Source organism: Squalius cephalus, assembly GCF_949319135.1.
Source record: "Squalius cephalus genome assembly, chromosome: 5".
Lineage (NCBI taxonomy): Eukaryota > Metazoa > Chordata > Actinopteri > Cypriniformes > Leuciscidae > Squalius > Squalius cephalus.
Genome location: NC_137126.1, coordinates 45640334 through 45712422, shown reverse-complemented (window position 1 = coordinate 45712422; position 72089 = coordinate 45640334). Strand labels below are relative to the sequence as shown.

Genomic DNA, 72089 nt, shown 5'->3' with positions numbered 1-72089 from the left:
ATAAATATATATAGAGAGAGAGAGAGAAAATAAAATATATATATATTTACTTATGTTTAATATTAAATACAATAATTATTTAATATTAAATACATTAATTGTGTGATGACGTGTAAACGTTCAGGGATTTTGATTTGATTTACATTACTCACTGATGCTTTTACTGAAAGTAATTTGAAAATGATGAACATCACAAGCTATTTATCATAAGAGCCAATGGCATTTGCCGCACACAATGACACATTTCAAGTATAAGATATAAGAAGAAACTATTGGGACATTAGGCATTTTATAGGTTTTCATTGAAGAACATGTAGCTCTCGTTGTTAATGGATGTCATCATCTCTCTGTAGGTACACCGCTGGAGGACATTACCTCGCGACCTCTGCATCTCGTAGCCGCATCTTTGATGATGTATGAGAACAAGGAGAACAATAAAGGGAAACTGTTTGCACTTTTTAATCTTCACACTCTTCCTGAAGTGTCCAGTGAGGGACTGCAGCTTTAACGCTTCTGTGTCTCTTTGTACTGAATGTGTTTTCTGTGTGTTTGTGTGTGTGTGTGTTGCTCTTACCTCCCATCGTCCCTTTACTTCCAGATGAAGCCAAAATAGCAAACCCCACATACTGTACACATGTGTAGTGCACTGAAGATACAGCATCTTCACAGCAGTGACGGTTGGTGTTCACGCAGAGGAACATTATTATTATGTGGCTGAAAAAGGGAAGAAAAAGTGTCACGTTAGTTCTCTATAGAATCCTAATTTGAAGTTTATTTAAGGTTCATTACACTTCATACTCTGAACTTTCACCCTCAGGATGAGAACTTGTTTGACCAGTAAATCTCCAACAGGAAACACTTCTGTCTTTTGTTTGAGGATTTTGATTAACCGTTCATTATTTAACAGATCACACTTTAAAGTTACAGAAGAAAATATGAAGAATATGTCTCATTTTGGTTATTCAGCTCGTGTTTTGTACTGTAAACTTCAAATCTCTTTGATCAAAAAGTGAATGCATATAACATGAATGCTGTTTTACTTTTTCAATTATGTTCTATTTATTATAAATGTCTCTGAATTAATATTAAATTACTGCTACTCAGAGCTACTGAAATTTTGAAGGACAATTTGTGCTTTTTTTTTTTTTTTTCTTTTTCTTTTTTTGGGATGACACAAGTCTGTATAGCACCTGTTTTATTTTCTTTCTTTTATTTGTTCTTGTTTTTTTGAATTTCCTCAATACCTCAAATAAATATTCCTGAGATTTTAATTACCTTTCTGTACAATTTTCTATAACTGAATGAGAAAAGTCGTCTTGATATTTTAATGCTGCTCAATGGCAGATTTGAGTGCTTTTAAAGAACATTTAAAATGCCAATCTATAGTCTCATCATGCAGCTCGCACCCATAATTCAGAGTTAGAGCCAAAAAGGAATGAGTTTTTTCATGCCATTTCTGTTTTTGTGCTGTCTCTGACATTCTGACATCTCTGACAAAATCTCAAGTGCTTTAAGTAGGCATTCACAACACTGTAGCAAAGTCCCTTTACCACCTTTAGCATATATTTGAAGCAATATATGGGTATTTAACTAATTTATTATTTAGCCAACTGTATGTTTCTCTACAAGATGTTCTATTATGAGCTGAACAAAACATAACAATTCATGAAATTAAAGTGGACTGTATTTATTTATTGCCATGCCAGTGATTAACAGAAACATATTTCTACATAAGTTTATATGTGAAGTATTTTGAGTTAAAAATAAATTAGCTCCAATTCTGCTGGATACCAGATATATAAGGGTACAAGGAAATTAAATAGACAAATTAGCTAAATATAGCATTGGGAAATAATTATAAAATAGAGACAAAAATGAAGGTAAAATACTAATTAAAAGCAACTTCGACAAACACTGGCAAATTAATCAGGGTATAGGTAGAGAATAAACAATATATTTAAAAATCTATTCAAATTAAAACCTTTATAAGTAGAAACAGAAGATTATTTCTACGTGAATCAATGAAGCCATGATTTTACCAAAGACTGTACTTTTATTTGATCATTTACTCACTCCAATATAATAGGTGGCGGTATGCAGCTTTTGCAATGGTCTATAACCCGCCAGAAGACAAAGAAGAGTTTTTAATATTTTGCGCGCGCTGCATCATGAGATCAGATTACACTTCCACATAAAGGAAAACAGACGACACGCACTTTCTCCTGCTTCTTTTAAGCTATTTTAACTCACATAAGGTAACTTTTTCATACAAAATATCATATTCAACTACATATAATTACTACAACTTTTAAAAAATACATTCTAGCATGAATTATTTCGGTTATAGCCTACTTTTAATGGTTTCACTTGTAATAAAACAAACAAATGCTGTAAAGGATCAAATGCGTTTGTTGTGACTTACGTATGATTTTTTGGGGGGAAATTTGCATTTTAGTGTGTAGCCTATCTATGAACATTAAAGACTCTAAAACGATTATACCAAAGGTGTTTGGATTAGTGGCTTTTCGTTCATGAACAAAATAAAACCGTGTCGAATCACTGTAGTGTCACTTGAGGCGCTTTGGCGGCTTCAATTCCCGCTTTCACAGATTGAGGCGCTTTGGCTTTTCCCGCTTTCACAGATTGAGGGCTGCGAATGGCTTTAGTGAATGATTTACTGGACGACGAACGTGTTCTTAATCAAATGCCTTTTAAATACTGCTTACAATATAGGCTTTGATTTGCCTAATGTTTTCAAAACTAGTGCAAACAGTAGGAACCAATACAAATGTATTTTTTGTCACAATCTCCTCGCGTTTTATAATTCAGCAAATAATTGGAAAAATACTGGAAGACATTTTTCACACAACTGGATTGTAAGCAAATTTTTATTTACCAATTATGTTGACTGCACTATACATACTTTAGTAATGTAGAAGCCTATAATTTTTTTTACAAAATGTAAAAAAAAAATTTTTAAGAGGCAGTGTGGAGAAAAAAATCTCTGATAGCCGAGGCACTCCTTAATTAAAATGTCTTTATTGCAAAAATGACAAGCAGATAGAAAACTGATCTTATAATGACAAAGACACACAAGTAGAAGCAAACACACAGGTGCTGACAATCAATGTTGAAGATCTGCAGGTAATTGCTAGGACACGCCTCTCACATGGTTCTCAGCACTAAAGCTATAAGTCACAATAATAAACAGAAACACAGGCAACAGATAGCATGCATATATATTCATGCATACATTGCTAGGGCACGCCTACAGCACCTGTGTGTTTGCTTCTACTTGTGTGTCTTTGTCATTATAAGATCAGTTTTCTATCTGCTTCACTATGCCCTGAAGAAGGCCCCATGCCGCTACACGTGGGCATTTTAAAGTTGTCCAGTTAGGACATGTCATTTTTGCAATAAAGACATTTTAATTAAGGAGTGCCTCGGCTATCAGAGAATTTTTTCTCCACACTGCCTCTTAGATGTTCTACCTTGGACCGAAGAGCACCCAAATCAAACTCAAAAGGAATTGAGCACGCCATACATCTTGAATCAAAATTTTTTTTTATCCGATTTCTTTGAGATATTAATCTTAAACTCATAATTTGTCCTCTTTACAGAAACACTGAATTGCCAACATCACTCTCGATCAACACCAGCGAAGAAAATGGAGAACAGCATTTTGAATTATTTTTCGGTGACATATATCTGATTAATAAACATTGACTTTCAAATTTCTAAGCTTCCCATTCTTTATGGGGGTCATATTGAAATGTTTAGCCTTAATCTAAATAATTATGGTAAAGATTGTGGAATGTCTATTTCAGAAAAAGCCAGCTGACAGCAACAGTGAAGCCAAAGGGGCGTCACAAACTGGTGAAAAGGTGCAGGTAAACCCATGATATTTCAATAATAATGATTCAGATCTAAGAAACCAAGTTTTAGGTAATTGCTCATGTCTCAGCTAATGAAGATATCAAGGTCAAGTAAATAAGCAAGTGCAAAAGAACTATACATTTTTCGTTTATTTCAAAATAAATAAAAAACTTTTTAAAAACCCATGTCTTTAATCATTAGTTCAGAGTCACTGAATTGTCAAGCTCATAAAATAGCACTATAAAAGTAGTCTTTATTGTGCACTATATTCCCAGACTTCTGGATGGCATATGTAAGGAAAACAAACAGATCAAAAAATGCCATTATTCAGCTAAGTTTTTCTAAAGATAAAGTTTTTCCCTCCACATTTGTTTCTGCATATTTTCAAATTTTGGTCAGTTCCTCGCACAAAGCAACTCTATGGCTTTAGAAGACTTGCAATATATAGAAAGTTTAATGTACTACTTTTTTTTCCCACTCTGAGATTTCATATTTTAAAGTGTTGCATGTTAAAGAAACTAACAATCTTACATACTTTGAGTGCACTTTTTATTAATTCTGTGTGGCAATATAAAATTCAATGTAATTTTCGTAATGTCTTGAATTGTATTAGATTCAAATGTGTTCAATTAATAATAATAATAATAATAATAATAATATATGCTATTTTAATGTTGCTTATGCCATTGTTCTAGAAAAGAATAAATATTACGAGCAAGAAAAATGGAATAGGAAAAGGAAAAGTCAACAATGGCCGTGATCCTCTAAAGGTTTGTTGCATACTGACATATCTGTATCATTGGATGAGGAATATTTAAGGGTCTTGTGAAAAAGTGTGCGGAATTTCTCTAGCTAAAGTATTTTGGAAAGACAAAGCTTCTTGAACGCTGCTTTAAAAAGCCATATCTTTAGAGTGACAATTTTTTGCATTGCTTATTATTTATAATATGATGGTAAACCTTCACTAGTGCACTCCTATTAACTATACTGTTGTGTTGACATTCACTCAGGAAAGGAAGAATGATGTTTTCAAGGATAAAGTTAAAGAGGGTCCATCAAAAAGCCATATGCAGCAGGTTTGTGAATTTGAATGGTACTTGGTGCTTATCAATTCAAATGCCTTTACCTGTATTGTGCCTCTGCAGATCGCCGTGTAATCAGTGGCTGATCTTCTACTACATGAATAATACACCTAAATTAAAGAATAAAAAAATAAAAGTGTGCATTATGAACATTGTGATCAGTGACTTGTGGATCCAAAATAAATCAAATTAAAATTGTATGGATACTCGTCCTTGCTGTCTATTATTCGCATATATCATAATGTTGCACAATATGGTAATCATTTTATGGAAATCATTTATTTATAAATGTTTAAATGCTTTTTGTATTCTTGTTCTTCTGAATTTATCAGTGCGACGAGGGGCAAAGCCACAGTTTCAATTTCCGCTACAAATTCAAGAAACATGCAGTGGGATGTGATACATCCAAGACTGTGCTTGATGCTCTTAATACAAACAAGATTTTCAAGAAGATTAACAAAGAAAACATGGAGAAAGAAATAGTCATCAAGAGATCCAGTGGAGAAGTTCCTAGAGCTGCTGTGAAGACCGATTTCCCCTGCTGTCTTATTGAAAAAGATGAGCTCTTAGACATAACCTTCATCAAAAATACTGGAAATGATACAAAAAAAACAAAACCTGAAAGGCTTTCATTATCCAATGAATCAGAAAACTTTGTGATCTTTTACATTAAAACAAAAGGAGGGGTGAAAGTGAAACGCTTAATGAAAAACAATGAGCTGAGGAAGGAAGTTGAGGATGTCTGTGTGTACGCACTCAAAGAAGACAGACTGAAGGATGCTCTTCGGCGTGACGGACGCTTCATCAATGTCATATTCGATAAAGAGTGCGCACTCCGTGAGTTTGGGAGTGAGACAATCACTGGAATGTCAAACACTGTAGAGCATCTTGATGGAAAGCATTTTGAGATCATTGTTATCAGTGATAAAAACGAGCCAGACAGCCAAGAAGATTTCTTGAGTGATGTCAGCCCTGAAATGAATGAAGCTTCAGCCGCTGATTTGAAAGAAAACGTTGATCCTAACCAGCATCCCGTCAACACTGAACAAGAAGAAACTCAAAAAAGAAATGCAATGAAATCCACAAAAACTTCAGCTAAATTCTCTAAAATAATTGACTCAGAAGAGATTCTGGGAATTCTGCGTTCTCAGTTTAAAGATTTACTGGAGACGTTAAAGCAGCGAGAGAACCTTAAGAACAAGACTCAGATCCAGAAGTTCTTCAGAGCAGAATATGATAAAAGTGTTGAGATTTTCTCTGAGGTGTATAAAATAAAGGAGCTCATGAGACTCTCTGACTCGGTGTGTCAGATTCGAGTGGAGAGATCCGCCAGAGGAACCGGCTTCCTACTCTTTAGGCAATTTATTCTCACTAACGCACATGTTGTTAGGGAATTTCTTGAGTCTCCAGACAAGCTTTCTTCTACAAAGTCTTTAGAAGCTGCATTTGATTTTGAACGTCTGGACTCAAAGGTGAAGCTGGTGCGGGTCAAGAAACAGATTGCTGCTTACTGTAACATAACAGACGCCAATAATAGGCGTCTTGACTTTGCTCTTCTTGAACTGGATGCTGGTGATGAAATCACAGGTCGTCCTGAGTTGCTCGATAGTTTTAGTCCTGGCCCCCTTCCTAGTGGTGGGATCTGTATTGTGGGACATCCAGGAGAAGGGGTCAAGAAAATGGACCCCTGCTTCATCATTGAGAAAAATGATCTACAAGAGGCTGCAGATAAACACGTATCCGAGAATTTCGATTTCATTAATGTGATTACACAGAGGAGTTTTGAAGATAAATGGGACATTTATGAAAACCAGATGAATTATCATTCTTGTTTCTTTCACGGATCTTCTGGCTCTCCAGTTTTTGATGAACACTGCAAACTAATTGGTGTGCACACAGGTGGATATGTGTACAAAGGAGAAAAAGGTAAAACTAGGAGCATTGTGGAATATGCCTATTCCATGCAGTCCATCCTGGAAATGATCAAAGCACAGGCAAGAATAAGAGGTTCGCATGATATTGTTAATATCTTAGAAGCCTACAGCGATAAAAGCTATGAGTATGGAACTGCAGATCAAGAGATTCAGACCGACTGTGAGATGGAAGTTTCTGATTGAAGCCGTCCACACATTTGTGCCGCCATTTCTTTGGGAAAACATGACATCAAGCTTTCAACTCTGAGAGATTCTTCACTGTCATTATATTGTTTCACATTTCATATAATTCTTAGCGACGATTGTGTGTTCAAAAGCAAAGTTACACTTGGTTTATCTTATTTTTGACAAGTGTAAAGTCATGTATCTCACCTGCAGGTGATTGTGGGTCTGACTCGTGCCAAGCGAGCAGAACAGTGAACATTGTTAATTTGGCAGAGACTAAAATTAGAGCTATTTGTATCTTTACATTGTTATTCATACATACTTGTGTATATATATATATACACATACATACTCATTTCACTTATGCAACAATTCATTCACTCATATATCTTTATATGCATTTTTCTTATATTTTTACTTTTTATGTCTGTTGATATAGTGATTTTACATTGATTTATCTGAATGTTTTGTCTTTGTTGTAAGAGATCATGTTCAAGCTTTAACAGTAATCCTCTTTGAATCACACAAATTCACCAAATTAATTGATTTGACAATCACTGTAATAAGAGACAACAATACTCAATCAATAAAAAGCCCAGATCACGGTTCTTCATACCTGGTTGATGGATGTAGATGTCAGCTACAACAAATAAAACCATTTAATATAACAAATACAGCTTTAATGTTTATTCCACTTACATTCATTGTTCCATTAGTGTGTGATTCATGTGTTGGTTAAGGTTTTATTGCTGCTCATGTTAGCAAGCTTTTGGGATCTTCAGTTTGTTGGGTCTGAAAATTGTTTTGAATTTCCTGTAATTAAGAAATAGGAAAACATTGAATCTTTATACATAATCTTGCTATTCAAACTCTGAATGAATTGTAAAACTAAACATTAATTTGTATTACACATACAATACATTAAATAAAACATGAAAAGGCTTGATGTTTTCTGTCTTATGTTGATCCATTTCCCAGTAAAACAAGTTTCAGACATATTGAAAGTTAATTAAAAAAGTTAATTCGTTCAACTTTGAGGAGTACACTTGCATTTAGATGACCTCCAGGTCTAGCAATTTCATTGGTTTTCCAGCATCTGGAGGTTTTTCCTGAAGACTATATTGAGCAGTTTAACTGCTCAGGACAAAAAGGGACTTGCTATCACTAAACATAAATACGTTTTTTGATCATCCAGGGAACAACACAGTATTAAGAACCTCAGATACTTTGATCTCCTGAGATACGGACAATACAAACACATACTGTAACTTTCCCCATGGTAGTATTCAAGGAAAAGTGGGAAAGAACAGGAATACATACATAAGTAAGCGAGAAGAAGATGTGATGTCCAGACATACAGGATTAAATAGAACTTTATTTATAATGAAAAAGCATGTTGATGGAATATGTGAATATTGCAATAGCAAAAGAGACAATAGAGCATATCATTAATTATGTATTATCCTAAATACCATCAAGCTAGACAAAGATTGATTTTACAACTTGGTGAGAACCAGATGACATTAAATTTACGTGATATACTGAAAAGAGGATCTGGTGAAATTTGTTTTCACTTTTTGTTTTTGTTTTTTAAGATAGCTGGGTTATTAAAAAGAATTTAAGGTAGTGTAGGTTGACATATTATATTGATCCACACTCCAGTTCAGATGGTGGCGCTAATGCACCAAAAAGCTGGTTGCCAACCGCCATTGAAAAAGAAGAAGAAGAAGAAGGTGACTTAAAACATCTATGGAAAGGAGCGCTCTTAAAGTTGCTGCACCTTTATAACAGAGTGTGGGAGGAGGGAAGATTACCGAATGCATGGAAAGAGGCAGTAGTCATTCCAATAAGAAAACCCGGCAAGGATCCTTCTAAACCCACTAGTTATGGGCCAATAGCATTAACATCAAATGTATGCAAAATTATGGAAAGGATGATAACAGAAAGGTTATCGTATATAGGGCCTACTAGAAAAAAGTGGAAAGCTAGCAAACTATCAAAGTGGTTTTAGGAAAGGAAGGAGTACCATGGATTCGGTGATAAGACTAGAAAATGAAATAAGAAAGGCTCAGGTTAATAAAGAATCAGTCATTACAGTGTTTTTTGATATAGAAAAAGCTTATGAAATGATGTGGAAGGAAGGATTGTTAATAAAGTTGCACTTGATGGATGTAGGTGGAAGAGTTTTTAACTGGATAAAGAATGTTTTGTTTGAAAGAAAAATTGAAGTACGAATCGGGTCAGACATATCAAGTCAGTACGCTGTGGACAATGGAACGCCTCAAGGAAGTGTGATAAGCCCGCTACTTTTTATCATCATGATTGATGATGTCTTCACAAAGGTGCCAATGGATATAGGGAGGTCACTGTTTGCGGATGATGGAGCTTTGTGGAAAAGGGGAAGGAATATGGAGCATGCAATCAGGAAAGTACAAGGAGCAATTGATGAGGTGGTGGAGTGGGGATATGATTGGGGGTTTAAGTTCTCAATAGAAAAAACACAAACAGTCTTTTTCACCAGGAAACAAATTAAGGAAGGGATGAAGTTAAATATGTATGGGAAAGAATTAGAAAGGGCTGGAACATTCAAATTTTTGGGAGTTATTTTCGATTCAAGGTTAACATGGGCAGATCATATAAAGAAAATAGAAGGAAAATGCAAAAAAGTAATTAATGTGATGAGATGTTTGACAGGTAGGGAATGGGGAGCTAGTTGCTCTGCATTAAAAACAATATATGTGGCATTGATTAGATCTGTGTTGGATTATGGCAGTGTAGCTTATGGGTCAGCAGCCAAATCTCTATTAAAGAAACTAGATATGATTCAGGCACAGGCATTAAGAGTGTGTAGTGGTGCTTTTAAAACTTCACCAGTACCTGAACTACAGGTAGAAATGGGAGAAATGCCGTTAGCATTAAGAAGGAGGCAGTTGATGACAAACTATTGGGCTAATTTGCAGGGACATAATGATTTCCACCCCACAAAAGTAGTGTTGCAGGAGACATGGGAGAATGCAAGATATAAAGGAGATAATTTTAGTCGAGTAGGCAATGAGGTAGAATTTGGAGTTTCTGATATGAAGATGAGCCCTGCAGTTGTATATCCAATGATGGCTCCATGGGTACTTGTTTGGCCTGATATTGACTGGTATTTGTTAGAGTTAAAAAGGAAAGGAAAAGATCAAATAGATTTGGTAAGTGCGTTCAAGCACCACATAAATAAAGATTATAAAGAATTAATATACACAGATGGTTCTAAGAAACCTGAGACAGGAGTGACAGGATATGGGGTGGCAATTCCCGCTAAAGGTATAGGAATTAATAGAAGAACATCAGATTTTTTAGGAGTATACACAGTGGAAATGGTAGCAGTGTTAGTTGCGTTAAGGTGGGTGGAAAAAACAAGACAAGAAAAGGTGCTGATATGCTGATATGATGATATTCATCATCAGTCCTAGTGAGTTTAAGGTCTTTTCACTCAAAAAGCCGTCAGGATGTGTTATTTGAAGTCCTTCAATCAGTAACAAGGATAGCAAATCAAGGAGGACAGGTGCAATTTATGTGGGTTCCAGCACATATAGGGGTGAAAGCAGGTGGATGAATTGGCAAAGAGGGCTTTAAAGAAGGGAAATATAGAAATGCAAATTAAAATAAGTAAAGTGAAGGTCAAAAGTATTATTTGGGAAAAAACTAACCAAATGTGGCAAGAAAGGTGGGACAGAGAGGAGAAAGGAAGGCATTTATATCAAATTCAAAAGAGTGTAAAAATAACTAGGTTAGGTGGTGGGCACAGGAGGGAGGAAACTGTAATGACAAGGTTAAGGCTGGGGCACGGTGCTTTAAACAAATCACTGAAAATGATAGGAAAACACGAGACAGGCTTGTGTGATTGGTGTCAAGAAGAGGAGTCAGTGGAGCACATAATTATAAGATGTAGGAGGTATGAGGTACAGAGAGTGATAATGAGGAATAGTTTGAGGGAATTAGGGGTGCAGGAATTAACATTAAAAAGATTGTTGAGCATAGGTGACAGAGCACAGGTTAGAATATTGTTAACTTTCTTAAGGGAAACTGGTTTGTATAATAGGTTGTGAGGATAAACAGGGATATGGGAAAGTGTGTTGGGAAATGAATGAATGTGTCTGTGGGTATAAGATTATTATTATTTATTTTTATTTTTTTATATATTTTTTTGTTTATTTTTATGTGGAAACTACATTGTAAACGTATTGTCTGATTCACACTCCGGAGCAGAAGGTGGCGGTAATGCACCAAAAGCTGGTTGCCAACCGGCGGTAAAAACAAAAAAGAAGAAGAAGAAGAAGAAGAAGGTGACTTGAGCCCTTGAGTCAGCCAGGTATCCCAGAACGCGTCTCGCACAACCCGAGATATAATTCATTCTTGTGTATATCTAACAGGTGATCTTTGGTCTCTTTAATCTATAATTTGTTCCCTTGCAAATCTTTTGGCTGAAGGCAAAGTGAAGTTTCATAACTTTATATATTTAGGCTATTTAACTTTAACGTTGTAGCCTACTAGAGAGGTGACTTGTGTTTTACTGAATCGTTTGCTTTATTTCTTATTGTAGCCTATAGCTTCTTATACCTTTTAGGCAACTTGTACTTTTATAATGGCTATTATTGATCATTCATCAAAACTGACATTTAACAAAAAAGGTCATTTTATTTTATATTTAAAATATTTATGTACATTCTCTTCACTCTATGTAGGCTACATAATAAAATAAAATTACACAGCCCTGTCTCTTTTTGTTAAATGTCAGTTTTAATGATCAATATTATATATTATGTATAATGTATAAAACAAAAAAAGGAAGGGTTGTGTTTTATAGTTAGTGTGAAGATAATAATTGTAGCTAGGCTACTCGTTCAGCATTTTAATGAAACAACTAGATAGCCTAAGCTTTCTTTCTTTTATTTGTGTTCTTGTTTGTTTGAATTTTCACAGTAGCCTAACTAAAACAAATATTCCTGAGATTTGAATTACCTTTCTGTAGCCTACAATTGTGTATTAGCCTACTGAATGAGAAAAAAAGTCTTGATAATTTAATACTGCTCAATGGCAGATTTGATTACTTTTTAAAGAACATTTAAAATGGCAATCTATGGTCTCATCATGCAGCTCGCACCCACTATAATTCAGAGTTAGAGCTAAAAAGGGATAGAGTTTTTTTATGCCATTTCTGTTTTTGTGCTGTCTCTGACATTCAAAGAAATCTCAAGTGCTTTTAGTAGACATTCACACAACACTGTAGCAAAGTCCCTTTACCAACACGTGGCTCTAAAATAATCAGATATGAAGCAATATATGGGTATTTATCTAATTTATTATTTAGTCAACTGGAGTTTCTCTGATCTTCTATTATGAGCTGAACAAAACATAACAATTCATAAAATTAAAGTGGACTGTATTTGTTTATTGCCATGCCAGTGATTAACAAACATATATATTTTTTGTAAATCACAGCGTAATGAGCGTATATATGAAGCATTTTGAGTCAAATAAAAATAAAATAGCTCCAATTCTGCTGGATACCAGATTTATAGGGGTACAAGAAAATTAAATTGACAAATTAGCTAAATATAGCTTTGGGAAATAATTATAAAATAGAGATTCCTTTTGGAAAAATGAAGGTAAGTCGCTAATTAAAAGCAACTTCGACAAACACTGGCAAAATAATCCAGGTATAGGTAGAGAATAAACAATATATTTAAATATCTATTCAAACTAAAACCTTTATAAGTAGAAACAGAAGATTATTTCTACGTGAATCTGGTCTAGAGATCAATAATTTTACCAAAAACTGTACTTTGATTTTATCATTTACTCACCTAATATGGTAGGTGGCGGTATGCAGATTTTACAATGGTCTATAACCCGCCAAAACACTAGAAGAAGAATTTGAAATCTTTTTTGCGCGCTTAATGAGATCAGATTACACTTCCACAAAGGAAAACAGACGGCACGCACTTCACTTTCTCCTGCTTTATTTAAACTGTTAACTCACATAAGGTAACTTTTTAAAACGAAATATCATATTCAACAAAATATAATATTACCCTAGATATCTACAACAACTTTTAATATATTTCTAGAATGAATGTTTTATCGAATGATTTATGTTACCTCAATAATAATACCAACACAAATCACTACAAACACCTATTGTATGTTTTCACTGGTTACAAACAAATGGTGTAAAGGATAAAATGCGCTTGTTGTGACTTATTTGTGAAAGAATTTACAATCCAAAAAGCTTACATTGTATCTATGAACATCAGAGGCTCTAAAACGCAATGCTATCAAAGGTGTTTTGATTAGTGGTGTTTCGTTCGTGAAAGAATCGTGCCAAATCATTGTTATGATCTAAGATGACACAAAAGAAGATATTTTGAAGAATGTTGGTAATCAAACAGTTGATGGTAGCCGTTTACTTCCATTGTAGCCTATATTTTTCCTACTATGGAAGTCAATGGGCTACATAACTGTCTGGTTATCAACATTCTTCAAAATATCTTTCTTTGTGTTGAACAGAAGAAAGAAACTCATACAGGTTTGAAACAACTTGAGGGTGAGTAAATGACAATTTTCATTTTACAAAACAAGGACAAAATCTAACCAACCAGCCAATTAAACTGCATACAAATGGGCTAGAAAAAAGATTAAGTAAAGATAAATACTTAAGCACTCACAGATGACTCACTGAATGCCAACTATACTTATCTGACTGTGAAAATATTTATTAATGTTAGCAGAAGAATAACACAATAACACATTGCAAGGTAATACTAATTTAAAAGCACACTATGCAGTTTCTGTTTTTCTCAAACAACGTTACTGTCGCAAATATCACTCACGCAGAGCCGTCTCTGCACTCTTCCGACCGCGCTTTCTTGGTTTTCTTCGTCGACTCTGCCATGATTCACGTCTGAAATGCGTGCTAGTGTCTTCCATAGAGGCTCCTTCATATGGGTAGTTGACGTGACGTGGCTTTTTCACCGTCACAGAAGATAAAAAATAATTTATTTCACATTTTCATCATTTAGAATACCATAAATGGTTAAACATTTTCTTGTTTTACATGAATTTGTTGTTTAAATACCTGAGTTATTTTTTATTTTTTTACAACTTTGAGCCAAATCTCAAAATCGTCCTATGGTGTGACGGTAGACAACATTATTTCATAAATATTAACTTTTATAAATCAAGAAAATAATGTTTAAACATCTTAATGAACACTCCTGGCATAATTGTGCAAGTGTCTATTTCACTAAATGGCCATCACTTTTCCTATACATACATTTCTAAAAGTGTAGGAATTTAATAAAGTTTGTCACAGAAAAAAATGTCCTTTGGTGTTATGCAATAACCTGATATTAAGTTGGGCAATATCATGGACAACTACATTTAGTTGAAAGACCCCATTCAAGGTCATGTGAATGAAGACCCCTATGAAGCCCATGAGCAGTGCACATGGCAAGTATTTCTCTCAGAATTGTTCAAATATTTAACTATGTTTTCAGACCACTGAAGTTGTTAAGTTTTTTTGTCCTTTAGTGTGACACTCCTAAATAAATTTTTTTAATTAAAATTTGTATTTTTAACAGCAGGACTATGTAATATTATGCAAATGTATCATGCCAATTGCTAATAACTGTTCAGCTAGTATTAGCATGGTTATTAACTGCCACAAAAGCTCAAATGTCCTTTGGTGTGACATAAAATATCACAGGAAATGTCCTTTGGTATGACGCTTTGGCCTGTCACACCATAGGACACAGATGTCACACCATAGGACAAGACCTCCTTAAGAAGCTTTTAAAACGAATATATAAAGTTTCAACAAAAAAAACAAATGTCCTCCTTTATTATTGTTACAATAAACACTATATATTCTGACTCTTTTTATGCAATGACTATCTTTGTCCTTTAGTGTGACGTTTTGTCCTATGGTGTGACAAACATAAAACAACAGAAAAATATACTTATTTTAAAATATCTTTAAAAAAAGAGTCAAGTTTGGCATTAGGGGAGTTCCAATAATATCTCCTCTTAAATAGGTACAATTTCAAACAGTTTTGTAAGGTTGGCGAAAAAGTTTTATTGACATTCGTAGGGAAAAGTTTATCAGGTTCATCGTGAAAATTATTCTAATTAGTACTTTCATGTAAAATAAATATCACTTTAAGAAAATAATGTTTTAATAATGTGAACAATTCTGTCTCAAGTATTTTTTTGTTATTTAATAGAATTTCTTAGTACTTTTTAAATGTCACACCATAGGACACATTTACAGTACTGTTGAGTGAAAACGTGAAAAAAATATGTGAAGTCATTGACAAAATGAGTGACCACTACTATTTTCTGAAACTGCAGTTTTCATACTCCATAAATATATGTATTTTTTCTTAAAAAGTTATGTTTTCCAAAAAAAGTACTTTTTCTTGGCCATTTGTCAACTACCCATATGTTGTTGATGTATGTGACGTCGTGCCGTAAAGCAAGTCGTGATTCTCGTGAGATTTGTCGGGGCGCCACCTCTCAAACTTGCATTGCTGGTTTTGCCAGCGGCTCCCATTCACCCTACTACGAGTTTGTTTACCATAGAAATGATTTCGAAGCTGTTATAATAAGGTACAAATCTAGCATAGTGTGCCTTTAAGAATAATAGGTGACTGTCACTAATTTTAAGGTTACATTGTTAAAATAACCAAGTAATGCAAGTAAAAAATCTTTCTCAGCTCTTCATCATTTGTTCTGTTCAAAGATGCTCAGAAGAAAGGCTAAAAACATGCCTAAAGTACCGCCCAACAAAAAGCTGAAGCAGACAGACCTTCGGAGCTCCTTTCAACAGAGTCCTGTGGGTGACTGTTATTCTTCTCATCGTGTCTGCTTAGACACTGCGTTTGGTTTAGGCTTAGCTGTAACTGTACGTTCACACCGCCGCCGGCGAGAGCGGCAAAATTCGCTCTCGCCGCCCTGTCACCGACGCCGTAGAAAGATTCGGGGACGCTCTGACGCTCTGACGTAGATTAGAATGCGTGATTTTATAAAAAACTTTATTTAAAGGGGCCACAAAAACCGTTGCTGCAATTGGTCAAAATCATTATTATTTTGAGCAAATGAATTGCATTCCTGCTTAAAAAACAAGCGTTTTTAGTTCAAAGAAGTTCTAGCGCGAAAATGTTGCCTATAAATAGTGTTGCGCAGCTTTTTCTAATCAAACTGACAACACCATGGATGACAAGTCGTACAATAACGGGAAACCCGCAACAGAAATTATTAATTTTTCCTCCATTTTGCTTAGGAACTAATGTGGTGGGAACCAAAGTTTACAGAATTGTGTTCTCTCGTATTCCCTCAGGCGGAGGACTTCTACATTCCGACTGGTTGCCGCCGTTGCCGCCGAACCGCGTCATAGCTTATTACCATAAAGTTGACTTGATTTCAACTCTTCTCGCCGCTCTCGCCGTCCAAGACGCGCCGCGCCGCCCTCGCCGGAGCTCGCCGCCGGCTCTCATTGAAAATGAATGGCTTCCGGCCACTTTGACGCTCTCGCCGCCGGCGGTGTGAACGCACAGTAATGGAAATGTTTTTGTCTCTTTCAGAAACAGACTGCCAAAGATGATAAATCTGGGGAGACGTCACAAGCGAGTGACAATGTTCAGGTAAGGACATGATATTTGTTGCTTGTTTTATAGTGCTTTAGGTCTGCAAAAAAAAAAAAAGCACTTGTCACAATTTACTGTGAATTATAGTGCCTGAGGGTAAATCAATATTCCAATAAAAAAATCCCAATTATACTTAAATGTGCTCTAAGCGATGTCACACGTTTTTTAGGCCAAAACATTTTTTGTCACATACAGCAAACATCTCCTCACTATCCGCTTGCTGTCTGTCCCCTGAACACACTGTAAAAAAACACAGTCTCTGTAGACACCACAGGCTCCACAAACGGCAAGAAAAACAAACTGGGCTAACCCGCAACACGAAACATAAACTGTTCCAGCCAATAACCGACAAGAAGGATTTGGGGTGGGGTTAGGGGGGTTAGTGCGCGGATAAGGTGGAGAGAGGGTCTAGCTAGCCTCCGTTTTGTTTGACAATACTTTAAACGTCAACAAGAAGTGACATCACCCAACATCACTTAGAGCACCTTTAATAAAAATGTAATCAGTAGCTAAATCCAAATGCTGTTGGGGGTAACTCATTACAAGTAACTTGAGTTACATAATCAGATTACTTTTTCAAGTAACTAGAAAAGTAATGCACTACTTTTTCAATTTACAACAAAATATCCAAATTACTTTTTCAAATAGGTAACGCTAGTTACTTTTTCACATTTATTGACAAATAGCTCTCCTGTCACCATGTTAATTAATTAATGCTTTATTGCAGACACAGGTCCATATAACACATCATACAGTACAAAAAGGAAATACAAAATATACATACAAATTCCATATTAGCCTATAGGATATACAGGCTATTGCACCAATGTCGCCTAGAAGTGTATCTATAACAGCTTTTCAGAGGACTGACTAGGGCTTCAATTATATGGTTCACTGACTTGTCCAGGCGACACATAAAACTAAATGAAGTTCCTAAACGCAAGTTAGGGAGGAGTGAGCCCATCTAATCTTTCAATCAACAGCCTGAGTATATAAGCAGCCGCTTACCTCTCTCTAGCATCAAGCTGTTCCAGTATCCCTCCACCTCCCCAAACTCCACCTTCATCTCCGGTACCTTGCCCTTCAATTATCATATCCTACATTTAGCCACTGGGGGGTATATCAGAGCTCGAGTTGAAGCTGCTTCATCGAGCCCCTCTTCAGTGGACAGCAAGCCAAATAAGTTTAACCTAATATCTGAAAGATTTTATGGGCAAACAAACTCGTTAAACATCAGGAGCCGGTTGCACCAACAGGGCTTACGTCTGGTCTTAAGGTAAGTAGGTCTTAACTCAGCATTCTAAGTCCAACCTAAAAGTTACGACAGTTGCACCACCCAGGCTTAAATCCTCTTCTCACTAAGACCGGACGTAAATCTTACGCCTAGTCAGTAGCAGGCGTAAATTCAAAATCTAGGCATATAATAGCGTTAATAGCCGTTATCCGACAGATAGTGTTTCTATAGTAACCACTTGATAACTCAGCAGTAAAGACATAGCGGGCTTTTAGACGGGAGAGAGTTTTTTTAATTTTATTTTTATTATTATTATTTTTTTTTTATTAAACAAAAAGCACAAGGGATACATGTATCAATCACAAAAAATAGACGGGAGAGAGTTATTAGGGACAGAAGCAATCCATTGGACATTTACATTGTTACAATGACGTTTCGATTCTGTCGGAGAGATAAACAGTTACAGTTTGTGTCGAACCACAACGCAGCATTGACACCAGCAGTAGCCTACAGCTGTTAATAGCGCTGTTTTTATGCAAATCGTGCGTTTCAAAACACTGTTGGAGACATGATTAATGTCCACAAATCCACCGCGTGTCGATTGATACAGCTACAAGTTAACAAAACAGCGGCAGATAGTTTACAGCGTAACCTAGCAACGCACACTGCTAGTCAACTGCTATAGTTCCATGGTCATTCACATGAACGCGCAACGCTAAGACCAGGCGTAGTTAAGCCTAGGCTTAAGTTTGGTTGGTGCAACTGACGTTAAGTCAACTCTAAAGACTGGTCTTAACTAAGACCTACTTAGCAGTTAGGACCAGGCTTAGTAAAGCCCTGTTGGTGCAACCGGCTCCAGTTGTCTTAAGAGTGCCTCCCAGGTTGGCACTCTAGTAGACAGAAACAAATGACTGGCACTATGCCACCAAGGGACACGAATCAGCAGCCTCATTGCATCATTGTATGCTACCTTGAGCCTCTGCATACTCTTTTTCTTATAGTTAGACCACAATTGAGAAGTATATAGCGGTGTGATGTAAGTTCTAAACAGAGAGCACTTCACAGAGTCAGAGCACATAGAAAACCTCCTTATAAGCATATTAGCTTGAGAATAAATTTTACAGCGCTGACTGTATAGGTCTTTGTCATCCGTCCAATCATTGGATATGACATGACCTAAATATTTAACTTCACAGCAAGAGGGCTTTCTGACAAATAAAAGGTCGGAAAAGTTGATTTCCTGTCCTCATCGCTTCTAACTATCATTATATGGCTTTTCTTAGTGTTATACTTTATTTCATAATCAAGGCCATACTGAGAGCACACCTTAAGCATCTGCTGCAGCCCAGCACTATATGGACAGAGCAGAACCAGGTCGTCTGCATACATAAGATGATTAACAATAGTGTTGCCCACAAGACAGCCAGATTTTAACCTATTTAGCTGGTTTGATAATTCATCCATATAAACATTAAATAAAATAGGAGACATAATTCCTCCTTGTCGCATTCCATTGCTAACATGGAATGGAGCAGATACAACATTGTCCCATTTAACCAGAAACGTTTGATGGGCATACCAAAACACTAAAAATTTAGGGGCACCTTTATCTAGCAATTTTACAAACAATCGTTCATGATTAATTCTATCAAATGGCTTTGACGCATCAATAAAACACAAGAATATAGATGTATTCAGGCTTGTGTATCTGAACACAATCTCTTTAAGAGCATAGATACACAGGTCAGTTCCATGCTTTCTTTTGAACCCAAACTTATTGTCAGTAGTAAGGACATACATTTCTAGCTTTGTTAACAGTATTCTCTCCAGTACTTTAAACAAGATACTGGCTAATGCAATAGGTCGATAATTGTCAATACTGTTGAGCTTACCAGCTTTGTCTTTAAGCACAGGCAGTAACATTACAGACATAATAGCATTAGGCAGGACACCATGAAGCAGACAACCATTAAAACACATGGAGAGCAAAGGACAGAGCTTATGGCTGGCATATTTTAGATGTTCTGCAGTAATGCAGTCCATACCGCAGGCTTTGTTGTTCTCCAACATATTGATGGCACCATAAATAGCTGCTGCCATAACTATCATATCTGCTGAGAAATCAATATGTTCATGATCGATTCTAACTGGGTTACTTTTAACACAATTAAACAGGTCACGGTAGTGCTCATGCCAAAGCTCAGCTATTTTTCTGGGCTACTAATACCTTCAATATCAGCCGGTAATGATGTTTTATTGGTATTCATTACTTTGACCTCTTGCCAAAAGTCAGTAAGGTTGTTGTTCTGTTGCTTTCTGGCTAGTGAGTCTGCTCTCATTGTGTTTTAATTTTTCTTAATAAAATGGAGTGCATACTTAAATCTAGCATTTGTCCGTTTTTTCATATCTAGCAATACCCCATGTCTAGGCTTACCTGCCTCTGACCAAAGTCTAAAGGCCTCTCTTGCTTCAGCATACTGCTCAGCCACAAACTCATTCCACCTGTAATGAGGAATAATCGGATTGAGAATCCATCTGCAGCTTTATTAACTCAAGAGTCGAAAACAGGTACAAGCAAGGTCGAAGCAGGCAGCAAACATTCACAGTACAAGGACAGGCAAGAGGTCTGGGCAGGTAGCTTACAATCACAATCCAAAGGACAGGCAAGAGGTCGGGGCAGGCGGCAAGGAGTCAAACAACAAGAAACAGTTCAAGATCAAACACAGGATATAGTCCACAGTAGAAACGCTCAGAAATGATCACCACGGCAAATCAAGACTTCGCAACGGTGGTGTGAGTGTGGAGTGTTTAAATAGTGTTTGTGTGATGAACTGCAGGTGTGTGTGTAATCAGTCCCAGGTATTAGGGCCTATGGGATTTGTAGTCCGAATAGCAACAGTCAATATTCTGGTGAGAGCTCCCTCTGGTGATCTGGAGGAAGCGGAGAGGAAGTCTCTCCTGTAACAGTAACGGCTCCACTCTCCGACTCTCCTCTCGGACCAACAGCGGGTTTAAGAAGCGAAACATGAAATGTGGGAGAGACATGATAGTTAGCAGGTAACTCTAAACGAAATGAAACTGGAGTAATTTGTCTAAGAATTTTGAAAGGACCCACATACCTAGGACTGAGTTTTCTGCATGGGTGTCTAAGGCGGAGATCCCTTGTGGATAGCCAAACCCACTGCCCTGGAGTGTACTCTGGACCTGGACGGCAGTGATGATTGGCCTGTTGTTCTTGTCTGTGTACTGCATGTAGTAGATGAGTGTGTGCTCGGTTCCAGATTTCCTCGCTATGCTGAAGCCATTCAGTGACAGATGGTAGATCGGATGGTTCAATGGACCAGGGAAACAAGGGTGGTTGGTACAGTAGCCTAAAATGCATTTGAAGGGGGTCATCCCAGTGGCGGGTTTCTGCAGCAAATTTTGTGCGTATTCTGCCCACATTAAGTATTTACTCCAATCAGATTGGTTGTGTTGGCGGTAGGACCTGAGAAAACGGGTGACTTCTTGATTTAATCGTTCAGTTTGCCCGTTGGACTGCGGATGGTAACCAGAGGTGAGACTGATGTTCACGTTGAGCTGTTTAAATAAAGCCGACCATACTCTAGAGGTAAACTGTGGACCTCTGTCTGACACAATGTCCTCAGATAATCCATAGAAGCGGAAGACGTAGTTGCATAGTACCTCGGCTGTTTCGAAAGCAGTGGGAAGTTTAGGCAGAGGAATGAGACGACATGCTTTGTAGAAACGGTCAATAACTGTCAGGATGGTGGTGTTGCCCTGGGAGTTGGGGAGGTCGGTCACAAAATCAATGGCGATGTGGGACCAGGGACGCTGAGGAATCGGCAGGGGTTGAAGTAGACCAGCGGATAATTGTCGAGGGGTTTTGGATGTGTTACATATGGTACAGTTCTTTACAAAGGTTGTGGTATCTGTAGACATTGTGGGCCACCAAAACCGGTTAGTGAGGAGATGGTGAGTTGCTGTGATTCCAGGATGCCCTGACCTGGGAGTCAAGTGGACCTGCTGAAGGAGTCTTTCCCTCAGTTGTTCGGGCACAAAGGTGAGATTGTGTGGGCAGTTTGATAGTGGAGGAATTTGGGTGTTGTATTGGTTAATCTCCATCATGCTGTCCTACTGAACTGGAGCAACGAGCATTGTTTCGGGGATGATGTTCTCATCAGAGTCATAATGAACTGGGTCTTCAAGTTGTCGTGACAGTGCATCATCTTGGAACCAGGTCTGTAGGTGACAATGAAATGGAAGCGAGTAAAAAACATGGCCCATCTCGCTTGACGAGGATTTAGTCGTTTTGCTGAACGTAGATATTCTAGGTTCTTGAGATCAGTGATTACTGTAAATGAATGCTGTGCCCCCTCTAACCAGTGACGCCATTCTTCTAGGGCGGCTTTCATGGCCAAGAGTTCACGATTGCCAACATCATAGTTTTTCTCTGCAGCGGATAGTTTTCTGGAGAAGGCGCCGCATGGAAACATCTTTGCTGGGGACCCATGGTGTTGAGAAAGTATGGCCCCTATACCTGTGTTGGAGGCATCCTCCTCCACGAAAAATGGAAAATCTGGGTCAGGATGATGGAGAACGGGCGCAGAGGTGAAGTGTCTCTTGAGATCCTTGAATGCTTGCTGAGCATCAGGTGACCAGGAAAGGCGCGACGTGGAGCGTTTGGTCATGGCGGTTAGTGGAGCAACAATCGTGCTGAAAGCTCTTATGAATCTTCTATAGAAGTTGGCGAATCCAAGAAATCTCTGTAGCTCCTTCACTGTGCGTGGTTGAGGCCAGTCGAGCACTGATTTTACCTTGTTCTCATCCATTGCTAATCCCTCTCGACTGATGATGTATCCCAGGAAGGTTGTTGCTGTTTGGTGGAATTCGCATTTCTCTGCCTTGGCGTACAGTTGATTGCTGGATTAGGCGTTGGAGTACTGACCTTACATGCTGGATGTGTTCTTCGAGAATTGGAGTAAATCAGGATATCATCTATGTACACTATTACCCATCTGTCGAGCATGTCACAGAAGACATCATTGATGAATGACTGGAACACAGAAGGACTATTTGCCAGGCCGAATGGCATGACCAAATATTCTTAGTGCCCCAAGGATGTTGAAAAAGCCGTTTTCCACTTGTCACCTTCTCTGATACGGATCAGATTATATGCACTGCGCAGGTCGAGTTTAGTTAAGTATTTAGCTTGACGGAGTTGTTCGAGTGCAGTAGGAACCAATGGCAAGGGGTATCGAAATTTAATGGTGATGTCATTAAGGCCACGATAATCAATGCAAGGTCTCAAACCACCATCTTTTTTCTTGACGAAGAAGAACCCAGCTAATGCTGGGGATGTAGAGGGTCTGATGAAGCCTTTAGCCAGTTCTTCCTTGATGTAAGATTTCATGGATTCTGATTCGGGTTGTGACAATGGAAATATTCTTCCCCTAGGGGGAGTTGTGCTGGGTAACAGATCAATGGCACAGTCACTGGAACGATGAGGTGGCAATTGTGATGCTTTAGTTTTACTGAATGCTTCACTTAAATCAGAGTATTCGGTGGGCAAGCCCTGAATTACCGGAGTTTGTTTGTTAACGTCCATTTCGTGCATTGGGAAGTCATTAATGCGGATGAGACAATGTTCATGGCAGACAGGATCCCACTGGATGATTTGTTCCTCCTTCCAGGAAATATGACGATTGTGTTGACGCAACCATGGCAGACCAAGTATAATGGAATTGTGAGGGGAATGAATTATAAAATCTAATAGCCTCCCTGTGTAAAACTCCAACCTGCATACGGACCTCCTCAGTGATGTACCTGTATGTGATCTTCCCCTCTCCAATGGGATGACCATCTAGCGCCTCCACTGCCAGACAAGAGTTAAATCGTGTTAGAGTGAGTTTATGTTGTTGAGCAAATTCATGTGACAAAGTTGCCAGCAGCACCTGAGTCTAACAAAGCAGACGTGGAAATAGTTCTATCTTGAACCGTTATTTTCACTGGGGTTTTAACACATGAAGAGGAATAATTTAACTGCGCGCTTTCACTCACCGCTTTGGAGCTAGAAGAATTGGGGCGAATGGGGCATGATGTCTTCAGATGTCCGGCTTGGCCGCAGTACATGCACTGATGATGTTGAATTCGCCGCTCCCGTTCCTCAGGGGTTAAATGAGTGTAACCAAGCTGCATCGGTTCTGAAGGGGTGCTTGTGTATCGGTGAACAGTGTGCGAGCAAGACAATGTGAGCGAATTAAATTGTCAATTTGAATTGTTAGTTCAAGTGAACTCATTAAGTGATCTTCCCTCATCGCGGCACACTAGTTCAGCTTTGAGTTCCAGATTTAACCCCTTTCTGAACAGCAGTTTTAACGGATCTTCTCCCCAGTTGGTTTGTGCCACGAGAGTGCGAAATAACAATGCCGCCGTTCTCCTCCCTTGACATAGAGCGAGCAACTGATCACCAGCACTTTTACCTCCAACCGGATGTTCAAATACTTATCTGAAGCGCTGAAGAAATACATTGAAGGAAGGGAAAGCGGTTCCGTCATCTCTCCGTACTGCGGTGTCTAAAGTCTAAAGCCCTTCTGGTTAGTAATGAGCAAACGAAAGATATCTTGCCCGAATCTGCTGGGTACAAGGTAGGTTGCTGGTTTACAAACAGAGCATTGTAACAGGAATCTTTAAAATTGTAAAATTGTCTCCCCCAATTTTTCGGGGAATGCAAGACATGGGTTCACACTGGTGGAAGGAGTGGGAACGCTTTCAGCGTAATGAGGTGTCGAAGCCTACGCGGGTGTCATACGCCCTTTTAGGGCTTTAATGAGTTCTTCAGTCAGAGAGGTTAGATGAGCGAGCTGGTGTTGATGTATTGCGAGTTGGTGGGCTTGAGCTGATAGTTCAGATGACAATTGCGTGATGGCTACTGGATCGCTTGGTGGCGAAGTCTTCTGTAATGAGGAGTCATCGGATTGAGAATCCATCTGCAGCTTTATTAACTCAGAGTCGAAAACAGGTACAAGCAAGGTCGAGGCAGGCATCAAACATTCACAGTACAAAGGACAGGCAAGAGGTCTTGGCAGGTAGCTGACAATCACAATCCAAAAGACAGGCAAAGGTCGGGGCAGGCAGCAAGGAGTCAAACAACAAGAAACAGTCCAAGATCAAACACAGGATATAGTCCACAGTAGAAACGCTCAGAAATGATCACCACGGCAAATCAAGACTTCGCAACGGTGGTGTGTGTGTGGAGTGTTTAAATAGTGTTTGTGTGATGAACTGCAGGTGTGTGTGTAATCAGTCCCAGGTATGAGGGCCTATGGGATTTGTTGTCCGAATAGCAACAGTCAATATTCTGGTGAGAGCTCCCTCTGGTGATCTGGAGGAAGCGGAGAGGAAGCCTCTCCTGTAACACCACCCAGGTCTGATGTTAAGTACCTTACATTTACTTTTACAAAAGGGGTAACTCAGACTGTGATGTGAATAACATCACAAAATTTATTTCTAACAAGAGGTGCATAAGTTTTTGGTCAAGATCTTGTATTGACGATGCAAGAGTCCAGCACTCTGTAAAGTCTCCTCCAGCACATCCCAAAGACTTTCAATGAATTTAAGATCTAGACTCAGAGGAGCCGATTCATGTGTGAAAATTATTCTTCATGCTCCCTCATAACCATTCTTTTACAATGTGAGCCTGATGAATCTTGACATTGTCATCCTGGAATATGGCCATGATGTGTCTTTCTACATGATTATTTAAGAAATGAAAAGCTACACACTCCATCAATTAGTGTTAGAAGATTTGTTGCCAAACATATACTGTATCTAACAAAAGTGAGTACACCCCTCACATTTCAGCAAACATTTTATTATATCTTCTCAAGGGACAATACTATAGAAATTAAACTTGATTATATTTTAGAGTTGTCAATGTGCTGCTTGTATAGCAGTTATATATTTAATGTCCTCTGAAAATAACTCAACATACAGCCATTATTGTCAAAATAGCTGACAACAAAAGTGAGTACACCCTAAGTGAACATGTCAAAACTGTGCCCAAAGTTGATGCAGCATCATGCTACAAACCTAATAATCACTGCAATAATGATCCAATCATATACTCTTAAGAATTTGCCTATTTAAATCCAAACGGCAATTTCTTTTTTTTGGCCGGGCAGTGTAATACTCGGCTCACATACTGTTTTTCGCCTACTATATTGTATGGAAGCAGGCATATTTGGAGCCTGTGTTTACTTGGAACACACTGACAAAACCATACATTATGCTAAATCTGTTAATTCCTTAGGTTTTATGATTAAAGTTAGGTGCACACTGTGCAATTTATAATAGGCCTTTACGATTGTTGCTTGTCAGACTGTATGAACATGATCATCGCTGTAAGCCATGTCACACTGTAAGATCTCAGTTGTCATTAATGTCAGACTGTACAAGTCAAGACGCGTTAAAAACGGACACACGCAAGAAAACTTGTCTGGAGTTTTACATCAATCAATGACACGTAAGTTCAGTGTGAGCTGCATTACATGCAGAATTGAAATGGTTATTATAAAGAAATCTCTAATGTTTATTTTGGTCATGGCTCGTCTTGATTAACGAAGACAATTTAATGGTCGTCGTAGGAGAAGTCACACTGCAGGACTGTGAGTCAAATCTTCTGATACTGCCAGAATTTCATCAGAGGTCAAATTTGATCGCATCTGTCATTAATCTGCTGTCAGTGAAGATGTCAAACTGATGATCAAAGACTTTAGATTTTATCCTTGGATCAGAGGAATCTTTTAGGATTTGGAAAATTTGTCTCAGGCAGCCAAATCGTGGCAAAAATTGCTCACTGTGCAGCCGGCTTAAATTATATTCTTATAATAAATAATTTTTAAAGAAATCATTGTTCTTTCGCAGTGTTTTAACTCTCACTGTAGAAATTAGAAAAAAAGTCACAGATGAATGGTAACAAATCAATAATATTCTGTTTGAACTGTAATAAAATATCACTGATTTCGACTTGTCAATTACAGCAGATGTTTGTGTACAGAATGTTCTCTATACTGTATTTTCTTGAGGTATATGTGTTTCCCTTTTAGGGTGAAAAGACATTTGTTTTGCTCTGCGGCATCATATTTGCTGTGATGGGTCCATAACAGTGTGTTTTTACCTGTCCTTTTCATTATTTAAATTATTGTAGAAAGATGTAGACAGTGGTACGCCTGCATTAACTTCACTGTTGTTGACATTTTCCCAGAAAACGACGGCTCATTCATTCAAGAAAGAAGTTGAAGAGGGACCCTCAAAAGATCTGCAGCTGGTAGATCACTTTCTGTATCACATGCATAATTAATCATTCATTACAAACATTTCTTGTAATTGGAATTCACTTGAATGTTTGTGTACATCAATATTTTTCTCATTTTAACAGGAAGCTGAAGAGAAAAAACACGCTTTCAATTTTCGTTTAAACTCCAAGACATATTCAGTGCCGTTTAAAACTTCCATGACTGTGCTTGAGGCTCTTAATACAAGCAAAATTTTCAGGAGTGAAAAAGACAAAAAGAAGAACATACAGAAAGAAATACTCATTCAAAGATCCAATGGAAAAGATTCCCGAGCTGCTGTGAAGACAGATTTCCCCTGCTGTCTTATTGAAGAAGATGAGACCTTAGACATAAACTTCATCCAAAAGGATGGAAATAGTTCTACAAATCAACAAACCACTGCAGATCCGTCACTCCTCCAAGTAACTCCAAGTAAACCTGAAACATTAGTCACCTTTTTGGTTGAAAAAGAAGGAGGACCAACAGTGACATGTTTACTGAAGAGCAAAGCTTTGAGGGAAAGTGTTCGTTATGTTTGTGTGTTTGCATTCAAAGGAGAGGAAGTCGAAACTGCTCTTGAACGTGATGGACGATTCAATGATGTCATTTTCAGGAAACACTGTGGACTTTCTGAGTCTGGTACAGTGATAAAACATGAATTTTCAATATCTGTAACAAAAACGCTTAACAAAAAGACTTTCCAGGTAGTTGTTATCAGTAACAAGAATCAGCCAGAGAGTCCGGAGGATGCAACTCTTGTCAAAACTGAGCCTAATGTAGCTTCAGATGCTGATGCGGCAAAAAATGCCGGGCCAAGCCAGAATCCCATCGACACTGAGCAAGAAAAACAACAAAATGGAAACACAACAAAGTCGACCAATCCTTCACCCAAGCGGTATGTAGTTAAACCCATAGACAAATCAGAAGAGATTCTGAAAATTCTGCGTGATCAGTATAAAGATTTACTGGAGACGTTAAAGCAGCGAGAGAAACTAAATAAGTCTGATGTCCAGAAGTTCTTCAAAGAAGAATATCAAAAAAGTGTTGAAAATTTTTTGGAGGTGAAGAAAGTGAAGAATCTCATGAGACTCTCTGACTCTGTGTGTCAGATTCGAGTGGAGGGATCCGCCATAGGAACCGGTTTCTTACTCTTTGACAGATTCATTCTCACTAATGCTCATGTTATTGGAGAATTTGACCCTTTCTCCAGGAAGCTTTCAAAGACATTCACTGCTGTATTTGGATATGAAGATTTGGAAGCAAATGAGACCAAGTGTGTGCCGATCAAGGAACAGGTTGCAGCGTACTATTATGGCAAAGACAACATGGGCAGGTATCTTGACTTTGCTCTTCTTGAACTGAAAGCCACTGTTGAAATGGCTAACGGTCCTGGATTGCTCAGTCGATACATTCATGGCCCCCCTCCTAACAGAGGTCAGATCTGCATTGTGGGACATCCAGGAGAAGGGGTCAAGAAAATGGACCCCTGCTTCATCATTGAGAGAGAGAATCTACAAGAGGCTGCAGATAAACACATATCTGAGAATCATGATTTCATTCATGTGATGACACAACAGTCTTTGGCAGAGAAATGGGAATGGCATGCCAACAAGATCCATTACAACTCTTGTTTCTTTCACGGATCTTCTGGCTCTCCAGTTTTTGATGAACACTGCTATCTGATTGGTGTGCACACTGGTGGATATGCGTACCCAGGAGCAAAACAGCAAATTGAAAGCATTGTGGAATATGCCTATTCCATACAGCCCATCCTGGAAAGTATCATCACACAGGCCAAAAAAAGTGAGCGATCTGACATCCTAAAATTACTCTCTGAATATAAATCTTTAAATCTTAACTTGGAAGACAATGATGTGAACATGGAAACAGAGCCATAAAACCAGGAAGACTGTAGATGAATAATGGGACAGCAGAGTAGAGTCCTGCACGGGTTCGGGTACCCGTGGGTATAAATTTTGCTCAAACGGGTGAAAAATATCCAACTGTGTCGGATACGGGTGCGGGTCGGGTCGGACACGGGGGAAACACGGGTTTAAAACAATCACATGCAAACGTAAAAATATATGCATATTTTTAGGAACAAGTCTACAAAAATATGCCTGTATTTCAAGTTGATAAAATAATTTAAAATCCACATCAGTTTATTCCACATCCCGGGATCTATAACGTTACCTAGGCTACTTTCAGTTTTAAAAATTCATCATAACCGAGCGCGCGATCTGCAGTCGTCGAGATGGATGCTGAGTAGTTGAAGAAAAGAATAGCTAGTGGAGATTGTAAAGTTGTCGACAATACGTCATCAAAAATCAAGTCCAGTGTGTGGGAGAAATTTGGAGTTATCTGAAGAAAATATTGTGAAAGGCTTTGCTGCATTTTCGTGTTGGATAGCCGCAAATGTGGAACTTCATCGCTGAGGAAGCACGCAGAAACTGGTAACAAAGCCGTTCTATCGAACGGTATTTTTCAAATTTAACACTGCTCAGTGTGGTGTGCAGGGCGTGTTTGAACCCAAAATTGTCAGATGTAGGCTAGACGAAGTTGCGTGGCAAATATAACGTTAGTGTTGTAGCCGCGACTGTTAAAAATAAGGCTACTCAGTTTTGTGTTAACGTTAGCCATGTTCTTCATGTACCGGTCTTTTGACAGCTTCGGCTGAAGTTGTCCTTGTGTTAATTGTCGTGTAACTTCTGTATGACCTGGCAATAAACATTTTTGTAAGTGTGTCTATAATGTGATTGGTTAAACTGATTTTATTTCGGGTGCTGGTTGGGTGTTGGTTCTGTTTTAAGCGGGTCGGGTCGGGTCGGGTGCGGATTTTAATTAGTGTTGCTGTCGGAAAACGGGTCGGATGCGGTTTTAAGCACTGCGGGTTCGGGTGGGTGCGGATTTACAAAATCGGACCTGTGCAGGACTCTGCAGAAGAGTCTTGAGTTTTGTTTGGCGCCAATGTGTCTATATATATCATATTCATATATCTTGGGGCATGTTTAATAAACAATTTAATTCAATTATGTGTAGTTATAAGTTCTGTATGATTCCTGGATTACTCTATGCAAATGTGTCTATTCATTGTCCATATTATTGGCATTGTCTATTGACTTGATTATTGTGTAACGTACATTCAATGTTTAATATGCAATGGAGCGACCAGAAAACTACATCCTGATCTGTTAGATTGTATCTGTATGATTCCAAAGGATAAATTATATTCTGTATAATTTCCAGAAATCCTTAATGCTATATTTTAAAGTGAGACACAAAAGTATAATGCTGTCATGAATTATTTACGCTGATATCATTTCAAACCTGCATGACTTTCTTGAGCAGAAGAAATATATTTCGAGGGGGAAAATAGACAACATGAATAAATAATGACAGAATTTTAATTTTTAGTTATCTTTTAAAGTACCTTTAAAGGGTCAACATTCTTCTTAAATATCTTTGACTGCTCCAGCATTGTTCAATTCTGCGGATGTTTGTAAAAAAAAAAAAGGCCTACAGCTACACATATACATTGTATATCTCTTTATAAACCTGTTGTGTCTTATTTTTTCTAACCTTGTGCCTTATTTTTGCTATATTAAATAATCATGCTGAACAAAATATATTGGCCTCGTTCTTGACCATAAGCACTTTCAGACTGTTAACAATGAGACACAAGATTGACACATCCTCTGCACACGAGAACCAGACAAGTCTTTTTCTCTCCATTTCTGTCACCTGATGGAGTTTGGGTTCCTTGTTTTATTGCAGTTGAATTCTGTTTGCATCATTGATCATTATTTTCCTGTTTATCACTGTAAAGCTGCTTTGGAACAATCTATTGTATAAAGTGCTATAGAAATCATACACCACAATACCATAATTCAGAGTTTGAGCTGAAAAGGATAGAGTTTGTCTTCTTTTTTTGCCAATTCAGTTGCATTTTCTGTTTTTGTGCTCCCTCTGCCTATAAAGTACTTGAGATTTTGAATGGCATTCACACAAGACTGTAGCAAAGTACCATTAGCACCATATGGCTCTTATGTAAAATAATTAGATATGAAACAATAGGTTAAGTGTACCAAGCCCACCAAAATCTAAGTCTAGATTTTTTTCTATAGATATTGGCATGGTTTATAAGAAAACTCATTTGTTAAAATGCTAGATTTATCTCTCATTTGAAAATGTATGTAGATTTTAGATTTTAGAATATAAAATTAAGATATTTTATGAATAAAGTCAGAAGTCTGGCATGGGATTAATTGGTACTTTGGCACAATTTAAGCCCGCATGTGTTCCAAATAAGCCCAACTCATGATTGATTCACAAAATATAAAAAATATTTTATTTTAAAGAAGAAAAACATCAATATATTTATTCAGTGACAGTGAAGTATTAAAAAATTCCTTTTACTAATGTTTGATTAGAGCACTGGGAGTTCTGGAGCCTTAAATCGGCTTGACTCTGGAGTTATGCCCGGTCAAAGGTTATGGCAAGCCGTTTTAGCTTAAATTGTACCCAGCGTTACTCGTCGTATTGTAATTGTAATTCTTACTAACAATTCAATTGTAGAGCTCCGTAATTAAAAATGAATGGAAGTCAATGGAGACATATGACTAGTAAAAATTAATTTGTAGAGCTCTGTAATTGTAATTCTTAATAATTGAATTAGAGAGCTCTGTAATTGTAATTGCTACTAGTAAGAATTGAATTGTGGAGCTCTCTAATTGAATTCTTTGTTTCCATATGCAATGACTTCAGTTTTGTCTTTGTTTAACTGAAGAAAGTTTTGACACATCCAACTGTTGACTTCATCAATGCATTGGCACAAGGAGTCAATGGGGCTGTAATCGTTAGGCGATAGGGCTAAGTAGAGCTGTAAGAACCTTGCAAAAAGAGCAAAAAAGAACCTTTTTGTCTAAGGTCAAGCCCGTGTTTTACTCTCGTATTAATCCGGTACTGTCACGGTTCATGAATCCGCTGTCTCATTCTGGTGTGTTTGTGTGTGTCTGTGTGGGCGTGGTTACCCAATCCCGTGTTGATTATCTGCGCCAGCTGTAATCAATCCCCGTTCCCTTTATGTTCAGTAATCTTCATCTCATGTTGTCAGATGATCGTTGTGGCTTCCCCGGTGTCATGTCCTGTTCCTGTGTGGCTCTCTCTCGTCTCCTCGTGTGGATTACTCGTCATTGTGGATACTCGTCGTCGTTGTTCTTCACTCTGTCTGGATTGTTTATTGTTCCTGAGCACGCCGATCACCGCACGGCGCACGCCATCACCGGGTAGCCCATCAAAGTCCCTGCGTCACATCTCCACCTGAGTGTTTGTCTCCCCGACCTGTGTGTTCATCTGACCAGCATTAATAAACGCCTTTTACTTGCATTTGTATCCGTCTCTGTTTCATCACATCCTACAGAATAAAGAACCTTTAAGAAGTCCAAAAAATATAAAATAATTTTTTTAATAAATAACATGTGAAATAAAATAGATATTTATAATAATATGCCTACATTATTTCCTTATTTCATTATGATGGCTTTATTTATTTAAGCCTTTATTTAAGATTTTAAATAAAGATTGTATTATTTAACTTAGTAACTGTAATGATTATAAATAAATGATAGGCTATTTATTATCCATTTATTAATTTCTATTTCTATTATCTATTTATTAAATTCTATATTTATTTCTATTCTAATTATATTTATTATCAATATTTATACATTCGTTTATCTATTATCTGAATCTCTAATATTAGCCTACTGATGATCATGATCTCTTCAGCGCCCATCCCTGCCACTTTGTGCAGGTAAAGAGTGAGTGTTTCATCCTATTTTTTTACAGTCTATGGTTTCATCATAATTTCTAATAGCCTCCTTTCGATTCCCCAAGACTACTGGGCGTGGAAGGAAGAGCACGTACATATATCAGAGACCCGGACGGAAGTTAACCATACAGATACTCTTTTAACTTGGACAAGGTAGGCTACGTTTTCCTGATTTACATTTTAAACGGAAAAGTGATTCATATATCATTATTTGCAATATAACTATGTATTTGGCTACTAAATGTAGCAACTAATTTCTTGTTTTCTACGTAAAAATGCTTGGCTTTGATAGTAAATTAATCTTGTGCACCATCATCCAGGCACATTTCGTAGGTCTTCAGTGAGTTTCGATTCCGTAATACAGGACACCGGGCGTGGACGGATTGACGGATCGACATTAAGAGAAAGAAATAAAGTACGTAGGCCTACTAACACATTCATGCTTCAGACTAATTTAATTGTGCAACAATAAACTAGGTAACGTTAAACCTTTTCCAAACACAATATTAAATTATTACCGTAACGTTTCTATATCGATCGATCGATCGTTGGACGTTTTTGTCACAAAATTACTTTTAAGTCTCACCAAAGCAAAAATAAAAGACAAATGAGTTGACAGAAACATTTAATGTCAGCAGAAGGTTATCACAAGACTGTTTTAAGGTAATAGGCCTACTAATTTTAAGAATATAGTGACTATCACTAATTTTAAAGTTACATTGTTAAAATAACCAAGTTATGCAAGTTTAACATATTTCTCAGCTCTTTATCATTATCCTGTTCAAAGACACAGAACGGCCAAAAACATGCCTGAAGAACCACCCAAGAAAAAACTGAAGCAGAGAGACCTACTGAGTTTCTTTCAACAGAGTCCTGTAAGTGAATCTTCTCATTCTCTCTGCTTAGACACTGCGTTGGGTTTAGGCTTAGTTGGAATGGAAATGTCTTTGTCTCTTTCACAAAAAGCAGACTGCCAGAGTCAGTGAATCTGGGGAGACCTCACAAGCGAGTGACAATGTTCAGGTGAGGACATGATATTTGTTGCTCCTTTGTTTTATGGTTCTTTAGGCCAAAACAAAAAGCTATTGGTAACTGAGGGTTATCATTATCAACATTCAAATATAAAATCACCAATTATACTTAAAAAAAAAAAATACATAAATAAAAAATGTAATCAGTAGCTAAATCCAAATGTCACCAAATTAAAGTTTTCTTAAATTCTCAAAGCCACAAATAAAGAAAACATGATAGATAGAGCACTTAATATTTTTTTGTACAACAGCAAAATGTACAATGGCACTTTTAGAACAATTTTATCTTAGAACAAGAAAATAATGGGGAAATCACTGATCTACACTACCGTTCAAAAGTTTGGGGTCAGTAAGATTTTTAATGTTTTTATAAGAAGTATCTTCTGCTCACCAAGGCTGCAATTATTTGATTAAAAATACAAACAAAAACAGTAATATTGTGAAATATTATTCCAATTTAAAACAGCTGTTTTCTATTTTAATATATTTTAAACTGTAATTTATTTCTGTGATCAAAGCTGATTTTTCTGCATCATTCCTCCAGTCTTCAGTGTCACATAATCCTTCAGAAATCATTCTAATATGCTGATTTGATGCTCAAGAAATATTCATTATTATTATCAATGTTGAAAACAGTTGTGTACAATTTATTTTCAAAATTCTTTGATGAATATAAAGTTCAAAAGAACAGCATTTATTTAAAATAGAATATTTTCTAACATTATAAATGTCTTTACTGTAACTTTTGATCAGTTTAACTCATCCTTGATGAATAAAAGTATTAATTAATTTTATTTCTTTCCCCAAAAAATAAAATGAAAATTCTTACTGACCCCAAACTTTTGAACGGTAGTGTTTAATGTTACAAAAGCTTTAGATTTCAGATAAATGCTGTTCTTTTGAACTTTCTATTCATCAAAGAATTTTGAAAAAAAAATTGTACACAACTGTTTTCAACATTGATAATAATAATGAATGTTTTTTGAGCATCAAATCATCATATTAGAGTGATTTCTGAAGGATCATGTGACACTGAAGACTGGAGTAATGATGCTGAAAATTCAGCTTTGATCACAGGAATAAATTACAGTTTAAAATATATTCAAATAGAAAACAGCTGTTTTAAATTGGAATAATATTTCACAATATTACTGTTTTTGTTTGTATTTTTAATCAAATAAATGCAGCCTTGGTGAGCAGGAGATACTTCTTTTAAAAACATAAAAAATCTGACTGACCCCAAACTTTTGAACGGTAGTGTATATAGAATGACTGGATAGCTCACCACGTCATAAACAGTGAAGCCACCGCACCGCCATATTGGTATTCCATAGTGAGCTCACGCGACGCCCGTTCTATTGAATCAATAGGGAATTTTATGATTTGACTGAGAAAACATTGCCTAAGGAGACACCGTTTTAAAATCTAAAGTCTCCCCGTACATTCTTACAACGCAAACATCCTTAGCATTTAAATGGGTAGGCCTATTTGTTTAAAGTCGGAAATTTTTCCTGCTTATTAAAAAATAAAAAAACTGCAATTTCTTTGCAAAAGGAATAAAAAGCTGTACGAGAACACTAGTCAGCCTTCACTGAAGAGCTATCTTCACAAGTAAGAAAAACAGTTTGATACTATTAATTAAATAGTGAATGCTAAAGACCTATATTTTTGTGAATTGGTGAATATTCAGGTGAATATTGTTTCGTGGCCACAAATTAATAATAGGCCTACCTCAGCATGTTTTACTAATTTGTTCCCTCATTTTACTATATGGCCACGTTGTAATTCATTACATCAAAATGATGGATGGAATTAGTTAAACATGTTTATAGATCAGTTGTTTGTTCAAATAAAGAGTTTGATTAAGTAGGCTAGCCTACATGTTCAGGAAATACATAGGCTAATACAAATTGTATGGATTAATGTAAGTAACGGCAAACGGACTCTGCAAGAAGCTCTTTTGAAGCTGTCAAATCAAATGGTGTCACTATTGGACACTTAATTGTGATTACCGGTATTGCTGCTCTGAGGTCTAGTTGACTGAGGCTACTGTTGACTGTTTTATAGTTTTTTTTAAGAAGCATTACTCTTGCCTTGGAGAAAACAACATGGTAATAGTGACAACAATTGTGCATATAAATTACTACTTACAGGGCTTGAATTACAACCTGTGGGCAGTTTTTCTACATCCTTTTGTGAACGTCGTTTTACACTTGTATGCTGCACAGCGAGTGGCCAGGCTCTCCGTAGACGGGCTCTGACTGCCTGCTGGAAGTTTAGAACATCATGAGCTATCCAGTCATTATATAAATCAGTGGAGGAAATCCAGTTTTTTTCAGCAGTGGCAATGACACCGAGTTGGGATGGAAGCTGCATCAATGTTGTGAGCAGAATTGGCTTAGTCTGGTTATTAAATCCTTACTCCATTTGGAACTTTATCCCTTCCCATATGCTTTCTAACGTTGTTAATATAAATGTTCTTCTTAATTGTAATTATAACATTGACAAAATACCAGTCAAATTATCAGAATTTCATCGCCAGGCCTTTTTATCATGGTCCTTGATTTTTAAGCACAACTTTTCACCACAAGTATTATACATGGAATAATAAGGATATATATATAAGCTTAAATCATTGTTTTTGAAATATTGGTTTGATAATGGGATCACTGGCATTAAAGGAGAACTCCGGTCAATTTTAACATTGAGCTCATTTTTTTGTACATTTGGAGTGCTGTCAATACAGAGAACAACGACAAAAATCGGTAGTCGATTGCCAAGTTCACGCGCGTGAACTCGACAATCGATTACTTTGGACTTCAACCGAAAACAGGATGTAAACACAGGTATTTGCGCTGGCTTAAATAACATCATTTTTATACATATCTTTCACATCTACTGCAGTCAGATTCACTCGTGTTCACTCTGAAGGAATCACTCACATTTTCTGTGCACTTGTAATGACACATCAAGGATGTTAAGAGGTTAAAAGCAGGTTTAAAACTTGCCCCATTGAAGTCAACAGGGTGCAAATTTTAAAAAGAGGATAACATGGTGTAGGCAACACCGATTTTTGTCGTTGTTCTCTGTACTGACAGCACTCCAAATGTACAAAAAAATGAGCTCAATGTTAAAATTGACCGGAGTTCTCCTTTAACTCACACTTTTTCAAATTTAATTTTAAGCCAGAAGCTTTAGAAAAAACGTGGATCTTTTGTATAATTTTGGGGACTCCCGAGGCTACTTCATAAAGATGGTTGTGTCGTCAGCTGATTGCCTGATGAGAACTGGATGCCCAAACACCTCTAATGGAGCTATATTTGAGTTTTTAAGAAAGATAGAAAACAGCTCTGTGGTTATTATAAGGAGAAATGTGGATAAGGGGCAACCCTGTTGAACTCCACGTTTGATAGAGAATCGGGGTGATGCACCTCCTGATAAAGAAATTGAACTATTTGAATGTTCATAAAGAGATTCAATTATATTTATAAATTTATCTCCAAAATAAATGGGTGTTAAATTGAATCAAATGCCTTAAAAGAAATCAAGAAATAAAACAAAACCATCATCATCAATAATATGTCTATAATCTAAAATATCCAGAACTAAACAAATATTATTATGGACAGATCTTCCTTTCATAATACCTGATTGAGAGTCGCTTACAATTTTATGTAGGATTTTTTTCAATCTGCTAGCATAGACAGTGGTTACAATTTTGTAATCGGTGTTTAATAGAGTAATGGGCCTAAAATTATCTAAAATTTTGGAGTCCTTATCAGATTTAGGGATTAAAGTTATTACACCTTGTTTCATTGTAAGGGGGAATGTCATATTATCTGTCGCTTCTTTTTAACATGAGAGAGAAAGGATCTTTTAATAAACCCCAAAAGTGTTTATAGAAATTGGCTGTAAAACCATCGCTACCCAGAGATTTATTTACAGACAAGCTGTCTACAGCTTTATCCAACTCATCAGAATTAATATCGTCATCACATAACAGTACATACTCATCATCTATACAGGGAATCATATCTTTAATATTGCTGAAAAGGGATTCTGCGTCATCCGAGGAAAAGGTTGAGGAATATATTTTTTTATAGAAAGAGACAGCTTCCTTAGCAAAGTTTGGTCTGTAACTACATTGCCATTAATAAATTACAATTATTGCTAGCAAAAGAATAACAGAAGATTGTTTTAAGATAATACTAATATTAAGAATAATATGACTATTACTAGTTTTAAGGTAACATTGTTAAAATAACCAAGTGAGATTATTAAAGCAAGTTCTCATCTCATCATCGTTTGTCCTATTCAAAGATACACAGAACGGCCAAAAACAAGCCTAAAGTACCAGCCAATAAAAAGCAGAAGAAAAGAGACCATCAGAGTCCTGTAGGACAGGTGACTGTTATCCTTCTCATTCTCTCTGCTTACACACTGCTTTGGGTTTAGGCTTAGTTGTAATAGAAATGTTTTTGTCTCTTTCAGAAAAAGCAGACTGCCAGAGACAGTGATTCTGGGGAGACGTCACAAGCGAGTGACAATGTTCAGGTAAGGACATTATATTTGTTGCTTGTTTGTTTTATGGTGCTTAGGCCTACAAAACAAAAAGCTATTGGTAACTGAGGGTCATCATTATCAACATTCAAAGATAAAATCACCAATTATACTCTTAAAAAAATGTAATCAGTAGCTAAATCCAAATGTCACCAAATGAAAGTTTTTGAAATTCTCAAAGCCAAAAATAAAGAAAACATGATAGAAATGTTTTTGTCTCTTTCAGAAAAAGCAGACTGCCAGAGATGATCAATCTGAGGAGACGTCACATAATGCTCAGGTAAGGTCATGATTTGTGGCTTTTGTTTTATAGTGTTTTAAGCCTATGAATCAAAAAGCTTTTTTGTTAATTTCTCACTATCTACTGCACTACAGTGGCTGAGGGTTATCAAAATAAATATAAAACAATATAATATAAAAATCACCAATTACTTAATAAAATATATCCAGTATCTTAATCAAAACGTGTGAAAATTTATATGAAATATGACAGTTTTCTGAAATTCTCAAAGCCAGACATAAATAGAATAGCCACATTAGAGCACTTTAATGTGTTTTTTACAACAGCAAAACAATGCAACAATGGCAGTGTTATCTTATAACAAGAAGATAATGCTGAATTTCAGATTTTTATTAGCAGTGGCAATGACACTGAGTTGGGATGGAAGCTGCATCGATGATTTGAGCAGTGTTGTGAGAAAGGTATTGTTTGATTTGAAGTGAGGTGTTCATCTGAGAGCTGTGATCAAGAAGCATCTCATGTTGCCCTAGAAAGCAGGGTGCCTTTAGCCTAAACTTTCTTTGTCCATTTTGCAGGAAAGAATGGGTTCAATGTGATTAACTTTACTGACAGAAAGCTTTATTGGCTGCTGTCCCTTTAAGAGACAGACACATCTCGCACGCGCCTCATTCTCTCACAACTCTTTGCGTTCATTTAAGACTTTATTTCACGAATTTAAGTGAGTATGATTATGAATAATTTTTAAGTGAACTATACCTTTAACGGAAATGAACTGTTGGCATATTTGTTTCACATCAATAATGTCCAGTTTGTCCTGTTGGACATGGCACACAGCAATACTGTTAAAAAAAAGTTTTTTCCAAAAAAAAAAAAAAATCCCCACAAGGACAAGTATTTCAGATATTGCCCTCTTTGTGGGGACATTTTGTCACTATAACTGTTGATTTCTCCCTAGCTTACCGCATCTAGTTTCCTAGCATTATTGCCGCTTCACACAAGAGCCTCTCACAAGTTAGAAAGAAAAAACAAAGCCAATCAGTTGTGTGCGATGTGTGTTAAGCAGGCGGGACTCAGATATATTTACTGTTTGTGTACCATGAATTTTTCTCAGAACGCTTTTGTAAGAGATTTTAATCTAAATAAGATGTTTTCTGATTAAATAAAATAAGCCTAATACATAAAAACCACAAGACACAACCAGAAAACAGTGGTTTTATAAATATATTTTAAGTTTTGATTAAAAACTTATTGCTAGGGACATATCAGTGTCACTGGATATTGGTAGGGACAAGTCCCTAGCGTCCCTACTAAATTCTAAGCCCCTGATTGTGTGTTATTGTTTGTTCAAGCGCGAAAGAGGACCGTTTTCTGGCAAGCAGTCTGTGCGCACGATACTGGCGCACGTCTTTCTGTGTGTGTGTGTCAGGACATTCACAGGCAGGCTTTAAAAAGCATTTACATGAATGAGAGCGGGATCATATAATGTAACTAGGGCTGTCAAAAGATTAATCACGATTAATCGCATCCAAAATAAAAGTTTGTGTTTACATAATATATGTGTGTGTACTGTGTATAATTATTTTGTATATATAAATACACACACATTGTATATATTTAAGAAAAATGTTGATTTTTGTATAATTTATATATAAAAAAATTATATTTATATATAATATAAATTATATATAAATATATACAGTATATGTATGCAAATATTTCTTAAATACATACAAGCATGTGTGTGTATTTATATATACAAAATAATTATATACAGTACACACATATATTATGCAATTTATTTTGGATGCGATTAATCACGATTAATCTTTTGACAGCCCTAAATGTAACGCTACCCAAAGGATGACAAAAATTAACGAATGCTGCATTTTGCGTTAAATATTTTAACACGTTAAACTGGAAAAAAATAATCTCATGCGTTAACGCGTAAAAAAACGCAAAGTGAGCTCAACAGCGGATGTCAAGCTGATGAGAGAAAGTTACTACGCATAGTTAATAGCTGTCTGCCTTTTACCGTCGATGTGTGGCTGTCAGACTGCATATGAGATTTTACGGCGTTGATTCCCATTGTAGCTACCCAACTTAAATACCTTTTTACAAACGTCCTTCTTTATTTTGACCACCAACGGGCTGCAACCATGTTCTAAATTGTTTATCTTCCTTGCACTTTCCCAGTTTTCTGGTCTAGTCTTATTCCTGTTGTTCAAAATGACTCGCGTCACCTCCGCAACTTTGCTCCGGCCGGAGGCAATCACCAAACTGGTTCCGTGTGTTCATCACACTAACGTACATATTTTGCGACAGCAAATAAAAATTATTAATTATGAAGGCTATATTCAAATAAATTGATAATATAAATTTTTCTTCAAAACGATAAAAATTAAAGTATGCCTGTAGTAATAATAAAGTAATGCCTGTAGGATAACAATTTAATGCTTTTTAATTCCATTTAAGGCCTTAATTATCGCAAAATTCATTTAATGAATTTTAATGCTTTTTAATGCCCCGTTAACCCAGCAAAATAGTTAATTTTAGCAGATTTTACAGCATTCTGATAATAAGCATTCTGTAATATTTTGTATGAAACCAGTAACTTATCCTTCTTCCACCTATGCTCTGCTCTCTTAAAGGGCATCTTGCAGGTTAGAGTACCCAGTAAGCCAATGTATAGAAAAATAACATAGGAACTATATTTAAATATAAACATATACTTATAAAACGCTATTTAGGCTTCTGGAGTCGTTTTTGTGACCACAACGATGATTAATTGAAATACAATAACCAGCGAAAACACACTGAATCACGACCGCTCCAACTGAATACCAACCTACTCTGCACTGAGCGAACACAGAGCCGGCAAACGACTCCCTCTCGTGACGTAATATGACGCGATGGTAAAAAAAAAGCGTTTTTTCAACACGGTCAAGGAAACTGTCACGTTTTCTACTAAATTTGTGCCCTTATGTCTTGCAAAACAATTTTTAATCCTGCATTTACTTTTCATATGGTATTTTCATACAAGGTTATATTCATTTTGAAAAAAGATGCCCTTTAAAAGCACATCTCAAATCACATGTATACCCATTTAACCAAGGATCAGATTTCGTTTTACCACTCTTAGCCCTTAACGGGCTATAGAGTTCAGGATAGAGGAGCATGTAGAATTTAAAGGCAGGGTAGGCAGGTTTTTTCTAAAAAACTTTTTCCCAAATTTGTTTAAACTGTCTTTATATACCAATACATAATTAAAATGTAAGTACTCTGAAAAGGAGTCTGTAGTCCTCTCAGGGCTGCAATAAACACAGCTACTTATTTCCATTTGGAACGAATGAAATGACTATCACTCTCCCTCGCTACCATGGCTACCACCCCTGCTGCTACAGGAGCTGCCCACATGCGCGCACCCGTTTGACTCGAGGAGGGGCACAGAAGCTTGGAAGAATCACAATTATGGCAGAGAAAGAGCAGTCAAAATTCCCAGTACCTGCATATACAGTCAGCCAAGGCAAAAAAAGGAAGACAGTATTCGAAAAGGCTATGACCAAAAAGTCTTTGGATAAAGCAAGAAGTCAGACGAGAGTCAATATCGGCGTGGCTTTCCAGCGGTAGCGACAACTGAGGGACCTCGAGGGTCATAATGATGAAGTTAGGTATTTTATTACATGTGATTCTGACATGATGTCACTACATGCACTGCGCTCCTCTCCGCTCGGTGCTGGCAAACGCTTCCTCCAGCTGAGCGGTCGGCATCGCGTTCATGTGTTTTGGGGGCGTGGCTTTGGAAGGAGCCCAGAAGGGAGGGGGTGGGAGTGAATGGAATAAGTATGTGTTTATTGCAGACCTGAGAGGACTACAGACACTCGATTTTTATACTCTCTTTTTCAGAGTACTTACATTTTAATTATGTATTGGTTTATAAAGACAGTTTAAACTAATTTGGGAAAAAGTTTTTTAGAAAGAACCTGCCTACCCTGCCTTTAATATATCAAAGGCAGCATTTACATCACAAGATCCATCAATAACAATGGATCTACAATGCCTCTCTCTCTCTCTCTCTCTATACACTACAGGCCAAAAGTTTGGACACATTACTATTTTTAATGTTTTTGAAAAAAGTTTCTTCTGCTCATCAAGCCTGCATTTATTTGATCAAAAATACAGAAAAAATGTAATATTGTGAAATATTAAAATGATTGGTTTTCAATTTATTATACTTTAATTATAATTTATTTCTGTGATGCAAATCTGAATTTTCAGGATCATTACTCCAGTCTACATGATCCTTTAGAAATCATTCTCATATTCAATTCAATTCAATTCAAATTTATTTGTATAGCGCTTTTCACAATACATATTGTTTCAAAGCAGCTTTACAGAAAGTGCATCACAGAAATGTACATAGAGAAATACAGTTAGTTAATCATGTATTGATTTGGGGCATAAACATCGCCAGCGTCGAGTCGTCTCTTCACAGGCGCCGAGTCGTCTCTGCACGGGTGTTGGAGAATCTGTAGTTTCCATGAGAGGCTGGATACAAACTGGAGCTGACGATCTGTATTTACCTCGGGACTAGTGTCCCGAGATAACAACAGAAAAGCATATGGGAAATAATTAGCGTAGCTGCTGTTCATAATATTAATGCATTCAATCTGATTCAACTGTAGTATAAAATGTAAGTATTATGTGAATGCTTGGCTAAAGAGATGCGTCTTTAATCTAGTTTTAAACTGGGACAGCGAGTCTGAGCCTCGAACAATATCAGGAAGGCCATTCCAGAGTTTAGGAGCTAAATGTGAAAACGCTCTCCCTCCTTTAGTGGACTTTGATATCCTAGGAATGACCAGAAGCCTCGAATTTAGTGATCTTAAAGAGCGCGATGGATTGTAGGGCGATAGAAGTTCCGTTAAATACACGGGAGCTAAGCCGTTTAGGGCTTTATAAGTCAGTAGCAATACTTTGTAATTGATACGGAACTTTATAGGTAACCAATGTAGAGAAGACAGAATTGGTGTTATATGATCGTATTTTCTTGATCTAGTAAGAACTCTAGCGGCTGCATTTTGGACTAACTGTAGCTTGTTTATTGAGGATGCAGGACAACCAGCTAATAAAGCATTACAGTAATCTAGTCTCGAGGTCATGAATGCATGAACTAACTTTTCTGCATCAGAAACAGATAGCATATTACGTAGCTTAGCAATGTTTCTAAGGTGGAAAAAGGCTGTTCTTGTAACATATGAAATATGATTTTCAAAAGACAGGTTGCGGTCTAATATAACACCCAGGTCTTTTACTGTAGAGGATAAAGTAACAGGATACCCTTCAAAATTAAAGTTGTATTGTAAGAGGTTTTGTGGGCAGTTTTTTGGACTAATAAATAATACCTCCGTTTTATCTGAATTTAATAGCAGAAAATTACATGTCATCCAGTAATATGATGATTCATTATCAAAGTTGGAAACAGTTCTGCTGCTTAATATTTTTTCATAACCTGTGATACTTTTTTAGGATACTTTGATGAATAAAAAGTAAAAAAAATAAGCAAATGTTTTAAAAATAGAAATCTTTTGTAACAACAATATACACTACTGGTCAGTAATTTGGGGTCAGTAATTTTTTTCTTTCTGTTTTTGAAATAAATCAATACTTTTATTCAGCAAGGATGTGTTAAATTGATAAAAAGTGATAGTAAAGAAGATTTATATTATTAGAAAATATTTTTTTTATTTTGAATAAATGCAGTTCTTTTTAACCTTTTATTCATCAAATATATTAGGCAGCAAAACCGTTTCCAACACTCATAATAAATCAGAATATTAGAATGATTTCTAAAGGATCATGTGATTGACTGGATGTCACATGTGACACTGAAGACTGGAGTAATGATCCTGAAAATTCAGCTTTGCATCACAGAAATAAATGATAATTTAAACAAGTATAATAAATTGATTAACCAATTATTTTAATTTGTAATAATATATCACAATATTACATTTTTTTCTGTGTTTTTGATCAAATAAATGCAGGCTTGATGAGCAGAAGAAACTTCTTTCAAAAACATTAAAAATAGTAATGTGTCCAAACTTTTGGCCTGTAGTGTATATATATATGAGAGAGAGAGAGAGAGAGAGAGAGAGAGAGAGAGAGATAACAACCTCTAAATGTTCGGATAAATGAAAATGCTCTCCCTTTTTCCACACATTCTCTGTTCTCTGTGGTTCCTCCTACAAGCGCAGCATGTCAAGAGCAAAATGGGTTAAGACATGATTTTTTTAGGCAGTAAATAACACAAATACTAGTAAACTGACAGCCACAAACCTTAGTAAATCATGTTGTATGATTCATTTAAATACTCTCCTCCCATAAATTTTACATCTGAAAGGAAAACTACAAATGCATATACAATAATATCCAAATAACTGTCCACACCTTTTCAGCGCTAATTTCTCACTATGTATCTTCAGTAAATCCTGACAGTAGTTTTTTTTTAATGCAAACTGGTAGTAAATCAAGCCCTATGAGTGTAAATAAATATAATATTTTGATTTGCCATTTCATGATCCCTTTAATTCAGTATGGATTAATAAAGTGGGCAAAGTGACAAATGAAACGTACCAGCTGCAGCGCCTACCTCACTTTTTGAGGCCTTCTCTTCCTTAATAACTCTTCCTGTTTCTGACGTGATTGAATCACAGAACAAAGGCACCAGAGAAAATTACTCACTGCAATTGACTAAAGAGCTCTTGTAGCTTTAATAAGCATTAGTCTATATTTAATCTATAATTTATGCTGTGCAGACTGTTTGATAACTTCATTCAATTTTTGTATTTTTACTACATGTTAGACAGGAAGGGCACAGGTAAATGTGACATTTATTATGGGTTTATGTGAGGATTGTTTGTTGAGTTCACGTAAATTAAAGTTTTATTTTTATTCAGACATCAATAGCTGTATTAGTATCGGTGAGACTGGCCTTTATGTTGTCTCTACATTCATATGTAGATTAACTGTGAAATTATTACATTATGAAATATATAAACTAATATAAACCTATACAAATTTAAGTGTTTTTAATTGCAGAAAAAATGTGAGATTAATCAAGTTAATTTTTTTAATCGATTGACAGGACTAATATATATATATATATATATATATATATATAATATCCGTGGTTAGTCATGGGTCGTGTATGGCATTAAAAAAGAAAAAAATGGCATTAAAAAGCATTACATTTAAAATGAAGATCCCTGCAGAAACCCTGATAATGGGAATTAAAAAGTATTGTTTAATACGATAAATTCTGTACCAAATCCGTCCGGTGCCGGTTCTGCTCTTCCTGCTACAAAATTTAAGCATGCCATTGTAGAGCCCCTCTTGAAAAAATCGAATTTAGATCCGAGTGTTTTTCTAACCAGCATCCCATTTCTAAATTACCTTCTTTTTTTTTCTAAGGTCTTAGAAAAGGCCATTTTAAATCAATTACAGGCTTTTCTTAGCCTGGAAATCCAGACCTCGGATACAAGGGCATATTTAATGAACATCATTACTCGACGCCAGAGTAACTCGCTGAGCAAATTCAACTTGTGCTCTCGTGAGAAAATTACATTCTAACTTCAGTTGACTTTGGTGACTCTGTGATTTTGATTTTATTAGATCTAAGGGCAGCATTTGATACTATTGATCACAACATTCTTATTACTCATTTAGAAAGACTGTGGGTATTCAAGGCACGGCCCTTGAGTGGTTTAGATCTTATTTTCTTTTTCTTATAGGCCCTTTTCAGTTAATATCAGTTAAGTTTGTTAAGAATCTGGGGGTTCAGTTCAATGTCTCTCTGAAATTTGATAAACAGATCAACTCCCAATCCCAATTCTCTGTCTTACCCTTTCCCCTTAGTTTTGCACTCTTACGTGAACATGCAAAACTAAGGGGAAGGGGTAAGACAGAGAATTGGTCTTGTTTCTTTCACTTGAGACAGTAAAGCCGTTTTTATCACCTAGCGATCTTGAAAAGCTTATCCATGCCTTTATTTCTGTACGATTGGACTATTGTAATTCCTTGTATGTAGGTGTGAGCCAATCACTGTTAACTCACTCGCAGTTGGTGCAGAATGCTGCTGCTAGATTGCTGATGGGTGTTCGTAAACACCAGCATATAACACCGATCTTTACATTGGCTTCACTACAGGGTTGATTTTAAATGACTTATTTTAGTATATAAAGTCTTACACAATCTGGCTCCCTCTTATTTAGATTATCTTTTGCATTTACATAAACCTCAAAGGATTCTAAGGTCATCGAACCGGATGTTTCTTGACGTCCCAAGGAATAACTAGATTACAAACTAGTGGTGACCGGGCATTTTCAGTGGAGGCTTCAAAACGTTGGAATAGTTTGCCTTTAGATCTTAGATTATTACCCACATTGGGTTCTTTTAAAAGAAACTTGAAATTGTATTTGCTAGAGTTAGCCTTTGGCTCAACACATTGAGTAAACAAAGCGGGTCTCGTTCTTCGCTATGATGTTTGTTGATGTTTATTTATTTATTTCTCTCTTTCCTTCTCTGCTATTGGTCTCCCTTTCATTAGTTATTATTGTACAGCACATTGGTCAACCTTGTGTTGTTTTAAGTGTGCTCTATAAATAAACAAACAAACATACTTCAAGTTTCATACCTCAAAGTTAAATTCCCAGTTTTAATTCAAGTTTTTGTTTTCCACCCTTTTGAAACAGCTGGATTTGAAATTGCCATTCATGATGTCACGATTTTTAACCGAACACACATCTCCAACCAGTGGCGTCATTTTGTTTTCAAAAAGTGGGTGGGACAGAGGTGTGTGTGTGTAGGGGGAGGTTTGCTGTTAATGCTAAATCAGATATATGTACAATATTTGTGTACAATAATAATTATTTTTTTTAAATAACATTTTGTCCAGAAATCAATTTCATTTGGGTTGGGTGGTGAGAATTTTCACGTGAATAAATGCATAAATATTTTTCTCATCAAAACCGAATATGTTCATCAGTGGTTGCATATCAAGCAGGGAGAAATGTTTGTGTGCATTTTGTTTTGTGATTTCAACGGAACGAATAGAGAGTTAAGCGATAGATTGAAGCGGCCGTCCGAGTGAAGACTGTGCACGAGCCACAAGAGACACAGTATCCGCACCACTGATAGTAGAAGCAATGAGCACTCAGCATCTTGATTTAAAAAAAAAAAAACACATTTCAGCGCTAGAACGCCTCTTATTTAACAAATGAACTAAATGAATGCCCTGTTAGTTAACTGGAGATGTTTTATTTATTTGTATTGGGTACATCCGTGCTGCGAGATGTTTCAAAAAGTGGTAGGGACAATATCGACCCTGGTGAAAAGTGGTGGGGACGCTTATGTCTCCAACCCAAACCCACACGGGTCCTGAAAAGTGAAGCCAAATTGTCTTGATCGCCCCCAGGTGGCTGGATGCATTATAGGTCATAAACCCCGCCCTCTTTATGCAAACTAAACAATCAAATTACACTTCAAATTATTTTTTTCAAAGATGGTTTCTGTCATATTAGGAAGTTTTTTTTTTTTTTTTTTAATCACGCTGCTGTTAGTTCAAGAGTTTGTTCTTTAAATAAGTTTGGTTTTAGTTAGTTATTTGGTGCTATGAAAACGTGGATGTGACGTCATGATTGACAGCTTCTCTGAGTGAAGTAGTCCTTGGGGCCTACTGTCCGGGACCTTGATATCGCGGCTCCACTTTGCACTCACTACTGTGCAGACTAGAGACTCAAGATGTCAGCGTCATATTGGGACACTGGCGGCTTCACTGAATACAATAGAAGAGAGTGAAGTTGCGTCATCCATCTTTTTTTACAGTCTATGCTCCAACCCTGCTCTGTGACGTGTCAACAGTCGCTTTGGCCAGGTGGTATACTGTATATAGCTTAGGGGGCGGGACGCTTTAGATTCTAGAGAGCATTTGATTGGACAGAAGGATGTGATGAGAAGCTGAAGTCCGTGGTGATGTCATCTGTGATCCATTTTTCATTTTTCATAACTTTAAGGCTAACACATTCATACTAAAAGCTAAAAAAAATATATTTTTTGGCCTTTGATTTTAATCTGACTCAAGCCATCTAGTGCAACAAAACACACACGATACATGCTGTAAAGGAGTGTGTGCGGTGTGATAAACTTTGCCAATCACAGTAGTGGACATTTACTTGTGTTTCTGAATGCAAGGATCTAACCTCCAGAAACATAATATAAAGATCTGAAAATGCATTTCATGACCCCTTTAAAATAATTCATCAAATCTGTGTGGATCTTCTCTGCTTATAACATTTGACCAAAATAAACCTTAATGATATATATATCCCCAGCTTTGGACATAGTTCTTCTCAGAAAGGAGTTCTGAGTTTACTTCTGATGGTTTGTGTATATATAAAGTCATTGTTTGACAAGGGTTGGGGTAAATACTAAAATTATTTGAACATATATATATATTTTTTTTTTTTACAGAATGCTGAAGGAAAAACCCACACTTTCCAGTTCCATATCAAAGATGAAAGAAGGAAATATGATGTTGTATGTGATGCATCCCAAACTGTATTTGGAGCACTTAATAAGAATAAGAAATTTAAAAATCAGAAAAAGGAGGGGAAAGAAATAATAATCCGAAGATTCAAAGCACAAAACCATGAAGCAGCTGTGAAGACAGATTTCCCATGCTGTCTTATTGAAGAGAATGAGACCTTACAAATAAACTTCTACAAAGATGAAAATAGTGCATCTAACCAGGAAACCAGGAAAAACCAGGAAACAACTGCAGATACCGACCCTAAAAGCCTAGTCACCTTTTACATCAGAACGAGAGGGAAGACAAAGAAAACAATAATGAAGAGCAGTAATTTTTTGAAGAACAGCATTGACTATGTTTGTGTATTTGCACACAAAGGAGACACTTTTGAAGACGCTCTTCGGCTTGATGGCAGATTTATTGATGACATCTTTGAAGATGACTGTAATCTCATTGATGATGACAAAACTATCTATTTAATACATTCAGAATTAAATCATTGTGATGGCAAGACATTCGTGTTAGAGTTAAAAAAGCCACAAGCGCCTGTACTTGGTGACAAGACTGATGGTGAGTCTGTTAAACACAGCCAACAGCCTAAAAACACCAAACAAAAAACAATTCAAGAGGAAAAGACAAACGGCACAGATCCTTCAACTGAAGGGAATGCAACTCAGAATACTTCTGGAAATACTTCTGGAAATTCTTCTGGTGATTCTGGAAATTCATTCTTTACTGACATTCAGAACATTCTGCGGACTCTGTGTGAAGATGTATTGAATCAGCTAAAACAGCGAAAGAACCCCAAGGTTCAAGAGTTCTTCCAAAAAGAGTATGATAAAGGTGTTGATGAGTGTTTCACTTTGGTGAACAAAGTGAGGAAAGTCATGGAGCTGTCTGACTCTGTGTGTGTGATAGTAATTAATGGTTCTCCCAGAGGAACCGGCTTCTTACTCTTTCACAGATTCATCCTCACTAATGCTCATGTTGTTAAGAAGTTTTTGGATCCCAAACCAGAGGTTTCTCACACACATAAGCTTTCAGTGCCTCTGACAGCTATGTTCAATTATGAAGTTGTCGGATCTGAGACAGTAAATCTCCAAGCAAAGAGTGACCTTATTGCTTACAGATATGAAAAAGATGAGAAGCTCAGGTGCCATGATTATGCTCTTCTTGAATTGGAAGCTGCTAATAACTGCACTGAATTGGAAGCTGCTCTTAATAACTGCACTGAATTGCTCACTTGTTATAAGCATGGCCCTTCTCCTAACAGTGGTGGGATCTACATTGTGGGACACCCGGATTCGGATTGTGCGGTTAAAAAGATGGACCCCTGCTTCATCATTGGAGAAGAGAATCGACTACAGAGTATAAACAAACACAGATCTGAGAATATTTCCTGTCCATATGTATCATGGCAAAGTTGGCCAAAGCTATACAAGAACCAGATAACTTATAACTCTAGTTTACTTCATGGATCTTCTGGCTCCCCGGTGTTTGATGCACACGGCAATCTGATTGGCATGCACACTGGTGGCTTTGATTACAAAGAAGGTGAAAGAACTAGAAGTGTTATAGAGTTTTCATATTCCATGCAGTCCATCATGGAAAGCATTATCACACAGGTCAAGACAAGAAGTGACATCATAAAATTACTAAAAGATGAAAAATTTAAACATATACAAGAAAATTTTGACCTTGGGGAAATTGAGGATACATACGGAGCACACATGCCCGTCGAGGAAGAACTGCAGACTGAAGTCGAGGAAGAACTGCAGACTGAAGTCGAGGAAGAACTGCAGACTGAAGTCGAGGAAGAACTGCAGACTGAAGTCGAGGAAATGGAAGTAAACTGAAGGGACACCTGAGCCTTGTCTCCTGATTGAAGACCCACTAATCCATCAGGAAAAATATTTGACAGAGATTTGTCAATCCCATATTTCCATGTATTCAAGATGGAAGATTTATGTTTTTTTAATAACTTTTTTAATAAGGTCATTTGATGTGATTCTGCGTGATCAGCGTAAAGATTTACTGGAAATAAAGCACAAGAGAACGCAGAAAGGTTCTTCAGAGCTGAATATGATAAAAGTGTTCCCCGTCCTCATGTCTACATGGACATTTCTTTGCGAGGAAGTTGCTTTATCAGAGATTTTTCAGTATCATTATAGGTTTTACTTTTCATATCATTTGTTGAGATGATTGCATGTTCAACAGCAGAAGTGTCTCTTATTTTAAAGTCAAGTAACCCACAGCAGGTGATTGTGGGACTGACGTGTCAAGAGAGATGAACAGTGAAAATGATTTATTCATTTGAGGCCAAAAATACAGTTATAGGCCATTATTTTCTTTAATTGCTCATATATGCTTGTGTATTCATATTTCCATACTCATTTAACAAATCATTAACTCATAAATTCTATAAATCCATTTTATATATTTTTTTAACTTTACATTTATGTTTTATACTGATTTTACATTGACTTCATCTTAATGTTTTACTTGTTGTAAGAGATCATGTTTAAGCTTCACTGTAATCAGCTTTGAATCACACAAATACGGTACGTCAAAACTATCGATGACAGAACCGTTCTAATAAGAGACAACAATACAAAGCTACAATCAAATATGTATCTTCACCACAATAAATACATTTAGAATGAGATCTTTAAGTTTATTTGAGGGCATTTCCCTCATATCTTTGTGTATTCATGCTGACTTTAGATGTAAATTGCAGCAAATAAAACCAAAGCTTTCGATTACACTTACATTTATTATTTTAACACTTTTTTTTATTTTAACTCTTACATTTTACCTTACACTGGTGGTGGTTGAGGAGATTTCCCCCTTCTATGTAAAGCGATTTGAGTGCCGAGAAAAAGCGCTAAATAAATGTAAAATTATTTTTATTATTTCATTAGTGTGTGTGCCTTGTGTGATTCAAAGTGTTGTTTTTAGTGTTTATCATGTTGAGAAGCTTTGGGGATCTTCAGTTTGTTAGATCTGGATAATTTTGTGAATGTCCTGTAAGAAATGTAATCAGAATTATTAATAAAAAAAAAACACTTTTAGTGTATAATTGTGAAACAAAAACCTTCATTGCTCATGCTAATTACAATAAAGACTCAATGAAAAGGTTTGATGAGTGTTGACATGTTTCTTATGGAAACCAGATATTAAGGGGTTGAAATGGATTAAAAGCCACAAAATTCCTTTTTGATTTGATTTTTATCTTTAAAATCTACAGAAGTTGTGATAGTTTTTTCTTTACTATTGTGACGTATATCTGAGTGAAACGGCTTCTTGAACGAGTAGTATGGTTGTGGTTTGCTATTGGTGGATCTCATGTGAGTGACAGGTTGCTCCGCCCTGATGCCAGTAAACGCATCATCAGAGAAGGAAAGAGATGTCGGGAAGGGAAATTATTTTTATTAAATATTACAAGGCACATGAAAAAATTATGTGCATGGATAAATCGTTTATAATAAACTGCAATATTCCGTAAAAAAGTAAGATGTCAATTTTGATTTCATGGTGACTTTAAAGACACTTTAGATCACAGAATTGATCTATTTAGTGACTTGAATCTTCTATGATGAGATCATTCAGTCACTAAAATAAAACATTTTGGTAGCACTTTAGAATACTGTTCCATCATTAATGAATAACAACACAGGAACAAATGAGTAATGCAGTTATTACCACTTTTAACTGTTAAAGCTACACTGTGTGATTTTTACCCCCATCTAGCGGTGAAATTGTATATGACTACCCAGTGAATATCAGTTTCTGTTCCTCTCAATTCCGAGGGCGTTTTAACTCCTACGGTGGCCGTATTATTCCAAGATTAACATGGCTTCCAGTTATCGACTTCGTCCATGACAATAATAAACAATACGTCTAAAATGAATAAAACTACAGGACAGATGTCAGGAGGTAAACGTCACCCTTGGAATCGGCTATCCCAGCATAATCAGATTAGGCTAACGTTACAATGTGTACAAAGTAAAAGCAATTAAAAATAACTAAAATTTACAGTGTCCTTTTTTTTATATAGCTTAAAAAATTGCGCCTTTAAAACTATTCATCACAACTCTTCCTGCTCAGCTACTGTTCGGACACTCTTGCTTACTGCTCCGCGCTTTGCTCTATCGCTTTTACATTTTATCTCCTATATTTTATATTTTATTTCCTTTTATCATCTAATTTTAACTTCAGCAAACAGCACAGTGCTCAGACAACAAAGTTTGGATTACTACAAAAACGCAGAATTATTTTACCCGACCAGCTTACATTCCAGGAAAGGAAAACACAACTGCCTACATTCATACGGATAAGAGAGAAAATGCCTCTTCAGGTTCAAGAATCTACTTGCTGCACCAACTGCCACAGACTTTTACAAAGGATTGCAGTTCTCGAAATAAAGTTACTTACGGGACCACCAAACCAGACGGAGCACACAACAGAGCTTCGTCATGGACACCCTCAGCATACCGGTGAGTCCCATGAAACTAGTGCTCCTCGACAGGTAGAGAAACAAGCCGATCGACTTACTAATCGATGGCACAAACAGGGAGCGAGACCCAAAGGCACTCGAGACATCAGATTGTCACGAGCATCACATATTGCCGCAGTAGCATCCTCTACCCCAGATACAGCTCTGACAAGGATTGCAAACATTGGTCTTCTACCACCGCCTATACATCTTGAGAACAGATTTGAAGTACTAATGAATGTAAATGAGGAATCCCCAAATGTGATGAATATGATCGAACACAGACTGAATGGGCCAGTAGCTAACACTGATGCTAACTGGCGCTCAAGGTCGAGCAGACAGTGGCACTCAGCTCAGAGCGCAGCCGAGCCCAGGACTCTGATAGTGGGGGACTCGATAATCAGAAACATTAGCAGCAGGGATACAACTACATGCTGCCTTCCACAAGCAACAACTTCTGATGTAAACAGGGAACTTCAGAACATTCTGATGAAACATAAGACTGCAAATGGACTCATCATTCATGTGGGGAAGAATGATATTCATAAAGAGCAGTCAGAACTCCTTAAGGATTTCCATGAACTTTTTGAAACACTTAAAAGACTGAAAGTTCAAACATTCATCAGTGGACCACTCCCAGCAAGAGGAACAAACAGGTTCTCACGGTTGCTTGGGCTAAATACATGGCTGCAAAAAACCTGCAATATAAAAGGAGTAAACTTCATTGACAATTTCAATCTTTTCTGGAGTCAGAGACAACTTTTTCATCGGGATGGCTATCACCCAAACAAACTTGGTTCAAGAGTGTTAAAGGACAATTTCTGCTTCTCCCTCAATCATCCTTCTGCAGTTTGTGCCAATCCACTCAATCTGAACGGCACACACACACATGGACACAGTATGAATGACCACGGGACTTCACTTCAGCAGCAAAATGGACATGCGGTTGACATATCACACAAGGACAATGATAACACCACTCCGCCACAACAACCTCTGCTCACGGACACAATCTCAGCTGAGCCCTGCCCACAGAGAGACATATCAGAACTGCTTGAAGATTCAGCACCCAAGGACGACTTCCTGGAAAACAGCCAGGGAAGCCAGGACAGCATATCACAGCCTCCTATAACACCAGAGCAACAGCCCCTTTCACCAGACACTTTCTCCCTCTCTCCAGCATCGCCACTACTGTGTTTCTCACAGAAAATGGAAGAACTGGTGTATGCTGGAACCAGACTATCCCACTCTTTTGCTGCAAGCCCCCAGATACCAACCAAAAAACGACAGGCACCATTACCACCCGCACCAAAGCCTGCGGGCCCAGCTCGCCCTCCCCCTCCTGTGAGAGCTCTTCGGCCTCTGCCACAACGCCAGGGCCCACACCATCCTCCTTCTGCTCGAGGTGAACCAAAAACAACTGATACCAGCTCTCAGTGATGTGTTTTGGGTCCCCGCTCTGATAACAGTAACTTTCTCAAATGTTTACAGAACAAGCGGGAACCCAGTGTGCCTGTATCTTTCTCTATTGCTGCTCTATTACAAGATAGAAAGTCTAAGGCCTTCAATAGCCGTGCAGCAAACCTAACTAATCTGGTGCCTATTACACGTCAAAGTAAGATTGATGTGGGGACAAAAAGTAAGACTGTTAAGTTAGCACTTTTAAACATTCGTTCACTTAAAAATAAATCACTTCTAGTCAATGATTTAATAACCACAAACAACCTGGATTTTATGCTTCTAAATGAAATCTGGCTAGAAGACAGCTACAGTGCAACAGTCCTCAATGAAACAGCCCCTCAGTGTCTGCAGAGCTGTTAAGAGAGGTGGGGGTCTAGCTGCTCTTTTTAAAGATATCTATCAATGTAAGCAAATATCATTTGGGAATTACCCTTCTTTCGAATATCTGGGTATTGTGTTGAAAGGTGCTCCACGCATTTTACTTATCATTATTTACAGGCCTCCAAAATACTCTCCAGCCTTTGCTGAGGACTTTACAGAACTGTTATCAGCAATTACCTCAGAGTTTGACTGTTTTGCCATTGCTGGAGATTTTAACATTCACATAGATAGTGCAGAGAACAATATGGCAAAAGAAATCAAAACTGTTTTAAAAACTTTTGATCTGACTCAGCATGTACATGGACCCACACACAATCGTGGACACACTCTAGATTTACTTATCAGTAAGGGTCTAAACATTTCATTAATTGTTATTAAGGATGTAGCACTGTCTGATCATTTCTGTATTTTCTTTGATATATTGATCTCTCCTGCCATTGAAGCTAAATCTGTGTCTGTCAAGAAGAGATGCTTAAATGAGAACACCAGTGTACTATTTATGAAGGCTATATCCTTAACACCAAGTATATCTGCTGACTCTGTTGATTTTCTCCTTGATTCTTTTAACTCAAAAGTTAAAGGTGTAATTGATGATATTGCTCCTGTTAAAGTCAGGAAGAAGAGTGGCAGACAAAAAGCACCTTGGAGAAACTCAACAGCAGTGCAAAATATGAAAAGACAATGCAGAAAAGCAGAGCGCATGTGGCGGAAGACAAAACTTGTAGTCCATTATAACATCTACAAAGACAGCCTTCATGCTTTCAATATGGAACTAGGCAAAGCTAGACAGACTTTCTTCTCAAATATTATAAACAGTAATTTAAACAACACACGCACTCTTTTTGCTACTGTAGAGAGACTGACAAACCCTCCAAGCCAGATTCCCAGTGAAATGCTCTCAGAGAACAAGTGCAATGAGTTTGCTTCTTTCTTCTCTGAGAAAATCAATAATATCAGAAAGGTGATCAGCACATCCTTGAGTTGCACTGAGGTCAGACAGATCAAACCACCTGAGAAAGTAGTTACTATGTCTGATTTCAAAGAAATGAATGGCAAAATTTTGGAAGAAACCGTACAGCACCTTAAAACATCAACCTGCGCTCTTGACACACTTCCCACATCATTTTTCAAAAGTGTGTTAAACAGTTTAGAAGCAGATCTCCTAGAAGTGGTAAATGCCTCACTTCTCTCTGGGAGTTTTCCATACTCCCTGAAAACTGCAGTTGTCAGGCCCCTCCTGAAAAAGAGCAATCTGGATAAGACCATATTAAGCAACTATAGACCGATCTCAAATCTTCCTTTCATAGGCAAGATCATTGAAAAAGTTGTCTTCAATCAGCTGAACAAATTCTTGAGCTTGAATGGATACTTTGACAATTTTCAATCTGGTTTCCGACCGCACCACAGCACAGAGATAGCGCTCATAAAGATAATAAACGATATTCGCTTAAATACTGATTCAGGCAAATTATCAGTGCTGGTACTACTCGACCTCAGTGCTGCATTTGACACTGTCGATCATAACATACTTCTTGACAGGCTGGAAAACTGGGTGGGGCTTTCTGGGATAGTCCTAAAATGGTTCAGGTCATACTTAGATGGGAGAGGTTATTATGTGAGTATAGGTGACCATAAGTCTGAGTGGACATCCATGACATGCGGAGTCCCTCAAGGCTCAATTCTTGCGCCACTCCTGTTCAACCTGTATATGCTCCCAATGAGCCAAATAATGAGAAAGAACCAAATTGCTTACCACAGCTATGCAGACGACACACAGCTCTACTTAGCCCTATCGCCTAACGATTACAGCCCCATTGACTCCCTGTGCCAATGCATTGACGAAGTCAACAGTTGGATGTGTCAAAACTTTCTTCAGTTAAACAAAGACAAAACTGAAGTCATTGCGTTTGGTAACAAAGATGAAGTTCTCAAGGTGAACGCATACCTTCACTCTAGGGGTCAAACAACTAAAAATCAAGTAAGGAATCTCGGTGTGTCCCTAGAGTCAGACCTTAGTTTCAGTAGTCATGTCAAAGCAATAACTAAATCAGCATACTATCATCTGAAAAATATTGCAAGAATTAGATGCTTTGTTTCCAGACAAGACTTAGAGAAACTTGTGCATGCTTTCATCACCAGCAGGGTGGATTATTGTAATGGACTCCTCACTGGCCTTCCCAAAAAGACCATAAGACAGTTGCAGCTCATACAGAACGCTGCCGCCAGGATTCTGAGCAGAACCAGAAAACATGAACACATCACACCAGTCCTCAGGTCTTTACACTGGCTCCCAGTTACATTTAGGATTGATTTTAAAGTATTATTACTGGTATATAAATCATTCAATGGCCTAGGACCTCAATACATTGCAGATATGCTCACTGAATATAAACCCAACAGATCACTCAGATCATTAGGATCACATCAGCTAGAAATACCAAGGGTTCACTCTAAGCATGGCGAGTCCGCTTTTAGCTATTATGCCAGCCGCAGCTGGAACCAGCTTCCAGAGGAGATCAGATGTGCTCCTACAGTAGTCACATTCAAATCCAGACTCAAAACACTTCTGTTTAGCTGTGCATTTACTGAATGAGCACTGTGCCGCTGTTCGTTCGACTGTTTGTACTGTATTTTATTTTATTTTTCTAAACTGTTTTAATTATTCTTATTTCTTTTATTATTTTAATTTCTTCTATGCAAAGCACTTTGAATTGCCATTGTGTATGAAATGTGCTATATAAATAAACTTGCCTTGCCTTGCCTTGTGATCCGTCGCAGCACAGATTTATGTTACAAGGTAAACAATCCTTTTTCACCATTGATGCGAGGATGAAGTAATACTAGAGGTCGTTCTGGCGTTATGCACAACCATGCTATGGTTAGACAAGCAACTATAAAACTTCGAATTTACACAAATGAATTACAACAGGCTGAATTACCTGTCGAGAAGAAAGCAGGCAACCTCGGCGTCCGTTTTAAAATCTTTTCTCCTCATGAGCTCTTTCCATCTGGGAAAAGTTACTCCAATATTGACTATGGTCTTGCTGATTTGTCTGTCGCGTTGACGTTTTAATTCTCTCTTTCAAATGTGAGTACGCACGCACGCACACACACACACACCACACTATCTTTCAAATCTGCCGGCACTCGCGAGCTCGCGAGTAATCTCCCCCTCGCATTCGTCACGGTGTCACTGAGTGAAAAACGCAAAAGGCGAAGCTTGAATTTACAGGTATGTCCCTCTTTGGCTAATGTAGTTTCAAGATGGAGGGGCAACATGGCGACCGGCATTCGAACCCCTCACCCGTACTTTCAATGGCAGATTATAAACTTAAGAGAATACTTTACTACTTGAAAGAAGTAAATATACATTAATGAGCACATATATTTTTGAAAGAACTAAGTGTTTTTTGCTAAGAATCAACTAAAAAAGTTACACAGTGTAGCTTTAACCAACAAGAAACTCTGGTTAACAAATTAGCAAGTAATAGTGTGAATGTGGTAGTTCACTATTAGCTAATCAGTAGCTACTATTTTTCATATCTCCCAGAGGACTACTAAGAACTATACAGGTTCATAATTAAAGGTCCCGTTCTTCGTGATCCCATGTTTCAAACTTTAGTTAGTGTGTAATGTTGCTGTTAGAGCATAAATAATATCTGTAAAATTATAAAGCTCAAAGTTCAATGCCAAGCGAGAGATTTTATTTAACAGAAGTCGAATACACTGAACGGCTCGTTTGGACTACATCCCTCTACTTCCTTCTTTAATGACGTCACTAGAACCGTTTTTTGACTAACCTCCGCCCACAGGAATACTCCCTCAACTCTACTGGCTACTTGCGCACTTCTTATAACTTACTGTTTACTCAGCTCTTACGGTGATTTTCTGAAGTAAAACTGACGCTTCATCTTTTGTGTGATGTACAATAAACTTTATTAAACTCATCAGTATATGTTTGATCATCATTCAGACAGCAGACTTGTAGGCTATTAAATAATGGATACATAGCCTACAAGCAGATGACAAATACGTTATAATAACCGTAATTAAACTACTAAACTATACCTGTTTCATCTCTATACAGCACTCTGACTCTGTAGGCATTATTGTCCGACTCGAAATGAACGCCGTTACTGAGAGTTTCTGATATTATCATCATTCCGTGAGCTGAAATTGTCCTGAGAGACTGAGCGCGAGCTCATGAAGCTCCGCCCCCTGGGTCGTCCAGCAGCAGCTCATTTGCATTTAAAGGACACACACTAAAACAGCGCGTTTTTCTGTGCCCCAAAAAATGACAATTTAAACATGCTGTAAAAAATGATCTGTTGGGTATTTTGAGCTGATACTTCACATACACACTCTGGGGACATCAGACACTTATTTTACATCTTGTGAAAAGGGGCATAATACGGGACCTTTAATGTGAATAATGCATAATGTATAATTCATTCTAAAGTGAAGATCATGGTAAGCCACTAGTAATGACTCAAGTATTACCAAAATCCTTCAGAAGGAATTACTAATTATTTGGAACAGTATTCTAAAGCAAAAACATGATTGCACTCTAGTAATGACTGGAAGGAATTACTATCCAAAACCTTACAAGGTTGCACTTTATTTTACAGTATGTGCACTTTCTATGTACTTACAGTGTTCTTGCACAAAAGTACTGAATAGTGTAAGATACTGCAGTAAATGGGTTCAATTAAGGTTTAGGGGTAGCTCCACTTTAGAATACTGATCCAAATAATTAGTAATTCCTTTAGAAGGATGTAGGATGTCTCTTATTTATCTTATTTAGAAGGATGTCTCTTATTTGGTTCTCCCAGTTCTTCACAAGATGGAGGACAATGCAGAAGACTGAAGACAATTGAATAAAAATGATCTAACAGGTGTGTTTGATCAGGGTTGGAACTTGGTGCTAACTTCCACTGAATTTTTGGATTCTTAAAATGTATGGTTATATATTGACATGCATAATTTTTGTATTTTTTCATTTTGTTCTGTTCTATGGCAGAGAAATTATATTAGCCAAAAAAAGTAGAAAACCACCTTCTAACAGACATAGAGCTCTCATCACTCAAAGCATTTACTGTTGATAAACTAAAATATGATCACAAACAAATGACTGTGTGCCAGCCTCTCAAAAGGACAAAACATAAAATCACCAACCAGCCAATTAAACTGATCCAGAAACATACAGATGGGCTGAAAACAGACGATAAATACAAACACTCATAGATAACTAACTGGATGCCAACTATACTTATCTGACTGTAAATAATATGAATATTATTTATATTAATATATTTTTATTTATTTATTTGAAAAACAGTTAAAAGTTATTTTTAATTCTAAATATTTTATAAATATAAATATTTTAATCACACGTGACAAAATACATTAGCCATATTTTCACTCCTACAGAATAAAGAACCTTTAAGAAGTCAAAAAAAATAAAAATAAAAAAAACACGTGACATGAAATGTATAATAATAGGCCTGCATTATTTCCTTATTTCATGGCTTTATTTATTTAAGCCTTATTTAAGATTTTAAATAAAGATTGTATTATTTAACTTAGTAACTGTAATAATTATGTCTAAATAAATGATATGTATTATCTATTTATTAAATTATATCTATTTCTATTTTAATTATATGTAGGGTAGACTGTGTACAGTTGAGACATGTGTACAAGTTGAGACACCTTAAATAACTTGCGCGCGCAAGCAAATGCGTATTAGTGTCCTCTTTTATCCTGCAAAATCTGAAGACTGGACGCGTCTCCGATCAGAAGATATCTGCAAAAGTTATTTTTCTAACGTAAGGCTTGCATCGTTTTTTGCGCACTCAACTATGAATAACTTATTATCCTTATGTGACTGTTAAACGTAACTGGTACCATTACAAACGTTATTCTGTGCCCTAAAAATTGGCATATTTCATGGTATTGAGTCATGCAAGCTCAATGCAAAATCTAGAGAAATGTGCGAAGTGGCCAGCGGGGGATAGTTGAGACACTAGTGTCTCAACCGTACCCCCAATAGAGTTATATTACAAAACACGCTGTTTATTTGTTCAGTGTTATGATAACAGGTTAAACGTCATAATTGGCCAGCATACACTGTAAAAATAAAAGGTGCCTGGAGGAACCTTTTACGGTTCTTCACTTTGCCACACCGGCGGAACCGTCTGTAGATCCTCTAGGCACCCTTTAAAAAGGGCCGGTTCTCTGAAGAACCACACAAGTTTCCTGAGGAACTCTTATATTAGGCACTGTGTGGAACCACTTTGGGTGCCTCCAGGAACCAAATTTAATTTTTTTAAAATATTTAATTTCATGTTGTTACTATGGTTACCTTTGACTTCTATTATAATAAACACATTGAACCAAATACAAAATAAGAATTGTTTATTACGTATTTGATATTCATTTTTATACATACACTTCCATGCACATGGGGAAAAAAGCTAACTATAGCTTAATATCAATGAATACACAAAAAAATAGTATAATACATAAGCAACATGAATAATCAACCATGTATATACAATAGATAAACAAGAAAAGACATCTCAACAAAATGCATGGAAACACATATGTTCCACGAAATAAATCAATGTAAAAAAATTACATTTTGACTAATTAAAAATGTCCATCTTTACTTAACTTTAAAACATTTGTGTTTCAGTCCGATGGTAAGTCTGACATCCCTGTTTCCAAGTCCAAAAGCTCTATCAGATGCCAAAAACAAACAAATAGTGCTAATATGCACTCATTGTGCTGTAATATTACTGAAAATTATGATCGTAACCTTTATCTCTATACCGAAATCTCTGATGGTTAGTTATTCAGCTATTTTGAATCATAAAAAGTCTGGGATGCCGTGAGACTGGAGACTGTAATGTACACTATGGCTTTTGAAAAGCTTAAATGTGTGACTTGAATCAACAGTGCTCATAAATGGTTGTTGAGTATTCTCATGAAACAAGATAGAGGAAGTAGAGGCTTCGACCTGGAAACAGTATTAAGGTGCAGTAAAATTATCTGTTGTTCTGTGAATGTTCACTGGTGAATTCCAGTTATTTCAATAAGAATCCACACGATCAGCAATTTCGTTTGTGGTCAGAAATGTCACTATGGGACCAAGTTGGTGTGAGGTACTTAAGAGTTAGAAAAGTGAAAAGGTACAGCATCGTTTTCCGTTTGTTTTTCCTCTTTTCTGGTGGATGGTCGGTCCAGGCACTTCAATGATTTTCAGGAGGATTTTTATTCTTGTTCAAACTTGTATTTCAGCTTACCGAGATCCCTGCAAAGTACAAAATTTACTGTTAGTAAGATTATTAAAGTGATAGTTGTGAAATGTAAATAATTTCCTCAGCCTTGTGACGTTCCAAACCTGTTTGGCTTTCTGTCTGTGGACCCCAAAAGCACATCTCAGGCATAATGCAACCCCAGTCACCATTCAATTTCACTGCATGAAACACAAGCAGAAAAAATTTGCAAATCATTCATGAAACCATTCTTATGTACACTTGTCTAGTTCAATTCAATGCAAAAATTTATGTAAAAATGGTTAAGCTCCAAAAATGTCCCAGAAAAGATCCTAAAATAATCAACGAGTTCACAACTCATGTGTTATGGGTTGTGTTGTAAGTCTTCTGAAGCCATATAATATCCTAGCTTTTTCCTTTTTTTTTTTTTTTTTTGTCGAAAAATACTAAACTTGAAGTTATAATTCAGAGTTAAAATGTCTTATATTCAAATGCAAATGATAAAGATATAAGACAAAATGCATAGCATTATTTGTGAACCAAACCTGTGGTATTATTTTTCTGAGTAACATGAATGAGATTTGAGAGCATGAGGGAAGATTTTCAGAGAATAACTGATTAAAAAACACAAGTAGGCCTACACACACAGTCAAACAATACAATTTCACACAGAGAAAGTTCATAGTAATAAAGTACTTGCATGTGGTGCAGGTAACTTACTGTAATTCAATGTTGCCACTGAAATGTTCAGATTATTTTAGAAATGTACTGGTTGTTCTGGAGAAACAAAAGAACAAAGCTGATTATTCACAACATAATATTTATTGAGCAGTAAATGGCTTTAAAATGGTATTTTAGAGAATGAGTGCACCTGTAAGTTAGCAGTAACGTTAGTAACGTTAAGTAAAGTTAGGCTAAACAAAAACAGACCAAACTATATTAACCTGCTTTTGTTATTCATAACAAACGCCAATGACAAAATAAATTAGTTAGGCTATATCAGCAATTTGAAGAAACAGTTGTACAGAATATGTTGAACTGAATGACTAAATCAATAATTTCCATTTGTTCATTCGATCAACGTAGTTAGCATCGCGGCTAAAACCTTCATACCAGATACTGTGCAATAAACAAGTGGTAAACACTGTAAAAACGTAGTAATGTATAATAAATTTAGTTATATGTGTGTGTTTGAATATATAGTGAGTACACTCTGTATTTATATTTATTTGGCGAGTTTACAAACCTTGTAACGGAGAGCCGAACAAACGGTGGAAGCTTTGATGAGGGGAGCCGTTACTTTCAAACCCGATGACGTCGATCAGCTGAGCTTTGATGCGCGCGAACAGCGCGAGCATCACTGAAGCGACGACAGCAGAGGAATAGCAGGCAGCAGTTTCGTGACAGAATAAAACTTCTCTCCTCCTGGTTCTTCTTCTTCATATTATTAATATTATTATTATTTAGTGTTGTTGTTTAAGGTTTAAATTACTTAATAAAATAGGCCTATTCTAAATAAATGCAAGCTACCCGTGAAAAAGACGTAGACTACTGTTAAATATATTAAAATGCATTAAAGTATATTTGTATTGTAGGTCTACTAAAAACACTCAAGTACATTTTTAATGCATTTAATAGTACGTCTTTTTCACCTGGGTATGTATACTGAATCAAACTTAAGTAGCCTATAATAATAATAATAGGATAATAATAATCTTATTCTGGCCTCACTGAACCATTGGGTTCCTCCAGATGCTGGCTTTAACATAAGAGATCTTCCAGGAACCACTTAAATGTTAAAAGATCTTCCAGTAACCCTTTTATCGCATTCAAGTTCCTCTATTTTCCCCCAAAGCACTTCAAGGTCTCATGGTAATGAAAAGGTGACTCCAGAACCTCTGAACTAAATACAAAGTGCTTAAAGGATCCCATAAGTTCCAGCAAGAACCTCAAAGATTGTCAATGCTCCTCCAGTAACCCTACTATAGGAGAAAGAGCTTTGAGGCACCTAAATTACATTTTGAAGTTCCTTGAGTATCCGACAGGATATTTGAGGCTCCTTTAGTTTTTACAGTGTAGGACGCAATTAAAAATACAATTTCATATACGTTGTTTCTTACTGTTACTTGACATTGTGTTGTGATTGGAATGTTTCCATTTGTAAATATCTTGTTCAAATTAATGAATTTAGAAAGGATAAATAAACAGACATGTTGCCCAATTGTTATTTTCTTCATTTGTCTTTATTTATTATATTTGCAGTGAACATTTAGTTACATTTCCCTCATTAAAAATGGGTGTCTCAACTGTACCATAGTACTGTCTCAACTGTCCCGTACATAGGTACAGTTGAGACAGAGTTGACACAAAAAGCACCTTATTTTTATTCGCTAATTGTGGAAAATATAAACTACTTATGGGTATTATTGATTGATAATATATTAGTCTACAAGCTAATGTAATGTCATGTGGCATTTCATGTGAAAATTCAATTCTTTTCAGTATGTATTTTTGTGTGAAAAATCAAAACTCAAAAAGTGTCTCAACTGTACACAGTCTACCCTATTATCTATATTTATACATTCGTTTTATCTATTATCTGAATCACTAATATTAGCCTACTTATGATCATGATCTCTTCAGCGCCCATCCCTGCCACATTGTGCAGGTAAAGAGTGTTTCATCATAATTTATAATACTTTCGATTCCCTGGAGCCTACTGGGCGTGGAAGGAGGAACACGTACAATTGATATCAGACACCCGGACGGAAGTTAACCATGCAGATACTCTTTTAACTTGGACAAGGTAGGCTACGTTTTCCTGATTTACATTTTAAACGGAAAAGTGAAGGATATTTGGAATATAACTAGTATCTGGCTACTAAATAATTTCTTGTTTTCTACCTAAAAATGCTTGGCTTTGATAATAAATTCATCTTGTGTACCATCATCCAGGCACATTCGCAGGTCTTCAGTGAGTTTCGATTCCGTTTATCGGGCGTGGACAGATTGACGGATCGACAAGAGAAAGAAATAAAGTACGTACTAACACATTCATGCTTCAGACTAATTAAATTGTGCAACAATAAACAAGGTAGGCCTAAACCTTTTCCAAACACAATATTAAATTATTAACGTAAAGTTTCGATCGATCGATCGATCGTTGTACGTTTTTGTCACAAAATTACTTTTAAGTCTCACCAAAGCAAATAAAAGACAAATGAGTTGACAGAAACATGTAATGTCAGCAGAAGGTTATCACAAGACTGTTTTAAGGTAATACTAATTTTAAGAATAATAGTGACTATCACTAATTTTAAGGTTACATTGTTAAAAGAACCAAGTTATGCAAGTTTAACATATTTCTCAGCTCTTTATCATTTGTCCTGTTCAAAGACACAGAATGGCCAAAAACATGCCTAAAGTACCAGTCAGCAAAAAACTGAAGCAGACCGACCTTCTGAGCTCCTTTCAACAGAGTCCTGTAAGTGAATCTTCTCATCCTCTCTGCTTAGACATTGCTTTGGGTTTAGGCTTAGTTGGAATGGAAATGTTTTTGTCTCTTTCAGAAACAGACTGCCAGAGTCAGTGAATCTGGGGAGACGTCACAAGCTAGTGCCAATGTTCAGGTAAGGACATTATATTTGTTGCTTGTTTGTTTTATGGTGCTTTAGGCCAAAACAAAAAGCTATTGGTAACTGAGGGTTATCATTATCAACATTCCAATATAAAATAACCAACTATACAAAAAAAAAAAAAAAAATGTAATGAGTAGCTAAATCAAAATGTCACCATATGAAGACACTGAGTTGGGATGAAGCTGCATCAATGTTTTGAGCAGTGTTGACTTGTGAGAAAAGTGCCATTTGATTTGAAAGTGAATTTGAGAGCTGATTGAGAAGCTTCTTGTGCTGCCCTAGAGAACAGGACGCTATAGACCAGGTGTTCTTAAACCAGGACCCAAATGTGTCATTCTTGATGCATCTGAAATTGCAAAATATAGTAGCTATACAGTTGGCTTGAATCTTCACATACAATATTTCACAACTGTTAAAAAGATGTTCTGTAAAGTATTAATGTCTTGACCAAAAATGTATACACATGTATACATCAAGAGGTGCATCAGTTTTTGGTCAAAATCTTGTATTGACGATGCAAGAGTCCAGCACTCTGTAAAGTCTCCTCCAGCACATCCCAAAGACTCTCAATGAATTTAAGGTAATGTGTGAAAATGACCCTCCCAACCATTCTTTCACTATTTGAGCCTGATGTATCTTGACATTGTCATCCTGGAATATGGCCATGATGTGTCTTCATGGTTGTTTAAGAAATGAAAAGATACACACTCCATCAATTAGGATTAGAAGAACTGCTTGCAAACATGCTAGAAACAAAATAATCACAGCAATAATGATCCAATCATAGACTCATAAGCATTTGCCTATTTAAATCCAAACAGCAATTTATTTTTGTTGTGGCAAAAACAATACTTAAACAATCATCATCACTGCATAAGATACACCAAGAATCAAATTGTATTTTAAAAGATATTTATTCTCTTGCAAGAGGCTTAGTCACAAAATCACAGAAGCTACCCCGTGACGTGACTCCCAGCCCAGGAAATTCCCTTGTTATACGCCTTCTTCAAGGTTTTTCCTCTGTAGTTTTCCACTCACCCAGCATGGCCACATCTAGCTGATTTAGAATAGAATGACCCCTCTAACCCCCCTAGGCTAAATTATCTTCCATACCTAAAGGTTCTTAACCATTTGTCTTACTGTGTGTGTCTTGCTTACGCTAGGTGCACAAACATACATAAATTCTAGAAGAGAAACCAAATGCTTAAAACCACACAATGTCTAAGAAAGTTAATGGAAAAAAGTGTAAAATAGCCATTTTTCTACAACACCGGGCAGTGTACTACTCGGTTCAACATACTGTTTTTTGCCTACTATATTGTATGGAAGCAGGCATATTTGGACACAGCGTCTTTGTTTACTTGGAACACATTGATGAAACCATTCATTATGATAAATCTGTTAATTCCTTAGGTTTTATGACTAAATGGTAATGATATTCTTATGGAAGACACAATTTTTATAGAAATCATTGTTCTTTCGCAGCGTTTTAACTCTCATTGTAGAAAAAAAAATCAGAGGTGGAATGGTAACAAATCAATAATATTCCGTTTGAACTTTGAATATTCTGACTTGTCAATTACAGCAGATGTTTTTAAGTGTTCTGTATACTGTATTTTCTCAAAGTATATTTGTTTCCGCCATCATGAAGATGGTGGCAATTCAAGATGGTGACACCCTGTGGCGTGCAGTTACTTCAGAAAGAACAAAGAGACAATAATTAAACTAAGCTAAATTTTGTTTATATTGTAGATATTGTTTAATTACTCGAAAATGAGACACACAAAATGCCACTGAAGAAATAAACAAGTAATAAAGTTCTTTGAAAGTAAGAATATGAACATTCAGAGCAATAATGTTGTGGCCTGTCATATCCTTCTCCGAAGTAACAGCGGAGCAAAGCCTGCCATAGTTGTTTGGTTTGTGAATCGGAAACACAAAACCGAGTTACTGAGGCAAGCTAAGGAGTTGAAGGGCACAGCGGTGTATCTGAGTGAACATCTTACAAAGAAGAATGCCGATATTGCTAGATGCGCATGCATTCTGAGGAAACGGAACAAGATACAAGCTACATGAACAAGGAATTGCAAGGTGATGATACGGCTAAATGGAACATCTGAAGAAGCCAAAGTACTCACAATAAGAGAACTCAAAGAATTGGACCAGTATGGATAAGTGAGGACAATCAGGAATATCCATGAAAAACGAGGAGTGGTGGACTGTGTGGAGGAATATTCATATGGACTCACCAAAATAATTGATGGGCATTGATAAGGATTTTTTGTTCCCATTCAGAGATATTGATGATGGGGAGTTTGTAAATATTCATAAGGACTGACCACTTACAAACTCAATACTGCAAGAAAAATTTGAATTTTAAAACTTCCAATCACACAGATTATAATTCTGTTTGAACTATAATAAAATATCACTGATTTTGACTTATTACAGCAGATAAGTGTTTTGTATACTGTATTTTCTTGAGGTAGATGTGTTTCCCTCTCAGGGTGAAAAGAATTATTATTTTTTTGCTTTGCTGCATCATATTTGGTGGTGTGATAGGTCTGTAACAGTTACCTGTCTGTTACCTGTCTTTTTCATGATTTAAATTATGGTAGAAAGATGTAGACAGTGCATTAACTTTACTGTTGTGGACATTTTCCCAGAAAACGTCGGCTCCTTCTGTTAAGAAAGAAGTTGAAGAGGGACCCTCAAAAGTTCTGAAGCTGGTAGATCACTTTCTGTATCACATGCATAATTAATCATTTATTACAAACATTTATTCTGTGGAATTCACTTGAATGTTTGTGTATACATACATACACATATTATACACAATATTTTTTTCTCATTTAACAGGAAGCTGAAGAGAAAAAACAGACTTTCCAGTTTTGTTTAAACGCAGAGCCGTATTCAGTTGTGTGCACAACTTCCATGACTGTGCTTGAGGCTCTTAATACAAGCGAAACTTTCAGGGATGAAAAAGACAAAAAGAACAACATGCAGAAAGAAATACTCATTCAAAGATCCAAAGGAAAAGTTCCTGGAGCTGCTGTGAAGACAGATTTCCCCTGCTGTCTTATTGAAGAAGATGAGATCTTAGACATAAACTTCATCCAAAAGGATGGAAATAGTTCTACAAATCAACAAACCACTGCAGATCCGTCACTCCTCAGTAAAACATTATTCCACTTTTGTGTAAAAAAAGAAGGAGGACCAACAGTTAAACGTTTACTGAAGAGCAAAGCTTTGAGAAAAAGTGTTCGTTATGTTTGTGTGTTTGCATTCAAAGGAGAGAAAATCAAAAAAGCTCTTAAACGTGATGGACGATTCGACAATGTCATTTTCAGGAAAACCTGTGGACTTCGTGAGTTTGGTATGGAGACAAAACATGAATTTTCATTACCTGTAGACATTCTTGACAGAAAGGCTTTCCAGGTAGTTGTTATCAGTAACAAGAATCAGCCAGAGAGTCAGGAGGATGCGACTCTTGTCCAAACTGAGCCTAATGAAGCTTCAGATGCTGATGCGGCAGAAAATGCCGGGCCAAGCCAGAATCCCATCAACACTGAGCAAGAAAAACAACAAGATGAAAACACAACAAAGTCGACCAATCCTTCAACCAAGCGGTATGTAGTTAAACCCATAGACAAATCTAAAGAGATTCTGAAAATTCTGCGTGATCAGTTTACAGGTTTACTGGAGACGTTAAAGCAGCGAGAGAACCTAAAGAACAAGACTGAGGTTCTGAAGTTCTTCAGAGAAGAATATCATAAAAGTGTTGAGAATTACTTGGAGGTGAAGAAAGTGAAGCAGCTCATGAGACTCTCTGACTCAGTGTGTCAGATTCGAGTCGGGGGGGAAGCCGTAGGAACTGGCTTCTTACTCTTTGACAGATTCATCCTCACTAATGCTCATGTTATTGAGAAATCGTCTCACCTTGCGAAAGATATTACACAGTTCACAGCTGAATTTGATCATGAAGCCAAGGATTTACAGATCAAGCGCATATCAGTTAAACAACTTGCAGTTTACGCTTATGAGACAGAGGACCGGGGTAGGTACCTTGACTATGCTCTTCTCGAATTGGATTCTGTTGATGAAATTGCTGAATATCCTAAATTGCTCAGTTGTTACAGTCCAAACCCTCCTGAAAGAGGTCAGATCTGCATTGTGGGACATCCAGGAGATGGGGTCAAGAAAATGGACCCCTGCTTCATCATTGAGAGAAAGAATTGAGTGGAGGCTGCAAATAAACATGCATCTGAGAATGAGCATTTAATTCATGTTATGAAGGAGGTGTGCGACGAACAGAAATGGGACTTTTCAGCGTATGAAAACCAGATGACTTATAATTCTTGTTTCTTTCACGGATCTTCTGGCTCTCCAGTTTTTGATGTAAACTGCAATCTGATTGGTGTGCACACTGGTGGCTATAAGTACAAATTAGAAGGAACTAAAACTTGGAGTGTTATGGAATACGGCTTTTCCATGCAGCCCATCCTGGAACACATCGAAGCACAGGCTAACAAAGATTGCTTGCATGAGATAATAAAAGCAATGTATTTGTGCATACAAAAATAAAAGCAATGTATTTGTAGCTGTATCAGACTGACGTTGAAATGGTCTAAGAGCCCGAAGAGTCTTGAATGAATCTGTCCACAAGTCTGTCACATTTTTTTTTTTTTTTTTTGGTCTCTTCCATTCAGAGAGACTTAAAAATCAGACTGAGATTTTTAAATGTTATTAAGGGGTTTCACTTTTCATAAAAATTTTAGAGATGATTGTGTTCAAAAGCAAAGGTTAAGCTGTTTCCATTATTTTTGACAAATGTAATGTCATGTATCTCATCTGCAGGTGTTTGTGTGTCTGACTTGCATGAAGACAGCAGGAAAAAGTGAACATTCTTAATTTCGCAGAGACTAAAGATACAGTTGTAGTTCATTCTTTATTGTATTTTCTTTACATTGTTATTCATACATGTGTATTCATATATATATATATATATATATATATATATATATATATATATATATTCATTAACATACTCATTTAACATAAATCTTTCACTCATATATATATATATATATATATATAATATTATTTTTACTTTACATTTGTGTTGAGGATTTTATGCTGATTTTACACTGATTTGTCTTAATGCTTTGCTTTTGTTGTAAGCGATCGTGTTCAAGCATCCACATCAGTGATCTCTGAATCACACAAATACACCAAATTATTCACTGTAATATGAGACAAGAATACACAG

General features: G+C 36.8%; 5 protein-coding genes across 7 annotated transcripts in view; all 5 read left to right on the top strand.

Annotated features, from left to right (window-relative positions):
- Positions 1 to 666, top strand: part of lmbrd2a (LMBR1 domain containing 2a) — an 11962-nt gene extending 11296 nt beyond the window's left edge. The window contains exon 18 of the mRNA XM_079871773.1: positions 354 to 666. Coding sequence (XP_079727899.1) covers positions 354 to 420 — 67 coding nt within the window. The 3' untranslated portion in view covers positions 421 to 666. The remainder of the gene's footprint in view (positions 1 to 353) is intronic.
- Positions 667 to 2152: 1486 nt separating this feature from the next.
- fam111.2 (family with sequence similarity 111.2) lies at positions 2153 to 7999 on the top strand. 2 transcript variants are annotated; one of them, XM_079872477.1, is made up of 6 exons: positions 2153 to 2255; positions 3621 to 3697; positions 3828 to 3890; positions 4572 to 4646; positions 4887 to 4952; positions 5291 to 7999. In XM_079872477.1, the coding sequence occupies exons 2-6, from the start codon at positions 3668 to 3670 to the stop codon at positions 7073 to 7075; spliced, it is 2019 nt and encodes a 672-aa protein (XP_079728603.1). In that variant the 5' UTR covers positions 2153 to 2255; positions 3621 to 3667; the 3' UTR covers positions 7076 to 7999. The 2 variants fall into 2 exon arrangements, with proteins under 2 accessions (XP_079728603.1, XP_079728604.1); XM_079872478.1 differs by lacking the exon at positions 4572 to 4646 and having other exon boundaries at positions 5291 to 7993.
- A 4706-nt stretch (positions 8000 to 12705) lies between these two features.
- LOC307159160 (serine protease FAM111A-like) lies at positions 12706 to 30935 on the top strand (the record flags this gene model as incomplete). The annotated part of the gene is made up of 5 exons (XM_079872372.1): positions 12706 to 12711; positions 15846 to 15938; positions 16687 to 16746; positions 27249 to 27311; positions 27423 to 30935. 5 exons carry the CDS (start codon positions 12706 to 12708, stop codon positions 29214 to 29216), a joined length of 2016 nt encoding a protein of 671 aa, XP_079728498.1. The 3' UTR covers positions 29217 to 30935.
- Positions 30936 to 33253: 2318 nt separating this feature from the next.
- On the top strand, positions 33254 to 52704 carry LOC307159229 (serine protease FAM111A-like). Of its 2 annotated transcripts, XM_079872472.1 has the most exons (8): positions 33274 to 33301; positions 33469 to 33563; positions 33936 to 34023; positions 34115 to 34171; positions 38500 to 38583; positions 38671 to 38733; positions 38966 to 39019; positions 49508 to 52704. In XM_079872472.1, exons 3-8 carry the CDS (start codon positions 33955 to 33957, stop codon positions 51419 to 51421), a joined length of 2241 nt encoding a protein of 746 aa, XP_079728598.1. In that variant the 5' UTR covers positions 33274 to 33301; positions 33469 to 33563; positions 33936 to 33954; the 3' UTR covers positions 51422 to 52704. The 2 variants fall into 2 exon arrangements, with proteins under 2 accessions (XP_079728599.1, XP_079728598.1); XM_079872473.1 differs by having other exon boundaries at positions 33254 to 33301; positions 33469 to 34023; positions 49508 to 52698.
- Positions 52705 to 65966: 13262 nt separating this feature from the next.
- Positions 65967 to 71425, top strand: LOC307159241 (serine protease FAM111A-like). Its single transcript, XM_079872499.1, has 6 exons — positions 65967 to 65988; positions 66138 to 66220; positions 66579 to 66666; positions 66752 to 66811; positions 69487 to 69549; positions 69680 to 71425. The coding sequence occupies exons 3-6, from the start codon at positions 66586 to 66588 to the stop codon at positions 71057 to 71059; spliced, it is 1584 nt and encodes a 527-aa protein (XP_079728625.1). The 5' UTR covers positions 65967 to 65988; positions 66138 to 66220; positions 66579 to 66585; the 3' UTR covers positions 71060 to 71425.
- Positions 71426 to 72089: the final 664 nt, after the last annotated feature.

Excerpts from the sequence above, each read along its gene's own strand:
- fam111.2 (XM_079872477.1), top strand. The coding sequence starts at position 3,668 with ATGGAGAACAGCATTTTGAATTATTTTTCG. Across the intron at positions 4,647-4,886 it reads ATGGCCGTGATCCTCTAAAG|GAAAGGAAGAATGATGTTTT; the intron begins GTTTGTTGCATA and ends ACATTCACTCAG. Across the intron at positions 4,953-5,290 it reads CAAAAAGCCATATGCAGCAG|TGCGACGAGGGGCAAAGCCA; the intron begins GTTTGTGAATTT and ends TGAATTTATCAG.
- LOC307159229 (XM_079872472.1), top strand. The coding sequence starts at position 33,955 with ATGCCTGAAGAACCACCCAAGAAAAAACTGAAGCAGAGAGACCTACTG. Across the intron at positions 34,024-34,114 it reads GTTTCTTTCAACAGAGTCCT|CAGACTGCCAGAGTCAGTGA; the intron begins GTAAGTGAATCT and ends TTTCACAAAAAG. Across the intron at positions 39,020-49,507 it reads AGACGTCACATAATGCTCAG|AATGCTGAAGGAAAAACCCA; the intron begins GTAAGGTCATGA and ends TTTTTTTTACAG.
- LOC307159241 (XM_079872499.1), top strand. The coding sequence starts at position 66,586 with ATGGCCAAAAACATGCCTAAAGTACCAGTCAGCAAAAAACTGAAGCAG. Across the intron at positions 66,667-66,751 it reads GCTCCTTTCAACAGAGTCCT|AAACAGACTGCCAGAGTCAG; the intron begins GTAAGTGAATCT and ends TGTCTCTTTCAG. Across the intron at positions 69,550-69,679 it reads CCTCAAAAGTTCTGAAGCTG|GAAGCTGAAGAGAAAAAACA; the intron begins GTAGATCACTTT and ends CTCATTTAACAG.